This window comes from Physella acuta, unplaced genomic scaffold, assembly GCF_028476545.2.
Source record: "Physella acuta isolate Inbredline_101_S28 unplaced genomic scaffold, ASM2847654v3 ptg000489l, whole genome shotgun sequence".
In the NCBI taxonomy this organism is placed as follows: Eukaryota; Metazoa; Mollusca; class Gastropoda; family Physidae; genus Physella; species Physella acuta.
This window is the reverse complement of record NW_026732008.1, coordinates 740,632-802,577: the sequence shown is the minus strand read 5'-3', so window position 1 is coordinate 802,577 and position 61,946 is coordinate 740,632. Positions and strand designations below refer to the sequence as shown.

The following is a 61,946-nucleotide window of genomic DNA, read 5'->3' as shown; positions in this document are numbered from 1 at the left end:
ACTGAGGCCAAAAACAAACAACTGCTGCATTGTAGTTTGTTCTTTGTTGGACAAAGGCTATGGAAGCAAATCCAAAAAGAAAAGCAGGCTGAAATCGGAGTCAATGACCTCAATGGCGCAAAACCAGTTGACACGTAATCCTTAATTGTGATGGAGGCGTGGTCGAGTCGGCAAAGCTCATGGTTGATAAATTCGAAAAAAGTCTGGAGTTCAAACCCTCTGGCAGATAAGGCTCGATCCCTCGCAACACTAAAAATTAAGAACGAATAAGATGAAGAAGAAGAAACCGACTTCAAAAATAAACTAAAACACATATAAGGATATTAACCTATCCTATTGTCAAATCATATTTACTTTACTGTCAAAGATAAAAGTACACAGTAATTGTAAACAAAATCTAGAAAATGCTCGTATGTAAAAATAAACAATCCATTCTAATCATTACCAGTAAACTGCGTATAAAGTTAGTACTATAACAAAATAATAAATAACCAAACAGATGCTATTCTTGACGATGTGTATTAAAATAGAAAAACAAGTAAGATAATAAAATAGTAGGATTTATAAACAAAAACAAATGAGTGTTTTCTTTATCTTCGTAAATGAGGTGTATACAATGACAATAGAAATATTATTTTGGCATTACTTTAAGTTTCTTAACAGCATGTTAAAAGTACAAAATCTTATTTTCCTGCCCCCCCCCCCCCGTCACCCATTTATATGTATTCATATACTTTTTGAACCTAAAAGCACATTACTCCAAGCTGAAAACCTAACACCTTCTAGATTCGTCTATTTACCTTACCGCCAGTCCTGCGCGTACATTTCTCGTGTTTGTACTAAAACTGCTGAAGTGCAAGTTAGAACGACATCCTCTGTACTTACCCAAGGATGTTTCTTTATTTAAATAATAACACAATTTTGACAAACCTCTATAGCTCAAATATTTACTCTCCTTACAAACCAAGCGTCTCTAATGAGCTATATTTATGCACAGTCATGATGCTCTTTCGGCCAATTATATCACACCTACACAAATTCACGACGGCTTAGTTCAAATACGAGTATCCTATCGTGTATGATACGGTATTATGAATCATAATGTAACTTGAGAATTACGTTTGTATTATATTATTTGTTACAAAACTATTTAACATAATTTGTCATATTTTGTTATAATTAGATAAAAACGTGTTATCTGTCAAATATATAAGTAATATGAGATTTGATATGATATATCACGGTATATATATGAGTGTTTAGTCTAAGTTTGTATTAAAAGCCAGGAAGAGTTGAAATCTTCAGTGGCATCTAACTCTAGAGTTGAAATCTTGAGTGGACATATATCTGTAGAGTTGAAATCTTGAGTGACATATATCTCTAGAGTTGAAATCTTGAGTGACATATATCTCTAGAGTTGAAATCTTCAGTGGCATCTAACTCTGGAGTTGGAATCTTGAGTGGCATAATCTCTTGAGTTGAAATCTTCATTGGAAGCTACCTCTGTTGTTACAACTTTATTGTGACTGGTACCGTGTCTATAGAATGATGCCTATAGCGAGACTCGCGATTCTGTGCCTGACATCCATCTTGTGGGTGTCGGCACCCCCAGGGTGTGATGGCCAGTTGATAGAACTGAACTACGCCACCGGCTTCAACTACAGCTCGCCTATCTACTGCACCACCTCGCTACCTGCCACCGACTGCAAGATGTCGGCATGCTACTGGTCAGGGTCAAGGTCATATTGCTGCATGGCTGTCTTTAAATCAGGTGAGCACATAAACAATGTTTTGGAATGGAAGGGACAGCGTGGTCGGATGGTAGAGCTTAGGACTGCTCACCCGAATGATTAGGGTTCAAATATTATGCGCTCGAGTCTGGAACTAGCATGCTATGTTAGTTCAAGTCATGTCTGCCAAAAGCCTATAGCTTGCCTGTGCAGTGTTAAGCCTAAACCAAAACATTGTCTTCTGGCGCGAACAATGTAAATGTTTACTTCTGAAACAAAAAAGATTATATAACAGTTCACGTCTATACTTGGCGATTTTTATCCGTGAATGTTTGCATATTTTTTTTTGGGGGGGGGGGGACTTATTTTTCCTGAGGGGGCAGGGGGAGGACGAACACTGTTAAAAGTATATATTTTCTATATACATTTCCATTTAGTTGGGGGGGGGGGCGGTAGACTTTCTTCAAGGGGGGGGGGGTGGCGCTGAGCCCCGAAGAGATGCCTGGAAGAAACACGTGTTCACATATTTATTTTGTGTGTGGTTTTGTTAGCATAATATACTAACGGTGATTCAAATAGTATATATTTAAAATATTCAACTCACCCTAACAGTCTAAATATCTAGTTAACATAGAATATATGGTATTTGCTCTAATTTCCTCTTGCAAGATTTCATTCTTTTTCGTGGAATTACTTAATTATAACTTGCTTTGTTTTTGATATATTATATTTACATTTTGTCTTTGCTAGTTGGGTGCTTTATTTGAAAGACATATTGTTTTTATTTTATTTTAATGTAACATGAATATGTATTTGCTGCCCTTGGAGACACACTGTCCAGACTTACGTTTAATTAATAACATTTTTTTTTCGACAGCTACTGGTGTATCGTACAACCAGTGTAGATGTAGCACCAATGTCAACTGTGCAGTTGCAACAGCAGCAATGCCGACATCAACGACAACAGAAACGACATCTACTACAACAACCACAACAACACCCGCACCAACCACAACAACTACCGTACCAATTACAACAACTACCACACCAACGACAAGAACTACTGCACCAACAACAACAACGACCAAACCAATCACATCAACCACAACACCGACTTCAACCACAACACCAATCACAACAACCACCAAACCAACAGTAACTACTACCAAACTTGTCCCAACAACCACAACGCCAATCACAACCACCAAAACAACAGTAACTACTACCAAACTCGTCCCAACAACCACAACGCCAATCACAACCACCAAAACAACAGTAACTACTATCAAACTCGTCCCAACAACCACAACGCCAACTTCGACCACTATAACAAGTTCACCAACCACGACAACTACCACACCTACCACAACACCTTCTACAATATCTACTACATCTAACATACCAACAAAAACAGCTACCACATCAACTGCTACAACTACTTTACCAACTAAATCAGACAGCACAGCAACTACAAAACCTCAATCTACAACCCTTCCGACAACGGTTAAACTTTCTTCATCAACGACAACAACAACGACAACCACCACACCAACAACTACAACAGACACACCACCAGCAACAACAACTACTACTAAGCTCTCTTCACCAACAGCAACCACAAAAACCACATCAACAACAGCTAAACCTTCCACACCCACTTCGCCTATAATCACCGCATCAACCACAACTAAACTTACCACACCAACCATATCCACAACTTCAACTTCAACACCAACTAAAACGCCAACGCTGACCACAATTTTATCAGCTTCATCAACAACCATAAAACAAATCTCTACCACACCATCCAAAGATTCCACCACAACTCCCGCCACCACAGTCTCATCATCAACAACACCAACCACCGCCCTATTTTACTACGACAAGTCATTCTATTGCCCCACCCCGTTCCCAACCAAAATCACCAAAGAGTGCGCTAGCGCTGACCCATGTTACATATCAACATCCAGGGACAAATGCTGCATGAGCGCAACCTCCATGTGTAAGTCGTTGTTTTTTTTTATTAAACTAATAGACATTTAGTCCTTGTATTTTCGTTGTAAGGTATAATAATTAAGTTCCTTTAGTCATCTTTAAAACTGGAAAAACAAAAAATGTCACATCTTAAAATTGAAAACCTTTGTAAAAAAAGTTTTAAATTTTGTATTTCTTGTGTAATTAATATAAATGAAGCCCCCCCCCCCCCACACACACATACACACTTATATATATATATATATATATATATATATATATATATATATATATATATATATATATATATATATCCATATATATATATATATATATATATATATATATATATATATATATATATATATCCATATATATATATATATATATATATATATATATATATATATATATATGGATAGATAGATATAGATATATTGGCCGTATGTAAACATTATTTAACAGATGTCCAATACTGGGGATCTAATGAGACCACCCTTGAAGTAATCAACCACTGCAACTGTGCGAGCGAAGTTGTCTGCGATGAAATGCCGTAAGTTTGAGGTTGTTTTAGCTGTATGTTTTTACCAGTACAATAACTAAACGTATTTGTGTTTTATCACTGAAAATAGTAAACGTTTTTTTTTTTTGGTCTGTTTTCCATTTCAATATTATAACATTTTCAAACCAACCATATTAAAACTAATAAAGTTTATAAAACGTAATAAACATGAACTTGAAAATTAAATTATCAAATTAAGTTGTAGCGATTTAAAGTAATGAATTTAAATAACACATAGCAATGATATGTATATTTTGTAATCTGTCATAATATTTGATATATCCTTTGTGTGTTGTGTACTGTTACCTAAATATACATTTTTCAACTTCAAGATTTTTATTTACATAAATCCACAGAATAATGTAAGCAACGCTGAGTTAAAAATTTGAACAAATTACAGGACAGTGACTAATGCTTGAAAATATAAGCAGAGTATATTTTTAAAATGTTTTACTTAATAGATCTTCACAATAAATGTTTTCAATTTTAAATAAATAAATGCATTGAAATTATGTTGTATTACTAAACTTTTGAGCAAAATGGTTATAATAAAACAATTATTTAAAAAAAATGTTGTATATTATATTGTGTCAAACTTAAACCTTAAAGTTGTATGAATGCCTGTTATAAATGAGTAACCTACTATGCATCAGAGTTTGTTTATCGTCTGCTTGTCTTTACCGTCTGCTCGGCATTTGGAAGATCAATATCGTCAAGACATGTCTAGCACCGTGAGAAACACTGCTGGGATATTATGAAGACAAGGTCATATGTCAAGGTCAGGTCAACACATAATCCTATCAATCGCGTACGTGTACCTATGCGAGTTTACACTCCCTGTAAACAATAACCATTGTAGTTGATGAAGCGTTTGGAAAGAACAATATCCTTATTAGAAATAATTGATGTTTTTTATTAGAAACTTTTTATTATATGGTAAAGTTTTAGGTTTCTGAAGGTCGTTGAAGAATTTTATATTCTGTGAGATTTAAAGCAATAAAAACTGTACTTCACATGGTGTGGTGATTATAAAGATTTAATGGCAGTTGTCCAATACTTGTAGACTGCCTATATAATAAGACAACGGTACACATCTTTGGACACAAATACGTTCTGACAAAATTTGTAGTAATACATAACTTTTGTGAAAATGTTATCGAGGGCATGGTTCGGTCTAGTACTGGTCATCGTGTGGTCATCACATGAAGTATGCAGCGGTCAACAGATTACACTGGACACCAGCACTGGCTTCAACTACTCCACCCCCATCTACTGCACGACGGCCGTGTCTGACTACAGCAACTGTGTACCGTCTCTGTGTTACTGGTCGGTGTCTAGACCTAGCTGCTGTATGGCGCTGTTGCTGGGTAAGTTATAGCCACACCCCATGTGTTGTAGTAGTAAGAGAGATAACATTGTACATAGACGTACTGGGGCAAACAAAATGATGTTACTCAGATAAGGGAGGCAAAAGAAAAAAAAACCCGCCGCCAAAAGACAATATTAGAAAGATGATATACAACTTGCACATTTAGGTTTTAACCCAAACCCGAACCCGAACCCTAGCCCTAGCCCTAGCTCTATCCCCAGCCCCAGCGCCAGCCCCAGCCCCAGCCCCAGCCCAAGCCCCCGTCTCACGGTCCCAGCCCTAGCCCTAGCTATGGCGCTAGGATAAGAAGATGTATCATGTGCGTTTATATATTTGCCCGTGCACTTTATGCGTTAATGGCGGGTGTTACCTGGACAAGATCAGAAGTAAATATAGATTGGTGTGGAATGGTATCATACGTTTGTGAAACTTACTTTCTGTTCATTAAAAAAACTTATACACTTTTGTATTCTCATAGTGCATTCTATGAGTAAAATGAATGAGAAAACTTTCATAATTTAAATATTTGTATTCTCTGTTCAATAATGTAAAGCTATCGGCGTACGTAAATTTGCATATATATATATTACGCTTTTGTTATGATTCAGTAAATGGAGTGACGGTAAGACAATGTAAATGTAGTGCTGCTGTCAACTGTCAGCCAACAACAACAACGACAACAACCACTACCACAACGCCAACGACAACCACAACCACAACACCCACAACCACGACAACCAAATCGTCAACGACAACAAAAACAACCACAACCACCACCATGTCGACAACCACCACGCCCTACCTGAAGGAGACACCCAACTACTGCACCACTTCAACACAACTCAAATGGATCGTCTGCTCGGGATTCGTTCCCTGCTTCAATTCCTCGACCATCCAAACATGTTGCCTGAGAATCAGCAGAGACGGTAAGTCGACTCTCCACATTGTAAATAATGAAATTTTTTTTACAGTGTTAAGTATGTTAACCAGCATGACTGTATAGTACGTAATTAGAAAAGTAATCGGAGTTGTAATTTTAAATTGAAATAAATGATTAATGCAAACCTTATTTAAAATGAACACCCAAAAGACACGCAAGACAAAACCTAGACTCAACTTTACGCTAATTAATATCCCGATCTAAAAAAAAAAATCAGATGTACGTCCATTTCCAACCCTAGCACAGTTTTGGTTGTAAAATACACGACATTAAAAGTGAATTAAGTAAATCTGTAAATCTAGCGATCTATTTAGCAGATAAAGTTGAATTTATGTGCAGGAATAGTGTGTTCAGCTCTATGTCCAGTTGCCAAAATACTACTTATTTATATAGTATCTATTTCTTATTTTTATTTCTTATTTTTATATATGTATATATGTATATATATATATATATATATATATATATATATATATATATATATATATATATATATATATATATATATATATATATACATTTAATTAATTAATTAATTAATTAAATAATTGATTAATTAATTTACTTATTTTTCATTTATTATTTTTTTATTAGATTAATTAATTAATTTATTTATTTTATTTATTTATTTATTTAGTGGTCATCAATAAATGACGTCACACATTGTCACATTTATTTAGTTATTAATTTCTTAATTAATCAATTAATTAATTAATTAATTAACTTATAATGCGCATGCCAGTTAATCGTGTTCAATGTTTCTCACCACCGTCCCCAGCGACGAATGTCCTAGTAGACGAGTGCCATTGTGACACGAACAAAACGTGTATCAAGTCCAACGCCCCTGCCCTGCCCCCTACACCACCACCCACCACCCAGACAACCACACCCACGTTACCAGCATCTAGTAGTACCACTTCAGCCAGCAGCACCACGTCAGTCAGCACCACAACAGCCAGCACCACCACATTACCGACTACCACCACCCCATCACCACTCAGTACAGAGCCACTCTACTGCACCCTCACCAGTTCGACTACTCAACCGATAGTGTGCGTCGATCAAGTCCCCTGCTTTAACACCACGACAAGAAACGAATGTTGTCTTGAGACGACTCGAATAAGTAAGTTACTTCCATCTACTCGTGCTGTTAGTTATTTCCCTTTAAATTAAGTTCATTACTTCTCTCAAAATGTATATCTTTTTGTTTCCATTTTATAAAAATACTCACTAGGATTTTATACTAATTCCTTTGTATAGATTTAAATATTTTTCTTTATAAAAGCGTAAAAGACATTAACTTTTTTCAATAAAAGGTTTTGAAATTGAACGTATTTAAAATTATAGAAACCATACAATTTAACTTCTGTTTTTAGTATACATATATCATTGTATTTTGTTTTAATATTAAAACGCCATTCGCTTCTTATACAATTGATAAAATATGTATAATATCTATATATAAAAAGCAAAGTGGTCAGGTGCCCGATAGGGCACTTCCCGGCGCCGCAGGCGCGTCAAATTTGGCACGATGGTGCCTTGGGGCGATAGAACACGAGGGTCGGTGACGGTTTGCCGAAAAGTCTACGGAGAGGGGGTCAAAACTGACCTCGACTGACCTGCGCCTTATATGGGCTATATTACGAAAAAAATTTTCCTCCGACGACCCCCCTTGAAATTTTGTGTGGTGGTAGGAGAACGCCTTGGGGTGTCCCAAAAAACTCGCCATGTCCGGGAAAATTCGTTAAATGGGTCAAAACTGACCAGTCGTATTTCCCTATATAATCTTTGTATTTTATGGGAAAAACAGAGGGTGATTTCAAAACGGATTTTAGGGCACTTACCGTCTTTACATCTGGCTAATTTTTTGCATGCTCTTAGGTAAATGGCTTGACCTTTAGGGAAAACTGTCGGTTTCACTCAAAGCCCTCGACGAGGGCTAAAAAGTGACCGCGGGTGAAATTCTCTTTATATGAGCTCTATTACGAAAAAAAATTTCCTCCGACGACCCCCCTTGAAATTTTGTGAGGTGGTAGGAGAACGCCTTGGGGTGTCCCAAAAAACTCGCCATGTCCGGGAAAATTCGTTAAATGGGTCAAAACTGACCAGTCGTATTTCCCTATATAATCTTTGTATTTTATGGGAAAAACAGAGGGTGATTTCAAAACGGATTTTAGGGCACTTACCGTCTTTACATCTGGCTAATGTTTTGCATGCTCTTAGGTAAATGGCTTGACCTTTAGGGAAAACTGTTGGTTTCACTCAAAGCCCTCGACGAGGGCTAAAAAGTGACCGCGAGTGAAATTCTCTTTATATGAGCTCTATTACGAAAAAAAATTTCCTCCGACGACCCCCCTTGAAATTTTGTGAGGTGGTAGGAGAACGCCTTGGGGTGTCACAAAAAACTCGCCATGTCCGGGAAAATTCGTTAAATGGGTCAAAACTGACCAGTCGTGTTTCCTAATATAATTTTTGTATTTTATGGGAAAAACAGAGGGTGATTTCAAAACTGATTTTAGGGCACTTACCGTCTTTACATCTGGCTAATTTTTTGCATGCTCTTAGGTAAATGGCTTGACCTTTAGGGAAAACTGTCGGTTTCACTCAAAGCCCGCGACGAGGGCTAAAAAGTGACCGCGAGTGAAATTCTCACTATACGAGATTTGGTCATTTAGTCTATGAACAGGGGAAGTAACTTTTTAATGTAATAATTTTAAAATATTTTGTATTCTCTTTTCAAGAAAAAAACAAAAATCATAGAGTATAGCATTGTTTTAAATAAATATTTTGTTATAAATCAAGTTTTTCATTGTATTGAATATGTAAAAATTAATTTCGAAATTAATTTATTATAATATTTGATTGATACTATTGAGAAAACCCTTGCAGCTCTAATAACCGTGCGAGTGATAAGTTTGCGAATATTCCATCACTATCTTTGCACTAGAAATTTACTCCACTGTATAAATTTAGGCCCTAAGCATTTAAGATAGCAGCCAATCACCTATTAATTAATTATTCAATTCCTTAATTTTTTTGAAAACCTAAGCGAAGCTAGGCAGTATGCCTAGTATCTGATAAATCAAATAAACCTGCCTGAGGCTTCTATTAGATAAATCATTTGAATTTTTAATGCATTTTAACTTCTTGTTTGTTCCTTTTCTGAAAGTTAGCATTATTAACTTTTATCCTAATATGTTCATTACTCTTATTTTGTTCCTGTAAAAATTGTTTGAACTTTGCACTGATCTTAATGTAAAGAACTAAACACAAACTATTTATTGAGACTAAGAACCATACCAGGATTGTTGCAATGAAAATGGATTTTATTAAAGATGCTATTTAACCATTAAAAAAAAAAAAAAAAAAAAAAAATTATGTATTACTTTTATTAACTAACTTAGACCCTAACTATCACTCCTAAGAACATTGAATGACCATTCTGTTATATATAATCATATATATATATATATATATATATATATATATATATATATATATATATATATATATATATATATATATATATATATATTTAGATATATATATATATATATGATTATATATGATTATATATATATATATATATATATATATATATATATATATATATATATATATATATATATATATATATATATATATATATATAAATCATATAATATATATATATATAATCAGCTTCATAATGAAAATGTAAACAAAATAATAATGTAAATCTGTATACGTCTTCGCTAACCGATGATTAAATTTGTAATAATAAAACGAACATGGCAAGGTAAACTGACGCTGTAAAATATATGACCGTGGCAATAAAAAAAAAGAAACCAGTAGGATTTGCAAATGTTTTTCATAGTGATGTCACTGGCCGTAATGAAGTCACCTGGTACGTGTCACGCCACGTCAGTTTCCAAATCGTGACGCTGTAAATCACTAATCTTGGGTTGCCAGCAAGCCAGCTAGACTGACCGAATTTTGTACGCCGTCTTCCTTGCCCAAGGGAAATAACTATATTTATTCTTCCACAGGGATCGTCGACCCTGATGGTTCAGTCCGCTACGGGTTACAGAATACCTGCCGATGCTCTCCCTTGGTCCGCTGTGGCTAAACAAATACAGTACGTGTGTACTTGGTTCAACTTTTCATTTTTTTTAGATCTAAGAGTCGGTGTCATTGAAGTCGGTGTTAGGAGATCTAGAGTTACCGAGTGTAATAACTTGGTTAGTAAAATAAATATTGTAATAGTGCCGCGCGGGTGGGGTTTGGTGGGGGGGGGGGGGGGTGTATCTGGAATGATGAAGGTGTTTTATTTTATGTCAGGGGCGGAACTACAGTGCCGCCAGACCCCGCAATGCGGGGGGGCCCACGCCATTTAGGGGCCCATACAGCCGACCATAATCAATTTTTTATTGTTAAAAAAATTAATTTTCGTGCATTTTTGACTTGATGGTTGTTTTGTAAAAAAGATTACCGTAGCTGCGGTTGGATTATCTTTATTCTATAGACACCACCCCACGCTATTGTATATTCTCTTTCCCTTTGTTTTTAAACCACCCTGAAAGCCGTCCTCTTTCTCCTACAATCAAACTTATCAAAGATAAACAAACGTTCACGCCACTTCCATTACTTATTTCCCTTTTTTAAATAGTCAAATAGGGGTGCTCATAAGCTCTTTGTAATAGATTTGTACTAAACAAATTAAAAAGCAATTATTTCTCTGAATTATTTTTTTTTATAAAGTACTTAAAGAATGACACTGTATAAAAAGGAAATGTAATTAATATTAATAATATAAATAAAAATACAAAAAATAAATAAAAATAAACATAACACGAGACACCATTACTTATACAAAGCTTTCAAGGTTTATATTCTTTTGACCGACTAGATGTTTAGAGGTCTTATGGCAGAGATAAAATAAAAAACCGATTTTCACAGAACACACTAATGCACTTACACACATGACATGTTGTTGTAATTTGTTTTAATTAAAAACACTTTTTAAAAATTAAAACCCGAACAGGCATGCAATGAGTATCCTATGTTCGTATTTTGTGTGTGTTTATATATATATATATATATATATATATATATATATATATATATATATATATATATATATATATATATATATATATATATAGGGGGGGGCCTAAAAATTTTATTGCGGGGTGGCCCTTTTTTTCTAGTTCCGCCACTGGCTAGATTAGACTTTAATGTATTGAATACGCCTACTAAAATTTGTATAAGCGTTCAAACTATTCTTTATAGTTTTCTTTAAGCCCAGTGTGACGTCACACTTTCTGAACTCCCCTCCCCCTCATCATTACATTAATCCGAACACCCCACCCCTACCTATAACTGTGACGTTTTTTACATGTCAATCTTTAATTAGCTTTAAAAAAATTAATGAATCATTTAATTATTTCAAAATTCACGCCACATTGCGCTGTCTTCGAATCTTGACCAACGTATCACGTTAAAAAAAATCGGTTCGGTATAAGTGGGTCACATTTCGCTCGCAAGCTTCCGCCCATAACAGACGACAAAAACACCAAGGATCAAGTTAAATAAAGATAGGAAAATAAAAAAGGTATCTTTTGGTATTCTAGATGCAGCAGTTCGTTCTTGTGTTAAAGAGATTGAACGAGTTTGTTAATAACATTGCTATTCAGTTACATCTTTTACGTTTCACTTTTTTTTAAAAATATTTATGAATTGTAAAAATATAATATCAAGTTGATAATTAGCTTTTTGAAACATTTAGTATCAGATTTAGTGTCCAATGTCACTCGATTAAAATATTTCTTCTAGTTGTACAACCCTTTCCGTATCCTGCGATATACAAACTCTAAACGAGAGTTATCTGCCTCTCAGATTTAGTGTCCAATGTCACTCGATTAAAATATTTCTTCTAGATCTAGTTGTATAACTCTCCGCATCCTGCGATATATAAATTCTAAACGAGAGTTATCTGCCCCTGATTCGCTTGTCTCGGCTTTCAGATTTGTCAACAAATTGGCCTGAAAACCGTGAACACGAGCTCAAAAGATGGATGGAGTGACCGCTACTTTTTAGTGATCTCCCCTTTTGTCATTGAATACATGGAGATCTATATTTTTATGTCGACGTTGTGATATCACTCGCTTATGTACAAAAGCAATGCGGATTGCTGTAATTTTTCTAATTTCGTATTTCACGCACGTTTTGTTAGCAATCTGGCAGAAAAGACACTCCGAACACTTCCATACGGTATTTAATAGGGTGTATTGTGTTAAGCGGGTCACTAGACCATATACCATATATGGCAGCAGAGTGGTTTTCTTAGTCGTGGTGGAGGGGGGAGGGTTAGAAGAAGGGTGCTGTTGGTGGGGGGGGGGGTTAGTTGTGGGTAGGATTGGTGGGGATGTCAGGGGTTATAAAACCGTTGGGGGTGCGCTTAGAGAAATGCAGGTGAGCGGCTAGAAGCAGACAGGCCATCTAACATGCACGCACCCAAAGACGAACACATCCTCATACTAATACCACAACGCACATAAATCAATAGACGAATAACACCCTAACACGAACCCAGCGTGCACGAACCTTCCCCCCCCCCCCAACATAAACCCACCCTAACACGAACCCTCCCCCCTAATACGAACCCACCCTAACACGAACCCCCCCCCCCCCCTAACACGAACCCAACCTAACACAAACCCACCTTAACACGAAACCCCCCCCCCCCCCCCTAACACGACCCCCCCCCCCCCCAACACGAACCCACCCTAACACGAACCCACCCTAAAACGAACCCACCCCCAGACGAACCCACCCCCAGACGAACACCTTATCACAACCCCATTACCCAGTGTGAAACCATTTCCCACATTTGCTGCAGTGTATGTTCTAGTTTACCCAGAGATCAATAGTCAGGCTGTACACTGAGTACACAGATGGGTCGAACACTAGCAGTGTGTACATTGTGGTACACAGCGTGGACACAATTCACTACATTATCGTGTACACACCAACCTGCACAGGGCCACATGTACAACACAGCCAGTAGAAGATCGCGCACATTGAGATGTGTACACAAATATGTACACATAAGTCTACAAACTGCAGGCGTACACACCTGCCTAACCACGTCACGTGAGCCAGCTTCTCCAATCAGAGTTGGCTTCTGTTCGTGTGGTCGACTGTGTGTGGGGTAGGGTGGGGGGCAGGGGCGGAACTACAGTGCCGCCAGACCCCGCAATGCGGGGGGGGCCCAGACCGATTGGGGGCCCAAAAATCCTGGCTAAATTATTTAAAAAAAAAAATAAAAAAAAAAAAAATTAGGTGGAGGTCGAGTTATCTTTCTTCTACAGTTACAAACAAACACGATAGTCGGCAAACGTCTTTGATAAAAAATGCACAGACTATATAGCTCGAGAGACCGCCAGACATATAGACAACTTCAAAGACGCAGCCTACCGTTCTTTTTAGTGGCGTCGATTAGGAGAACAAAAAAGCATTGTTATATTGTTTACATTATTAAAATACATATCTATGATTGTGTGTTTAAACTACTGGCCTGAATTCTACAAAAAATATAATTATTTATTTCGATCTCGTACATTTATAATTGCGTTCATTTTTACTTTAACAACTGTATCAATAAACTTGTAAAAGTTTAAGTTATCTCCCTTCAGCGAAGCATCTGAAATTTGACTGTGCCGGTACACTTTGAAATCGGGCTGGGGAAATGTTGCGGCGACTATCCTGGTCTTCTAGACGACCGGAAAAAGTCGGCACTATTGATGTAGATGTTCATCGGCGCTTTCTTGTCCCCTTCCAATGAACCTTCCCAACTCTCTCCCCTGCCCCCTCTCACCCCTACCCCTCACCTCTACCCCTCACCACACCCTTAATCTTACAATAAGATGTAATGCATAGATTAACGAACCGTTTATGAACTACTGAACTGTAAACTGACCACTCCTGCACATTTTGTTAAAGACACTAGTCAGTAGTTGTTCATTTACCTGATGAACAGGGGCGGAACTACAGTCCCGCCAGTCCCCGCAATGCGCGGGGGGGGGGGGGGGGGGGCAGGCCGTTTAGGGGCCCACCCACGGCTGACCAAAATTAATATTTTTTTAAATTTTGAATTTAATTTTCGTGCATTTTTGCCTTAATATTTGGTTTGTAAAAGAAAAACACTAGCTGCGGTACGATTATCTTTATTTTACAGTCACTATACCACGCTCTTCCGCAACAGATAAAATCCATTACACAAACTACAGTGTAAAATATAGGCAACTCTTCAAATTTGAATGACTTCTTTGACCCGTTGCCCACCACCTCTTCAATAGCTAAATAGAGGACACGTAACTGTTTAACCGATCCTCCAAAGTGTACTGTCGCGGATTAGGCAGGGGATGGGGACAAAAGGGGGTTCAAAAATTGTCGAATTTGTTTTACATATTTTAAACAGTTATTTATAGTTGTATTTTTTAACCATTGTCAAGGCCGAGTTCTATTTCCCTACAATCAAACACACGCTGTCGTCGGCAAAATTCTTTTTAAAAAACAACAAAGTCCATAGCACGAAAAGCCGCTACATATGAAGTGGGCTTTCTTCTTTGCGGCATTGGTAAGGGACCCGAAATCCATTGTACATTTTTCAATGTTAATGTGTTTGTGATAGTGGTTGAATTTGTATCTTGCATCCTACAAATAATAAAAAAAATAATATAATACTATACTAGAAACTTCAGTTTTATATACGGTTACTTGTTTTTGCTTTTACGAGAATTATCATAGTAAACTTTTAAAGTCTATACTTGGAATAATCTCCCCTGAGTAAGTTTTACAATGGGCGATGCTGACGTACATAGATCAAGGCGTTTTGTTGTCGCTTTCAAGTTTTTTTCCCGAGCCGACCCCTATCCCACCCCTCTTTCTCAACCTCACAAGTATCGAGGAGATAAATGTATCGTTTATGAACTACTTCCTAACCGTACGATTCAACACTTCAGCACATTTTGTCAGACACTAGACAGCACTAGATCTAGATCTAGTCAACAGATATTAATTTACTTTCATAGTATTAGGCACATCTAATTCACAAAACAGGGCAGGTAAGATTATTTTTATATAATTATTTAGAAATTAATTACGTTTAGAATTAATTGAACATTATTAATAGTCAATTACTATTTATAAATGACGTCATTGAGGTGGGGGTGTGTGAGGGTCTGGCTTTTTGTTAGTCCCCCCCCCCCCTCCCCCTAAATCAGAAGGTTATCCAACGCGTGACCTGGCCACATACAGTTGTACATGCGAAAAACATTTTTCTGTCTATTTTGCATTACTGCATCATTCACCCAATCGCCATGAAAACTTGGGAAGCTGTTGAGTACAGCCCCGCAAAAGTTTCTGTCATAGGCCTAACATTTGTACATATTGGAGTGGGGACTCCTAACGGAAATATGTGATTTAGCGCCTCGTGATCCTGCATAAACGGATGAGGTTACTACTTGAATACAACCGGCGGCAGTGTCATCCTGAGCGCATCACATATGAGCAAGTTGGCCCCCCACAGACAGTCGTTTAAAAGTTCCCACAACACTAGGAATAAGTCTCGCTACAACACTCGATGACTAAATCTAATTAGGTGTCGCACCAATGTTTCTTCCTGGGTAGACTATTTTCGGAGGAGGGGTGGGGGAGGGGGAGCTCTGCCGGAAGAAACAATGTGTTGCACCCATAACCCGTGCAGTAATGTAACCGGTAGCTCCAAGAGCCCCGTGACTCCCCTGACACCTGGGTCGTCGCCGAGGGACTTACAGCATGCCTTGGCGTGTCTAGTTGGTAGTGTGGACAAACCCGCGCCCTAAGATCCAAGAAATGAACTGCCGACATTGTTAACATTTAATTAAACTTCTGGAAAACAGGGCACACGGTTGGTAACGTTTTGATGAAAGCCTCATAAAAACCGGCGTCAGTTTGGAGTGTTGGACTAGATTTAGAGAGTCCGTGCTTCTCACATGGAAAACTGAATGGGGCCAGCTCGTGTGTTGGAAAACCTCTGATTTATTCGGGTACCGGATACATTTTTTTAAAAAAATTTAGTGCGACCTTTGTTTTCCATATATATATATATATATATATATATATATTATATATATATATATATATATATATATATATATATATATATATATATATATATATATATGTATATATATATATATATATATATATATATATATATATATATATGTATATATATATATGTATATATATATATTTATATATATATATATATATATATATATATATATATATATATATATATATGTATATATATATATATATATATATATATATATATATATATATATATATATATATATATATATATATATATATATATATTTATATATATATATATATATATATATATATATATAGGGGCCCAAAAAAAATTCTGCGGGGGGGCCTTTTTTTTCTAGTTCCGCCACTGTTTTATGTAGGTTTATTATGAGGTAAAATTATTTCACATTTGTATATATAGAGAGAGAATGTGTTGGGATATGTTCAGAAAACAAGCTATATCTTTACCTTATTTTGCTTTTTATATCAGAAAAAATATTAAATGCTTAGTTTTAAAGAATGGGCTAATATTAAATGTGGGAAAGTCCATACTGCTTGAGAATTATAATTTGTTTAAGATCTTGAATAAACAGGTAAAAAAAAAACATACAATCGTGTAATAAATCTCTTGTTATGATGTACAACCAAACACAGTGGATATTATTATTTCACGAATTTAAGTTGTTTTTTTTTTAATGCTTCCCTTCATTCATTAATATACACATTTTAGATTGACGCTAACATTCTTCTATTAATTAAACACTGTCTCAATTCCAGGACACAAATTCCGGTGTTGAAATCATTAAAGAAATTGCCTAAAGTATTACTGTCATTTTCTTTTATTAATGTTCTAATTTTTTTTTAAAGCATGTCTATATGTTTGGATTTGTTTTGTTTTATAAACGTTTTTCTTTTACTAAAAATGAAATGAAACTTCGTAATTAAAAATTGTATGTGTTTATCTACTGTTTATTAGATTGTAAAGCATTGATTTTTTATTTGATTTTTTATCTATGGCATTAATTGCAAATAACTTTTATGTGTTATTTGCAAACATACTGACAATTGTTGTTAACTATGCCAATAACATTAAACAAAATGTTTTATTTCGTTCCCGGATTTCAAAGTTGTTCCACAGGAGTTAATATTAGCAAAACACATGCGCGCTTTTGTGTTGTATATTTTCATGCGTTTTAAATTAAACACGAGTAGCAGATAGTGCATTTATTTTTAGGACACAACAATGAATAAACGACTAGAATTGATTACCATGCAATTTATTTTTAAAAAAAGATGCTTCGGCATACAATGTAATGTTTAAAACACAATCAAAACTTGATTTTCCTTTGTAGTTATGCTGTTGTTTGTTGGGTCGTTTGTTAGTTGCTGCTGATTGAGTGTTTCATGACGTCATGTTAGCCCACGAGTACTGGACATGTGACGCTCAGACTACACTTACATTGTTGGTAGTACACTCTAGAACCTGGGAGAATAAAACTTATAGGATGTAGACAAGATGTTACAGGGGAGGGGGGTCATAAGGTGATAGTAAAATATTATAAGTGTTCCATATATTCTTATGGACATGCGATTGTAGATGAATCATAAGTAGACTAGTATTCTTATATTTTATCTTAAAATCCAAAAGTTGTCACAGTTGTCTACATTCGAGAAAAATGAGATTGTATGTTTGAGATTCTTTGGTTTTCCATTGTGACTTGATTTTAAAATCGTAAATATTGAGGGGATTGAGGTGGATTTAAGCGTTCATATTGTTATAGATTTACGCTTTCATAGTGTTTACTTGCTAAATATACACTAGTACTACACGAAAATTGCACTAACTGAAAATTTCAAAAAGTGGTCATCTGATGTTTATCCCGTATGGTCTTCGCTTAAGATCTTGCGAATGTGTGTATACCCCATTTCTGTTGATGCTATTATGTTACCTAAGTTGTAACTACTATTCATCTAAACAAACTCTTCCTCTAGAGACATACATTGCTCCGACCCGTGCCTTTTACAGGCGGGGAATGCATGAGTGGGGGGGGGGGGGGGGCGGGGGGGTTGGAAGAAGAGCCCCCCCCTACCCACCCCGAAAACATAAACGTCTCCCCCCCCCCCACCCCAAGGACGAAATGAAAAAAAAAATTAACGTATGTAAACACATATATACTTATTACCTGTGGCCGTCGCGCTGAAATTACATAACCCCCTCACTTGATACCCCCTCCCCCACAGATGATTCAAGTGCCCCATTCGAATGCAGTATTCGAGCAGTGCATTAATTTATAATATGTTGCATTGCATTGTATACAAAATGTCAAGTAACACGTAGATACATTACTACTGCAAAAGGTTAAACATATAAAACTATACAGAGTGGTTAAAATCTAATTAAACAGTCTTGCATAAAACTTAGCATTTAAATACATACATGCTGGATACAATCGAACACCTATTCTTACATTTACTTACAGTTCTTTTTTTTTGTGCGTACAAAACATAGGTGCCAGTACTCATTGATGGATTGCCTAACTTTTATTTATATTATATTATTAATTTTAATATAACAAGTTAATAATAAAAGTTAAAATGCAAGAAAAGTAATATTTTCCCCACATCGAACAAGGTACCGGTACGTCGTACCGGTACGTATCGTCACAAAAAAAAGCACTGCTTACATAAATACAGAATTACTGGTTACATCAAATAAAATCCAGTCTAGTAAAATAAAAAAACTGAATTACTAGTAACATTTTAACACTTAAACACAGAAATACTGTTAAAATCTAAGTAAACACAATATTTAAAAATGAAAAAATAAATAAAACACAAACTTACTAGTGAAAAAGCTGGCCATACAACATTGACCTTTAAGTGTTGACAGATAGCAAGCGCCACCCGGACAGTCCTTCGTGAGTAGCGGGTTCACAGCCGTCTGGCACTGGAAAGGGTAGGGGTAGTAGTAGGCGGAGTTGGTCAGTGTGTTGAAGAGGAACTGACCGCTGACACCGTGCTGCTGGGCTGACCAGCACACTAGTGCCAGGAGGAGCATTACGGTCTTTGATATGTTGATCATGTTGCTGTAACGATGAAACAGATGCTGAAGGGGAAAGATCGAGATAGGTTACTTATAAATAATGTATTATGGTTTATTTGTTGTTGCGGCTCATAGAAGGATACGCATCACGATGATACTCAGTAGGTATTGCTCAGAAAAAAATAAAAAATACTAGACAATACTGGTGAAATAGAATTCATATTTTATTGACAAAATAAACAGTATTATAATAAACTGAAATTACTAAAACAGTTTTCAAACTAAATATGTTTTGCTTAGTTTACATAGTATTTACAAAGTAAAAACATATATAGCGCATGATTTTTTTCATTCTAACGTCAAGTAGTATCTTAAGAGATTAAAATGCTTACTTGTTAAAATAAGATTTCATGATTAAGCGATATTTCGCTTGATTTAGTATTAAAAAATGTAAATATAAATTTTAACTACCAACCGGTCGCCATGTTTTTTTTTCGTTCAGCATGCAATGTAAATGTCGGTGTTGTATTTTTAAATATGTCTGGTGAATCTAACACTGGGTTGTGCTAAACTTCCACGACTGGCATCAATTTTATGTAACAATACGATATACCGTGGTGAACTTGAGACCTGTCCATTAGTTATTTGCCTATCTGATCTAACGGTCATGTGAAACCTTAAGGCTAGACACCACACTTTTTTTTCGATCGCAAAACTTTTTTACCGCCAAAATGAGTTTAAAAATCATTGGATATTACCCGGGGCACATCCTAATAGCCATTCCAGGCAGAAAACAAGCCTGTCAACACTGTTCATCTACCCAACACTGGACAAAACAATGCAGCCAAACACACCTCAACCCACTTCAACATGTAATACCAACAGCACAACTAACAACGCAAGCAACAACAGGGAATAGATAAACATCCCAACAGCACAACTAACAACGCAAGCAACAACAGGGAATAGATAAACATCCCAACAGCACAACTAACAACGCAAGCAACAACAGGGAATGGAAGCACGCCACTGCTTGACACAGCAAGCTTCAATCTTAGCAACAGAACAGCAACGACAGCAAACACCAGCACACAACAGCAAGCTCCGAACTTAGCAACAGAACAGCAACGACAGCAAACACCAGTACTCAACAGCAAGCTCCGAACTTAGCAACAGAACAGCAACGACAGCAAACACCAGCACACAACAGCAAACTCCGAACTTAGCAACAGAACAGCAACGACAGCAAACACCAGCACACAACAGCAAACTCCGAACTTAGCAACAGAACAGCAACGACAGCAAACACCAGTACTCAACAGCAAGCTCCGAACTTAGCAACAGAACAGCAACGACAGCCAACGCCAGTACTCAACAGCAAGCTCCGAACTTAGCAACAGAACAGCAACGACAGCAAACACCAGCACACAACAGCAAGCTCCGAACTTAGCAACAGAACAGCAACGACAGCAAACACCAGCACACAACAGCAAGCTCCGAACTTAGCAACAGAACAGCAACGACAGCAAACACCAGCACACAACAGCAAGACGCCTCTTATACCAATGACTAGAAACCACAGACCGCTATGGAAACAGAAACAAAAGCCAAAAGGAAGAACGAAGACAGTCCAGCCACACTGCAAGAACGAAAAACGAAATCGGCCAAAACAACATTAGAAACAACTGCAACAATTCGACCAAAAACTAAAGAAACCCAGCAGCAACAAGAAACTACCATCGCATCAATTCAAGTCTTTAAACCTTCAACTCCTGGAAAAGACAAGAGCTGTGGATACAGCTTTCACAGCTTCAATACTGCCAGCCAGTGCAAAACTCAAATAAAAGCTTTCCATGCTGACATGAGTAAATGCCTGCACTGTAACAATCTGATTAAAAGTAAACAGACAATAAAACACCACGTAGTAAAACACCCAGACACCGCTGTCTTTCAGTGTGTATACCACCTTACAAGCCTATACACCAAAAACGACATAGAACAAAATCTCAAGGGACAGTACCGTGACAACGACCTCTGTCAATGAAATCTTCTACACCTTGAGCCTAGACAAATCAATTTATTACATATATGCAGACGACAAAACATTAACAACATTAACAGACAACTACATCATTCAATTTCAGACTATTACATCCTTCACCTTATTGCATTTATTATCAAATCAAGATTTTGAAATAATGTTTAAAACTGAATACTACTTTAATTTGAATTGAGAAATTTAAATGTTTTACTTTAAGTAAAGATAGTGGGAACAATTCCCTATAATGTTTTATTTACAATCTGTTTTATTTATTACCTCTTTTTTTTTTACTGTAAAAACGTCGGTGGAGGGTTAATATTGATTACACTTACTCACAAAATCGATTAAAACATATTTATGTTTGTTTACCTGAGGTTTATCTTAAGCCTTGAAACTTGCAAACTATATCCATTTGAAAAGATATTATAACTAACGAAGGCTTTTCTAACTTAAATATATTTCTCTACCTTAAGCTTCTAATTATTTGCAGTGTGAGCAAACTAAGACCTATTTTAAACTTTGAACATTTTGTATACCTGCAGGTTAATCAAGTCGTCTCCCTTGTCGTAAACCTAACAAGATAGTCTCCCTTGCCCTACACAGGCTACAGCAATGTCGTCTGTTTAACTGGGTGTTTTATTAGAGCTGCAGTCAACACACGGCCACCCTTGGTGTCAAATAACAAGTCTAGTTTTTCGCTTGTGTATATATATATATATTCTTTTAATTTCGATTTTTTTTAAATAGATCCTAACTCAAACATTTATTTAATAACATTATATTCGGGTAAATTTGAACACCTGGTCCTTTATGTATAAAACTATAGGCTCTCAAACCGTTGCGTTAATTTCTGTGAAGTTATGAAAGCTGTATATAAGTTATATATATATATATATATATATATATATATATATATATATATATATATATATATATATATATATATATATATATATATAATTCTCTCCAAGGGTACCTTGCGAGACACCAACAAGACGTAAGCTCAATAGTCTGGTGAGCTATTTACAATCGTAGTGACGGCTATTAGCGGCAGATAATTTAGTTTTTAAACGATTTGAAATTAAGGGAGGTAATAACAAGTTTTGCTTGCTCTTTTCATTGTCGCCTGTAAACTGTCGTCACAGACGACTGCTTTCACTGAGGCGGGGGGGGGGGGGGGGGGGGCGGAGTTAGGGTGAGTATAATCGTCCTTAACGAGCTACTGATAGTGTTTTAAAGCAAACTATTTTCAGTCACAGCATTGTTAGTGTCGAATTCACAAAGTATGAATTACTGAAAATTAGGAATTAAACTAAATAGCGGCGTATGCTACATCGCGGGTCTACTCGTATTTTATATTTGTAAACACGCCGAGGGAAAAAAGAATCCCTTGAATCATCATTTAATTACACATTTGCATTTTCAGGTTGGTGTGTTTAATTTTTTAAAATCTTTTTATATTTAGACGTTTTGTATTAGATCTATGTATAAGTAAACCATCTTAAATGAATGAAAGTAGGCTACAAGTAAGAAAGAAATATTACTATTGTAAATCTGTATCAGTCCTCACAAGCCGATGATGAAAATTGTGATGCTAAAGCGAACACACAACTGACGCTTTAAATTACATGTTTGAGGCAAAAAAAAAATCAATGTAAATACAAGCTTGTGGAATAGTGAACTAGTTTAAATAAGGGTTGGGCCACACTTTGTATTAAATTACTTCTTCTGAACCAGATTTGATCTCCAACTGTAGGATCACGACTCTCAATCTTTGTTTTACCGGTGTGTTTTTTCGTTCTTTTATATTTTATTGTTGGTATAATTCTTACGTTGGAACTGCAGCAGCAGAAGATGACTTGATGTATCCTATTGTGGCCCCTGAGTAGCAAAGGGCTGCAGTCAATGTTGTTAGGTCCGGGTTCGATTTAACTCAACAACGATTTGTGACACATATAGTATACTTTTATTTGGACTCAATTCTTTACATAAAAGAGGAGCCCTCGCCCGAACCTCTACCAACTAACCCTGACAACCATTCACTTTAACTTTTATACCGCATTCGACCTTGGGATAACAATACATAAACACACCGGGGTTAACAATATTCTAGGGTAAACTCAACTCACAAACGCACTCTCCCCTAATTCTAGATTATTCTAACCTATTTCTATCTAACCTACAACTGACCTGTAACAAAAGTTTCTTCTAGACTTTTTTTCTCCGGGAGGGGGGGGGGGGGGGCACTTGATATTTTCGGGGGGGGGGGGGTGGCGGTCTACATTTTCAGGAGGGGGGTGGTGGCGGACACTAGTAAAAGTAAATGTTTTCTATATTACTATATAAATCCCCCCGCCCCCACCCCCCCCCCCCCCGAAGAGATGCCTGAAAGAAACTCTAGCTGCAGTTACACCTCTCCATCGGACTCGGTTTTTAGCGGCTCTCTTTATTTATGCCCACGTACGCCCGACAGTCCTTGTCTTGTCTTTTACTCCTCCTTCAGAGTTGCCTTGACCTAGTTTCCTCTTCCCAGGGGGATTTCCAGAAATAGAAGATATCTAGGAGTAAAAAAAAGAGACGTTCAAGTTTTCCTATGATCTTTCCTGTGCTGAAGCCAAGACTGATTAACAATCGTCCGAAGAATGAAACACATGTGTATGACTCGACATTATGGACTTGTTTGGATTCCTGTACAAGGATAAAAGCCACTCCCATACATTAACCACCCACAAAAGAGTTATAAACAGTGTTTCTTTCACTTCTTCTCCGGAGGAGGGGGGGGGGGGGGTAGAGGAGGGAAGAGACTCTTGAAATTTAATGGGAGCGGACTAAAATTTACGAGGGGGGGGGGGGGGAAATGCCATTCTGGTAAACGTATATATTTTTATATAAATTCCATTTCGTTCGATAGTCCGCCCCACCCCGAAGAGATTCCTAGAAGAAACTCTGTATTTCTTTGATCTAGAATTCAAAGGCTTGCAGTGTTTCTTTCAGACATTAATCTCCTGGGATGGGGGGGGGGGGTTGTAAAACTAGCCGATATATTTTCTACATAAATTCAATTTTTTCCAGATGCCTGAAAGAAACACTCGCTCCACATTATTGGTTAGTGTTTTAAACAACTGTAGAATCTAGATAGAATTGTCATCGGCGAGCATAATGACTCATTATCACAAGCTTAATGGCTGAACAGCTGCAGTATTTCCTCTTCTTAGAGGGGGGGGGGGGGGGGCACTTGATATTTTCGGAGGGTCGTACTAAATTTTCTTTCCGGGGTGGGGGAGTGGGGGGGGGGGGGGGCGAGACGAACACTGGTAAAAGTGTATGTTTTCTATATAAATTACATTTCGTTCATGGTAGGCGATAGAAACTCTGGAAGAAACTCTGTTTATAAATGGTTATTGGTAATAGTGCAACTCACATCAAATTCACGTGTTTAATTGCCGACCATGAGATAGATACAGTCAATTAGAAAATAATTAAAGTAATAAAGTAAAGAGACCTCTTTAAGCTTATGGATGCATTGGCAGATAAAGTAGAGTTCATAACTTTCTAGGAATTGATATGAAGGAATGTGGTCACTTTGCTCATCCGCCTTTACTTTCTCGTTAGGTACCCATCAAAACTGGGTGGACTCAGTGACATTACACTGACTTGAACTTGGATTTAGCAGTCAAGCGCTCAGCAGCTAGTCGACTATAAACAAAGGTCGTAATTTCGTTATTCAGTTCTGAGACCGTAGATTGTCCTTAGATCAAACTGACTTTCTCTTCACGCGAGGCTTTTATAAGGTCATAATAAAAAAGTTAAGTCTGTTATTTTAAAGGCGATGTGAACATAATTATTTCAGTCCTACATTAAAGTAGCCTCGAAACAAAATTGTTTCTAGCCCTTTGCAACTGCTATGACCTAAATTAATGTTTTGTTATAACGTCCAATTCAGTGCGATCGTAAGGACAAAACAAACGTTTATTTTTAACTTCAAGTCAACAATAACAATCGGTTCACTATGATTTTTTTATATAGACATTGCTGTTGTGAGTTGTGCAAATAAGTGTGGTTGTTATCTTTTCTAGTGGCGTCTACATTTCTTCTTCTGGACAACATCGACTGTTTATTTTTGTACTTACATTAATTATTTTTTTAAAAATGTGTGTATCATATTGTAAATCTGTTTTCTACAAAGAACAGATATGAAATCACATCTTGATATACATTCATCTTGTTTAATACTTCTTTAAACTTTACAGAACCAATTTTCGTTTTAGCAGTGCCGCCTAATTTATTTATTTCTTCTCTTTTTTTTTTTTAGCATTTGTTTTTAAATACTTTTATTTTTAATAAATTACAACATATTTTACAGCGCATTTTGTATAGCATTTTTTTCATCATGTAATTCACAGCGTCATTTTGCCTTGCCATGTTCGCTTTAGTATTACAGTTTTTATCATCGGCTTGTAAGGACTGATACAGATTTGCAATAGTAATACTTCTTTCTTCTTGTAGCCTACTTTCATTCATTTAAGATGGTTTACTTATACATGGATCTAATACAAAACGTCTAATTACAATTTTATTTACACACAAAAAAAAAACAACAACCTGAAAATGCAAATATGTAATTAAATGATGATTCCAGGATTATTTTTTTTCCATCGTCGTGGTGGGGTGAGGGGGGGGGGGTAGAGCAGAAATAAATGTGGGATTACAAAGAATTAAAATGATACCAATTTAAGAAACCTGAAACGTTTTGTTATTATATTGAGACACATCCAATCAAACATTATTCCCTTTCAAACATCTATATCTTTAGCAGTCTTCCCACATTTTTAAAAAATTTATTTGTTTTAAACATTTAAATAGTAATAATAATAATTTATTTGATGGTTTTACACAGCTTCAAAGACATGAACATCAATTGTATATATATTAATTAAATGGAGGAAATAACATTGCATAAGAACTAGACTCATATAAGGTGTGTAACTCTGTTTCTCTTTGACTGCTGAGTTTACTGTGCTTCATCCTCAGCTGCGAGGTCAATAGTTCACGTTGTAGCCACCCATGACAATGGAAACTTTTTTCTAAAAATAATATGAATCAATTGAGTGATTATCAGGAGGGGTATTCAAAGGATAGAAGATTTCTTATAAAACTAGCAGTTTATACTGAGTATTGGGTTATAATTTATATTAACGTCAAATGTTATTAATTTTAGTAATAAAATTTGGAAAATATATGTATCAACGTTTATATTATTGTTGTATTTGTAAATGTCAATTTTCTATTTCTGTAGTGTGTTTCGATTTAATTTTACTGTGAACTTAAAGTATTTTTTTTTCACTTTTTCTGGGTACTCTCCCTTATCATGCTATATGTCCATTGTTTTAGCAGCTGGTTACATAGGTATTTGCTTAAAATGTATCTTTTTCTTCCTCACAGTTTTTCACACGACCGTTTTAGACATGGATCATACGTGTTTAATTATTTTTGTTTGTTTGTTGTTTTCTTCATTATAACGTTACGAAGTCAGCCATTGAGAATAGGCAACTGTAATGACAATCGTTATAATATTTTGTATTAAAATATAAGTTAAAATATTTAGTTTTCCGGGTGCGAGCAAAACGGCGTAGCGAGGGGGAGGGTTACATATGTCCCCGGGCGCCGACCTTAGGGGGCGCCAAAATCGGTTAATAGGTTGGAAAAACAAAATAAAATCTCATTTTAGATGCAGTTTTGCATTATAAATATAAAAAATATATCGGGGTGTGTGCAAGTTGAAAGTTTGAGGGGTGGGGGGGGGAGTGCAAATTGAAAGTTTGAGGGGTGGGGGGTGCAAATCGAAAACTGATAGGTTGTTCCCGATGGTGACGCCAAATCGAAAGTTTGTACCGGGCGCCGGTAAGGGTCGCTACGCCTCTGTTGCGAGCCGTCCTATACCTACAGTGATTTTAAAATATAGTTATAGTTGATATGGTTTGCTAGTTTGTTGTTGATTGTGTTCTGTAAATAAAAAAAAAATTCTTAAATAGCTTCAGTTATTTAAAATAATGGCATTCTATTACACGATAATCTTACCACGTGTTCGATAACCATTGATATGTATGATGGTCTTGATGAACAGCCAAAATAAATTTGTACTTTAAGGCGATACGATCAAACTAATTATTTTAAAGCTACAGTAAAAAGCTGAGCTGCAAACCCATGTGTACTATACGAGTAATATATATTATTGTTAATTGTTCTTCATTTACAAGTTGTATTACCGAGTCTTAGGATATGAATTATTGACCGCGATTTAGTTGTTTTATTTTCTACTTTTTTTTTAATTTTAGGTTTTAATTACTACGAGCCGACCCGCGGCGAATCATACGCCGCTATTTAGTTGTTTTATTTTCTACTTTTCAGTAATTCATAATTTGTGAATTCGACAGTACCAATGCTGCCACTGAAAATATTTGCTTTAAAACACCATCAGTAGGTCGTTAAGGACGATACTACCCCCACCCTCCTTTCCCCCAACCCCTACCCTACACCCCCCTCCCTCCCCTCCGTGAAAGCAGCCTCCTCTTAGTTACCCCCCACTAAGTTTAAAATCGTTTCAAACTAAATTATCTGCCCCTAATAGCAGTCACTAAACCCGGCTCTACTATTGTAAACATTTTGCGTGCACCACAGCTCACCAAGGCTGTGGTTAAAATGTGACATTTGTGGATGAACTTCACGATGAATTTGATTTTTTTGGGAGGTCATGCTTCAAAACTGTGGTAGAGGTACTCTGAGTTGAGGATCTCCTTTCTAGTATACAGGGTGCTTTGAGATTCTTCTTTTTTTTCTTTTTTTAATGCTTTTTTTTTTAAATTTTAAAACAAATAAAATAGCATCCATACTGTTTGGGTTGATATTTACAAGGTACTTACATTGATGGACAGAGTGTAATAAATAAATAGCTAAATAAGTAAATAAATACATAACATACATTGGGTTTAGAGCATGTTGGTTCAAAAATTGGACAGAGGCTGGTTTAGAAACTTGTGCCAATAAACGTGGTGAAAAAGTAAAACATACGGCATAATAGTCGAAAACAAAATTAATTTTAGAAACAGATTTATTTACTAATTTAATTTTATTAATTTAAAAAAAAAAGGACGGCTATTTTTTTTTTTTTTTTGGATCCTTTTTGTTTTTCATTTTGTTTATTAAAGACTTCAATAAATGCTCTGATTTTTTTTCTTATTATGCTCTAATTCAGGGGTCGGCAACCTTTTGAGACAAAAGAGCCAAAAGTTACAATTTACAACATTACCCGGTTTTTAAAGAGCCACTAACATTTTTATGTCAATATTATATTTGTTTAGGATCATATCAGAGGCGTATCCAGGTTTTCGTTGTAGGGGGAGTGAAATGAGCAAAAAAAGGCGCCGAATTTTTAACACGTTCTATATACTTGTATTATATATATATATATATATATATATATATATATATATATATATATATATATATATATATAATTACTAGCTGTAAGTCATTACTTCACTATGATGTAAAATAAATTGTTATTAGCACTTGAAGAAATAAGAAAAAGCACTCAATGTAGGCCGACAGAAAAAAAATGTATCTATGTAAACAATATGTATATATATATATATATATATATATATATATATATATATATATATATATATATATATATATATATATATATATATATATATATATATATATATATACACACTACAACCAAAGACAATAAACGCAACACAATGTTTTGTAATTCTTGTAAAAAAATTGTTTACATAATAATTCCTGGGACATTGAGACAAGCGAAATAGGGGAAATAATCACGCTCTTAATGTAAATATGTATATATCTACATATTTAATTATAAATGTCAAAACAAATCAATAATTACTTTAGAATGTAATATAGTTGTTTAACAGTATTCGTGTTTTCAATTTTTTTTTGTCTACAATCAGAATTAAATATATCGTCATCATTAATGCTAAAGTATTACAGCATAATGAAAGTTTTTAAAATCAGAATTTGTATAAAAACACGCTTTAAATTTTATAGCAAAACATCTGGAATAATAGCTTACATTTAACTAATTTATCGGTCTTTTAGTTCAGATCATACATATTTTAATAATCTACTGCATTTTGTGTTCCTTAAATATCATTTTTAACATAGTGATCAGGTATGGGTTAGATCACTGTATTGATCACACACCTTTTTACTGATAATTGCAAAAACAATATTCAAAGACTTTTACCTGATTCAAAAGCTATGATTCTGGCGGCATGGTACTTTGGTACATCGCTAGACATTTTCCCAAATGTACTTAACAGATCAGTTCGGGTTGGGTTGGGGTGGGGGGTTCAACTTCATTCACCACTTTCCGGTCACTTTAGGTCAATTATCCAACCCAGTGTATACCTAGGTGTGACATTAATGTCGCTCTACTCAATTGTGGTGGTGAGGTGTGTGTGTGTGTGTGTGTGTGGTGAACAGAGTGAACATAGCGTCAGTTTTTAGATGACTGTTATAAACATACATATTCAATTACACATATATCCTGATTCAGAAATAGATTTAAATAAGTAGCAGTGGTATTATGACATTTTTTTTAAAGAGGGGTCCATGGGGGGAGGGGGGTTGTAACTGTTTCATATAATTTGTAATCGTAATCACTATCGCCCAAACTGTTATAATACTACTACTTCATCGTTATGACGTTGTTGACCTTGTCAAAATGTCCCCACCACTACGCTATTTGCCCATAAGTGAATTTAAATAGAGGTGCCACATCAGTTGTGTCTGTATTGTAATTTAAAAAAAAAACAACTAATTACACGATTAAAACTGTATATATAAGGTAATTTTTTGTGAAGATTTATGTATAATATTTTCTAGATCAAATATTCTTAAGCAAATACATTATAAAGTTGCCTTAAACTTAACACTCTCTTTGCCAAGTGGTACTACCAGTAGAGGTTTTTTAAAATTGCACTGCATCGTAATGGTTATTTTTAGAATGACAAACTGATACAGCTGTTGGGTCGGCGTGGTCGAGTCGGTATGGTTGCTAAACCGAAAAGTCTCGAGTTCGAACCCTCGGGCAGATGAGGCTCGTTAGCTGGGGACAGCCACTCTTCTAGGAGAGACAACTCCAAAATTAAACAACTGCTGCCTTGTAATGTTCTTGGTTGGACAAAGGCTATGGAAGCAAATCCAAAAAGAGAAGTAGGCTGAAATCGGAGTCAATGGCCTCAATGGCGCATAACCAGTTGACACGTTATCCTTAATTGTGATGGAGGCGTGGTCGAGTCGGCTAAACCTAATGGTAGATAAATTCGAAAAAATCTCGAGTTCAAACCCTCTGGCAGATATGGCCCGATCCCCTCCAACACTCAAAAGTTAAGAACGAAGAAGAAGACGATACAGCTGTTAATACGTGTTGTAAACGTAGACGCTACTAGAATAGTACAATTCTGCTTAATTGCTGCATGAAAAGAAATCTTGTGATTTATCTAGATGTGCCGACCAAAATTAATTTTTAACAACTTTTAATCATTGTTTAAAACTTTGAGTTTAAAAAGTTTCCAAAAAGGCGCCACTTTTCTGAAAATGGCCAGAGGGGGAGCGGCCGCTCCCCCTGCTCCGTCCTGCGTACGCTACTGGATCATATATATATATATATATATATATATATATATATATATATATATATATATATAAAATCCTAAACAAATATATTATATATGTAATTTTAAATAAATAACATTGAATATATGAAATAATCTCATTTGAATTTGTGCTGAGAGAATCTTCTATGTAAGTCAGAGTACTTGCATTTGTTTTGAATTGCTCAAATCTCTCAGTAAAAACATCCTTCATTTTGTTTATATTAATGCTGAAGTGATTGAATAGTAGCATTGGTTTCATAACGATATTTTTTCAGATTTTTCGTAATTAAGTAATTTACCGCTCACCATGTATTCAACAAAAAAGTAATTTTTTTCGAAACAAACCACTTCTTCAAGCAACACATAGTCCGGGTTTTCCTTTCAGTTTTACACTAATTATTAGCTGGTTTAGTTTCTTTGTGATATCCACTATGAAGTTGAATGTTTCAATTCGGAATGGACAATTTCATAGGAAGTACATTGAGATAGGGAGTAACTAAATATTATAATATAATAGTGAATGTTTATTGTTTATATCTATTGTTATGTCGTTTATTACCGAGTGTTGCAGACTAATATTTTTATAAGTTTTGAAAATAAAATAAAATAATTATTAATATTTGTGCATGGAGCTGAAGAGCCGCAACTTGACATCAAAAGAGCCGCATGAGGCTCGCGAGCCGCAGGTTGCCGACCCCTGCTCTAATTGCACATGTTAAATCGTTTTGATATAATAAAGTTATAGGTTATGATTAATAAGTCTATAAATTATAAATTTCTATCGGCTAACAGTTCATAATTTTAATTAGAGACAATTTATAAAAAAAATTATTTTCTGAGTCCTCTAAAATTTTGCAAACGTGTATATACAACTTGATTTGTAAAGTAATAATTTTTAATAAACTAACTTTGTTTTTATTTAGTCAATATCAAATTTACGTTTATATTTTTTTAAAATATATCTTAGGTAGCTTCCCTTGACTAATGAAAATGAAATAATTTTCAAAGAAAAACTATTCTACCTGTTGTTAAACATTTCGTTGCGAATAGAACATTTTCCACTTATAATATTTAATTACTGCAATCAAAGTGAAATAACAACAAGCTGATATCTTGCATTTTCTAAAAAAATCTGTCTATACTTAAAAACTATCTATCTAAGCATTAATTTTACACTTACTTACAGAAATAACCGACCTATTAATTCATATGACGTTTTCCTACTATGATCTATAAAGCTGAATAAAACTCGAATAGGACATCAAAATTACGCATGATTAAACTATTTCTAAAATTTTGTCAAAAAAAAAAAATAGGCAGACCATTTTGAGAAGTAAAATAGATTTTAAAAATTAAAAAAGACATAGGGCCTACTTGAAATATTATTATTTAAACTTTAATAATAAATAACTAATACAAATGTAATGTATGCATGCTAATTATGTCTAAGATTTGTATCGCAAATGAATACAGACGCATTAGTCGTTTCCAAACTCGGGTTCTACTAGCTTTCATTGATACTTAATGTTAAAGTAAGTTTATGGGAATTTCATTTGTTTACACACACATCCCTGAAACTGGTGAAATCTACTTGACCTGTCATATTAAGCGTAAAGCCTGTAAAAACATACATTGTGCATGATGACAAACTTGGTTATTTGGATCCATGTGATGGGACGTCACTGAGTCTAACTGGCAATGATGGGTCACTAGCTTTAGGATTAGGTTAGTTAATGTCTCCATGTGATGGGACGTCACTGAGTCTAACTGGCAATGATGGGTCACTAGCTTTAGGATTAGGTTGGTTAATGACTCTGATGGGACGTCACTGAGTCTAACTAGCAATGATGGGTCACTAGCTTTAGGATTAGGTTGGTTAATGACTCTGATGGGACGGCACTGAGTCTAACTAGCCAAGATGGGTCACTAGCTTTAGGATTAGGTTGGTTAATGACTCCATGTGACGGGACGTCACTGAGTCTAACTAGCTATGATGGGTCACTAGCTTTAGGATTAGGTTGGTTAATGACTCTGATGGGACGTCACTGAGTCTAACTAGCAATGATGGGTCACTAGCTTTAGGATTAGGTTGGTTAATGACTCTGATGGGACGTCACTGACTCATAATGGGTCACTAGCTCTTGTACTTGGTTAGTTACCTGAATTCATTTGATGTAACGTCCCTGAGTGCCTAAAGATTATATCTTAAGTCAGGGAATATAAAATAGCTTGGTTGAATAGGTGAATTCTACTTTGTCTGCACTTTATACATTTAAAATTTGGGTTTGAGCAGTTCGTGATCAATTAAAAATGAATTACCATTATCTTTAATACAGTAGTCCCCGTTTTGTATGTAACGATCCACGTGACGAAAGAGGTTGAGTTCCTATGATTTTTTTTATAATAATCTACGAAAAATCGCACCATATCTTGTATCTAAAATTCTCTACATACAGTCTAAGCACTGGAGTTATTTCATAGGATCAACATTTCAAGCGGTTATGTAAAATCACTCAATGGCAACAACTATTAAACTTGTAGCTATTTTTTCTGTAGTTTTAACGGTGTGTTAGGGGAGGTAACTTGTATTTAGTTTTGAACAACTTCTGTAAAAAAGTTCAAATATTTTAACTTTTCCTTTTTTGCCTACATAATTTGGGGGTGTATTGAATCAAGCATACTGTAAAATATTGATAAAAGTATTTTTTTAAAAATATATCTAGTTTAACATGTTTAATGTATACTACATGTCGTTATACGAGACTCATTTATATTTACCGTGTTGCTAAATGAGATGAAAAAAAACCACTATTTCTAGCATTATCATTACGAAGCGTTGCTATTGATGTCATAAACATATGTTTAATGGCAATGAGATCAATTGTAACACAATCAAAGATATTCGCCTAAATTTTTTTTTAAAAGAATGTAGCTTTTAAGATGAGTTTGGGCAGTAACTAGATTAACGCATTGATTTCTGTATTTAGTCTAAGGGAAACAACCTTAAGAATTAGCACTTCTAGTCGACATTGACATTTTTTCAATTTTATTTAGATTTTAATATAGGGTTCATCCATAAATGACGTTACGTTTTTTACGATTTTTACTTCCCCCCTCCCCTCCGTCACACATCGTCACAAAAAGCCAGACCCCTCACCCCCCCCCCCCCCCCACATAAAATGACGTCAACCTCACCCTACAGCCCCCTCAATATTCCAGTTGAATTTTAATAAATTCATATTACATTTTATGAGAACTTTTTTCTAAAACGCAAATTAACGGCTAAAACTCGTTTTCTAACATTACGTTTTTTTTTATAATGCAAAAGTGTGATGTCACACCTTCTGATACCCCCCCCCCCCATTAATCACACACCGTCACAAAATTACGACCCCCCCCCTCCCCCTACGAGTGTGACGCCATTTATGGACCACCCCATAATATATGTATCTCAAAACAACCGATTTATCAGTATTATTTGATACACTTTAGAAATATGTGTTTAAAATATATAAGATTGTCAAAAAATATTTTTAAACATTTCAAATTGATCTGGTTTACACATGTCTCTTCTTGCTAATTGCGTCTTTACTTTGCTTCGTTACTTCAGCGCCCAGAATGCAACAGATAATACTTTCAATAGTATCACTTGTGTCTAAAATAATAAACTTGTAAATCCTGTTTTGACTGTAAGAAACTCTGCAAACGATGCATCCAAGGATGTTTACCTTAAAACGAAATGTAAATATACGCATACATGTTCGTTCACTGTCAGCTGATGAATGTGTGTGTTCTATGCTAGGTCGGGTGTCAACTCATAGTGTCAACCCCCCCCCCATTTTTTCTGTAAATTTTGCAGTTGGTATCACCCCCCCCCCCCCCCCCCGCCAAAGTAAGAAGCTTTACACATTTAATATTAAAGATGTTTATATATAGTCGATTGTTAATGCAGCTGAATGTAGCAATGCTTTCACAATAGTTTGCATGTTTACGTCACCCCCCATCCGTATCGGAGTTGTCATTATGTACTTTAATCAATTTTTTAAAACTCTAATTAATCATTAATTGAACTGGAAAAAAAACATATTCATTCTATTTTTCTTGCATTTTTTTGTCTTGGTGTCACCCCCCTAAATGGTGTCACCCGGTGCGGTCTGCACCCGCCCCCGCCCCCCCCCCCTCTGGTTCTATATATGTGTGAAGAATTGGTGTGGTAAATGTCTTTGTGGGGAATCTGTGTGTGTGTGTGTGTGCGACATGAGTACAACCGTTACGTCCTTCTAACTACAGTTGTACAAAACTTATGGAAACTTATTTATAGGACTTCTGAAAATACATTTGATGAGACGGTAGGGTTAGATATCCAGAGTAGAGAAACTCGATCAGCCGGCTAGAGAACGTAAGATTTATTCCCTTATCAGAGGCGTAGCGAGGGAGGGGGCGGGGGGGGGGAAATATGTCCCCGGGCGCAGACCTCAGGGGGGGGGGCGCCAAATTGAAAGTTTGAGGGGGGGGGTGCAAATGAAAAGTTCGAGGGGGGGGGGGGTGCAAATCGAAAGTTTGTCCCCGGGCGCCGGGAGGGGTCGCCACTACTCTGTCCCTTATGTTGGTTTATCTATTCATGGATGTCGTTTCCTATATTTTAAACATACAGCTTAGACTATACAGCGTTCTTACTCTATATATCTCTATATTTTCTAGTTTATTTTATCTTAAATAAAACACATTATTTTCTATATTTATCCCCAATTTAATAAAATATTATTTGTTTATAATACGCACTGAAGTTTAAAAGCTTGTGAATCGAAAAACGTACATAATCTGTAGTTTGAGAGCCTCTGTATCATCAAAAGATGGAGATTATGTTGAAGATTAACATAACAAAATGCTTGTACAATGATTCGAATGTTTGTTTCTGTTCTTATGTTTGACAATATTCCCAACCTGTGTATTTTTACGATAATCTCAAATAGGTCTTATTGATTGATCTACGACGGAATATGTGTAGACATAATAATACTCATTAGAGCTTTTGAAATTTTTTAGCAAAAATTTTTATGTTAAAGAGTAACCAGAAACACACCAGACTTTCGATACGTATCCCCGAGGTTGAAGCAATATACGCTTCAATGTTTATCATAATGATCAAAGCTTATCATCTGCTTCAAACGAACTCGAGTTTAATGAGCCAATAGTATGAAAGCTGTCACATGGGTGCTACAAAGGATGTTGAACACAAACACATTTTCAGGGCTAGTAATAAAATATTACATGTGCCGTGAGATAATTGCTTCTGCTGGGTAGATAAAGTATACAGAATGCTAGATTGTTAGAAAATATATGTTAGACACAGTGGCCTAGCGGTAGAGCTGGACTTGTAACCCGTAAGTCTCGAGTTCGAATCCGGGTTCCCTGAGTCCATCCATCTCATGTTAGAGTAAGTAAAGGTGACTGGGCATAGTGCTGACCACATTATTTCTTCATATGCCGTGGTCACAGAAACAAGTGAACTCTACTTCACTTGTCCCCGTAGACCGTCAGGTTTGAAAGGGAACTTTCTATCTATTTATATAATTCTCTTCTGGGAGACGTTAGAAAACAAGCTGCAAGCGCGCCTTGCAGTCCCCTCTCTTCCTCACTATCGCTACCACCCCCACCCCCACCCCCAACATGGTCTGGTGAGCTTTGGTTCACGCTAAATGTTTTGTTTACATCCGTAGAGCCGGGTTTGGCAGATAATTTAGTTTGAAACGATTTTAAACTTAGAGGAGGTAACTAAGAGGAGGCTGCTTTCACCGGGGGGGGGGGGTTAGTGTTTTACAGCAAATATTTTCAGTGGCAGCATTGGTACTGCCGAATTTAAAAAGTATGAATTACTGAAATTACTAAATAGCGGCGTATGAAACACCGCGGGTCGGCTCGTACTTTTATAATAGACAAGCTGACCCGCGATGTAGCATACGCCGCCATCTAGTTGTTTTATTTTCTGCTTATCAGCAATCCATAATTTGTAAATTTAACACTATCACCTCCATCCCTCCCCCCCCCCCTAACCCCGCCCAGTGAAAGCAGTTGTTTAAAGACAACGAAAATATCAATCAGAAATTGTTACCCCCCCCCCCCTTCCTTTCAAATCGTTTAATACTAAATTATCTGCTCCTAATAGCCGTCGCTAACCCGGCTCTACGATTGTAAACATTCGCCGTGAAACAAAGCTCACCACATTGGTGGGGGTGGGGTGGTAGCGATTTGCCTGGGGAGCAGAGGCGTAGCGACCCTTCCCGGCGCCCGGGGACAAACTTTCGATTAGCACCCTCCCTTGTGAAAGCAGCAACGTCTTAGTTACCTGCCACTAATAGCCGTGACTAATTGGACCCGGCTCTATGATTGTACACATTTGGCGTGAACCACAGCTCACCAGACCGGTGGATTGGGGGTGGTAGTGATAAGCCTAGAGAGGAAGAGGCGCGTTTACGTCTTGGTGGTGGTATCCCGCAAGGTCCCCATGAAGAGAATTATATATATATATATATATATATATATATATATATATATATATATATATATATATATATATATATATATATATATATATATATATATGTCATTTCGTACATTGGCTCTTCACACAGTTACACAAACACAGGATAACATAAACAACTGCAAAACTTGGTTTTAAAACACCCAAGTCTAAGTCTCTCGGTTTCACGTGCTATTACACTTGGTTTGGAAGTGGTTATTAGCCTTATTCTAAATGGCATGTAAAGTAACGTTAGACACAATCATTAACGTGCTCATTTTACACACACACACACACACATATATCTATCTATCTATCTATCTATATATATATATATATATATATATATATATATATATATATATATATATATATATATATATATATATATATATATATATATATATATATATATATATATTTATATTGTCCATTTTTTTACTACAACCCAAAAATGTGTTGTTAACTGTAAATACTATACAAAAAATAACTATCCAAAAACAAACGTTTAAACAAATAACGTGCACTCTCCTCTGTAAGTAAATCAACAAGAGTTAACATATTGTTTATCTTCTTCCTCTTCGTTCTTAACTCTTTTGTAGGAAGAGATTTCCTCCAACACAATAAGGTATTCGTCAACTTGTTACACGCCATGTAGCTACTTCTCCTCTAGATTTCATATTGTTTAGATTTTGTTTAGATATTGTTTAGATTTAACTTTTAAAAATAATTTATATTTCTGAAGCAATCAATAGGCCTACAGGAGAGTTTTGAGAATGTGCTTCAATATATTCTTGCTAAATTTAAATATTAATTAGGGTAAACACCGTTTAGTTTATTACATAAGTTCAACTATATTATCTTCATTGTTAATATAATATATTTTAAAATTACTTATGTAAATAGTTGAACATCCCCCAGTAGGTCTATTCATAGTATATTAAATACGTGTATATTTTAATAGAATTTTTTCATAATTAACCAAATTCAATTTTAGGACAAAAAGGAAACAAAAATCAAACTCAAGTTCCTTTGAAGAAAGTTTATTTAGTTGTATCATTTTTTTGTTCGTCAAAGTTTCGCAAAAAACCATTTCTCTCCAACCATTTCTTTTGGTTTTCCTTCCAGTTCTTATCTGCAATGCAATATAAAAATGCATACACAATAATAATAAATAAAAATGACCATAAATATAGACATTGACAGAAAGCCAATTACAAATGATAATTATTACTCTCTTAAGAATCGTATATAGGCGTAGACTTACATAACAAGAACAAAAATATTCTCAAAAGGTGTAGCCTACAATTTATTTGGCAGTATCACCGAGACAATGGAACATTCACGAAAAATTTGCCTAAAAAATTATTATACATACACACATATTTTTTACCATAATAGTTATTATCTAGTAGCTATAAAACAGCACATAAAAGAAATTTAGTGTATGATGCAAACATTTTTATAATTTTCCTCAAATATTTTTAATAAGAAATATTGGGCTGCGTTTTTCCAATAATTAGGCCCTTCCTGTTGAAAATACTCAAGAAGATGCATAGCATGGTAGCCTACCGTTGGAACTAGAAAATATTAATTGTGACAAATTTTGTATTTTTTAGAATTGTTCAAAGTCAGACCATATGGAGGGACTTTTGTTGAAATTTTTATAAAAAAAAGTATTGTTATTATATTTTATTAATAATAAGCTGCTTTATTAAGAACAAATGAATCAAAAACATACACAAAATAATTATAAAACATTGCAGCTAAACACAGAATTAAATTATCATGTCACTTAACACATTTCAAACTATCGTATTCATGGACATATATTTGTAGCCTTCTACTCAGTGTTTCATAATGTCTCATTCAACTACTCTAGAATGATAAATACGTTGTTTACATTGAAATAAGAAATAGCAGAGTTATTTACAACGTCATAATAAACATAAAGATATCTAGATAAAAACACCTATCTGTATAAATTTATAGAAGTGTAATCTCTAACTAGGTCAATATTTGAAAAAAAAAACCGCTTTTAATTTAAAGTACTCTGTAAAATAAATTAACATACCGTAGACACAGATGCCGGTTCTTTTTTCTCTAAAAGAGAAAATATTTCGAATTCACATGATTAACATAGACAATAAAGTAAATATATTCGGTAATATCATTGCAGTTTTGGTGTTCAACTAATTAACATTTATTCCTTTTATGTGTTGCAGTAACTAGTTTATGAACCATTTATTTTAGGTGTTTGTAATTTTGATCATAATTATATACTGGCCGTCCCGGCCAGGCCCTGCTCTGGCTTCTGTGAAAAACCTTTCTGTTAAAGACCATTACCTGTGTGTTTAGTAATCATCATAAACCCGGCACTGCCCACCCAAACCACAACCAACCAAAACCAAAACAACAAAACGCAAACATAACGCTAACACAATTACAAATACAAACGAAAACAAAAACCTAACAAGAAAACCCAACCACAAACACCAATACAAACACAAAGAAAAAACAAACAAAAAAGCAAACAAAAACCTAACAACAAACCCAACCACAACCACAAACACCAATACGAACACAAAGAAAAAAAACGAAAAAGCAAACGAAAACAAACCAAATCCAAACGCAAAACCAACCACAAACACAAACCCAAAGAAAAAAACACAAACGAAAAAGCAAACGAAAACAAACCAAATCCAAACGCAAAACCAGCCACAAATACAAACACAAACCCAAAGAAAAAAACACAAACACAAACGAAAACGAAAAAAGAACAAACAAAAACAAACCAAATCAAAACGAAACCACTAACGCAAACCCAACCTAAACACAAAGAAAACAAACGCAAAGTGCTCACAGTCTAGCCCGGGGCAGAATCGCCTGTTTCAGCTTAATAAACGACTATAGTACCCCAACTTATTCATAGTCTTTTGCACTCACTTAAACGAACGTAGGTGCCAAACCAAACCAAATGAACAATTATAATACTCCAATTCACAATTAATTGTTTATATCTGTCTATATCCTATTATTGAGTTCTGAACAAAATATAACCATAAAGCTAACTTTAAACCTAACCCTAATCCTATCCCCAACTCTTACCAAAACCACAGTCACAAAAACAACCACAAAGTAAAACCAAAAATAAAAACATGCCAAAACCAAGAAAAAAAAACCAATTACATTAGTTCAATCAACTATACCTGTCTTCAAAAACGCACTCATACTCTTTACAACAAGTTATAGGTATCCATCGACCCGAATAGTCGCATGGTCCCAATGAAGTTTTACAGCAGCTATTTGAAAGAGAAAGCTGGATTATGGGGAGCATATGTTTTATAAACAATTAAACTTTAAAGTTTATAACATGATAAACTTATGTTTGTGTTCAGTTATTATAAATGGACAATACCAAAGGTATATGTCATAAATATTTCAAAGGTAGATTGAATAAATGCACTTTAGTTAAAGGATATGTTTTTTTTTAATCTGATTTGAGTGGTGCATTTATTCAAAGTTGTATATTTTTTTAAGATATAGGAAATTATTACTCTTAAACTTTCTCAAGTATTTTCTTATATAACAGTAAAAGGGAGAGCACCTTCAATGTAATTGTGCAATATAAATATTATTTTTTTAAAATTAATGTTGTGGTACTTGCATTTAAAAAAAATATAACAGAATCAAATAGAAAATAAGAACTATGTATCAAAATTAGCGTAAACAATGTGTGCGTCACTAAGCGCAAAATTAGTATTTTATACAGAAAACACAGATTACTTTGTAAAAATGTATTAAACATCTAACTAATTCACATTTTATGTCACAGTGAATTGTCGCCGAGTCTTTACGTACTTGAAATGTATTAAACAAATCAATTCACTACAAGTGGTATTTTTGGAAATAATATATATATATATATATTTATATTTAAGTTGTTTCCTTATAATTATTGAAAGATAAGTGCTTATTCATATATTTAAATAAATCATTTTTATATCGTTTTAGTGAATTCTTCTGTTGATGATAAGTTTTTATATATATTCTTTGTTATCTGTAGACTCTTTTAATATTTATTATATATAAATGTTTAAAATAAAACCCGATCGCATAAGGCAGAGTTAACTCTAAACAATAATTATCTGATCTCAGGTACAAAAACGGTGCGCGGACCTTTGACCACGGGTGCTTTGACCATAGGGAGTTTGACCATAGGGTTATTGACCACAGTGGGGCTTTGACCATAGGGGCTTTGACCATAGGGGCTTTGACCATAGGGGCTTTGACCATAGGGGCTTTGACCATAGGGATTTCGACCACAGAGGTGTTTTGACCACAGAGGGGCTTTAACCATAACGGTGCTTTGATCATATGGGTTTGATCATAGGGGGTTTGACTATAGGGGGTTTGACCACAGGTGTTTTGTCAAAAGAGGGTCTTTGATCACAGGCGGTTTGTCAACGGGTGTTTGATCACAAGCGCTGTGTCCGGCTTTGATCTCAGGTGTTTTGTCCACATAGACAACTTTCTTGCAAGGTGTCGCAGGGGCAAGCTACCCAGCTGAGAAGCGATACAAGATACAAGAAAAAGTACAACGTACTGTCCAGACAAATCGTCAAACAGATGTACCGACATATTTGCGTGCTATAGCACATTTGTCATTTCGTTAACGATTTTAAGTATTACTTCTTTGAATATATTGTTGGCATGTTTTTTATACATTTTTCATTTGTGAAACTTGTTTTAGTCGCAGTATTTGTGTTCCATTTATATTTAAAATAAATCTATGAGGCCTAGCACCATCCTTTATGTGGAGACTAAAATATCGTTCTTGACTTTTTTTAAATACATGTTAATTTCTTTTAACGTACTCTCAGGAAACGTGTATAAAATCGCATTAATTGTATCATAAATTCAAATCAAATAACAGTTTATAATTTATATTTTAAAACATATATATTATGGTTAACCCCCCCTCTGTGGTTAAAGCCCCGTTGTGGTCAATGCCCCTATGGTCAAAGCACCTATGGTCAAAGCCCCTATGGTCAAAGCATCTAGGACAAAAACATACGTCAACACGATTCACTTAAAAAGTCACCTAGCTGATTTATAGTATATCATGTTTGTATCTCTGCTTGATTATATACATACTAAAAATCCTTAATGTGTAGTTCTTAATGCACAGTTTGATTGAAGAAGAATTCACTGCATTGGCAGTATTTTTAAATAGTTGAAGTAAAAGTAAAGTTCCCTTTCAAACCTGACGGTCTACGGGGTAAGTAAAGTAGAGTTCACTTGTTTCTGTGACCTTAGCATAAGAAGGGATAGTGTGGTCAGCACTATGCCCAGCCGCCTTTACTAACCCTAACCTAAGTTAGGTACCCATAAGAGCTGGGTGGACTCAAATAATTACGTGTTAGCAGTCCAGCTCTCTACCGCTAGGCCACTCCGCCCCATAGTAAATAGTTGAAGTACAATTTTATAATGATAAAAAGATGAATATATTTATATATTTGTTTTTTTAGTGAACGCATCAAAACAAAGGCCTACCTGTCTGATAAAATAATAAAATGTGTGAAGTACACCAGCAGACACAGAATTGAGATCTTCATTTTATTCATCTTCAGACTAACAATGCATTTAAAAATGTAAAAAATAAATATTTTTTTGCATAGTATATGACTACTTATGTATTTATCATTATTATTAAAAAAATAAAATTGATATACTCTGTATACCCATTTAAAATTGACTCTGTACATAATAATACGCTTTAAATATAAAGTACTACCCTACTTACAAAGTTGCACTGAATCACGAAGAAAAATTAAATCTTTGCATTCAGGTATCAATATTTATAATACAGACAATTTTAACTATGCTCTGTATGGCGGCGTTTGATTGGTTTATATTAATAGACTACATCAATACACCGGCTTACATTTGATCGTCCATAGAGAAATCGATATTAAATGTACAGTACAGTATAATACGGTGAATAAAAGACAATGATCACAGTAAATAGGTAGGTGATACCTTTATAGTAAGTAAAGGTGATACATTTAAACAGGGCGTGTTGGTGATACATTTAAACACGGAGTGTTGGTGATACATTTTAACAATAAGTGTATGTGATACATTTTAACAATAAGTGTATGTGATACATTTTAACAATAAGTGTATGTGCTACATTTTAACAATAAGTGTATGTGATACATTTTAAGATGGAGTGTAGGTAATACAATCAATCATGTAGAGTAGGTTATACATTTAAATAGGGAGTGTGAGTGATACATTTAAACACCTGTGATCAAAGCCGGACACAGCGCTTGTGATCAAACACCCGTTGATAAACCGCCTGTGATCAAAAGACCCTCTGTTGAGAAAACACCAAATGAAAACAAAAGGTTTTGCAAATGTACATAATGAATATTTACATGATGTCATGTATTTGATTATAAAAAAAAAAGGATGACAGTAAAAGAGGTGAAGGTCAAATGAAAGTGTCAGAAGTCTGGGTGGGGAGAGGAAAGGAAATTTTTCAGAGAGGGTCAATGGGACAGTGAAGCATTTTCCATGTAGGGAAACAACTTAAGTTGACTAGTTGAAAGGGTGTTGTAGTGGTCGCATTGAGTTTTCAAAAGGTTGCATTGTTAAAGATGAGGGGAAAGAGACAAGATTTAGAACTTTAAATAAGTTCTGGATATTGATGTTGCGGTGGGTGGTGGGGTCGTTGGAACAGTTAAAGGGATTGTGGGGTTATCATGTCTGGGGGTAAAGTGGATAGAGGGGGAGAGAGGAGGGGGTATATTTTTTTTATTTATTTTTATTTTTATTAATTGAAAAAAAGAGAAGAGTTTATTTTAATTTTGTTCGTAAATTCTGTTACACATAACAGAAAACTTATATCATGAAGCTTTCGTATTTGTCAGAAAATGTATTGTTATATCGTTAAGGGTTCAATTTCAAAAAATATATTATACTATTTAAATGATTTTATCTAAATATTAAATTTTGACACACTATTTTATTTAAAAATACTTGTACAAACAAATAATACAAAAATATCAACAAATAATTTCTCAACTGTTACTATAAAAAATAAATTAATAATTTTGACGTAGAATGTAGAGTTATATTTCTTACTATCTCGATTAAAAGTGAATGGGAAATAACTATCATATTTTTTTTAAACTAAAACTCATATTCCTTAGTATATACCGGAGATGTTATATATATATACATATATATATATATATGTATATATATATATATATATATATATATATATATATATATATATATATATATATATATATATATACATATATATATATATATATATATATATATAATATATATATATATATATATATATATATATATATATATACATGTATATATATATGTATATATATATATATATACATGTATGTATATATATATATATATATATATATATATATATATATATATATATATATATATATATATATATATATATATATATATATATATATATATATATATATATATATATATATATATATATATATATATATATATATATATAATATATATGTATATATGTATATATATATATATATGTATATATATGTATATATACATATATATGTATATATATGTATATATATATATATATATATATATATATATATATATATATATATATATATATATATTATATATATATATATATATATATATATATATATGTATATATATATATATATATTATATATATATATATATATATATATATATATATATATATATAGTGTGTAATGCATTACAATTCGAAAATTCTGAATAAGAGAAGGAGGCAGGGAGGAAGGGGGGTGAGGGTAATTTAGACGGTTAAACCTTTGGTGACCTCAGTATTAGAAAAGAGAACTCTGGAGCCTAAACATTTTTATTGTAATACGATTTCTCTTAGAAAGTGTTTTTGACATGTTTTCTAATGAATTAAATTGTTCGTGTTGTCTGATACCTTCTAGGATTGTTTATATCAAGTTGTTATTTTGGTGTGCATTGTAAAGATATTAAGGTGGCAGTCCTCTAGCTTAGCCAATTATAATGATGTTAGCTCTAATATTATGTTAAAAAATAGCCGATGAACGATATAATCGAAACCAAATATTAATATGGATATGGGTTACTTTTTTTTTAATTCACATTATTTGTAAACTTTATTGGCACGTCTAAATAGCATTATCCTCTATTTTTTTTATTTTTGTTTGCATGAAGTAAAGAAGGCTGTATAATTTAATTAATTTTTTACTGTATTTTTTTTTAAAACTTTTATTTGCAATTTAAAACAAGTGCAACAATATTAGCATATTTTTACATTTTTCTAAATTGTTCTTATTTAAAAAAAAAAAACAGATCAAGATGAATTTACAAATGTATACATTTTTTTACTAAATTTTATCATCTAATGAAACCATTTTTTTTTCCGGATGAGCGTATTAATAAGTATGTACATGGTTATCATATATGTTTTATATATGTTGTTATACAAAATTTTAAGGGATAATCAGTAAAAGGGGTTAAAGTAAAATGAAAGTGTTGGAATCCGGATGAGGAGGGATTGACAAAACTCGTTTAAGTGTGAGTACAGCGTGTCATATTTTGAAGAGTTGTCCTTCTCGCTGTTTTATGTTCTGTCGTCTGCATATATGTAAGAAATGGATCTGTCTGGGTTGAGGATGTAGAATATTTGATTGTGGCAGAGGTCGTTGTCGGGGTGCTGGTCGTTGAGGTGTTTTTTCTATGTCGTATTTGGTGTATTGACTTGTTAGGCAGTATCCACACTGGAAGACGGCGGTGTCTGGGTGCTTTAGTACGTGGTGCTTTATTGCTCCTCTGCTTTTGATCAGATTGTTACAATGCGGGCATTTAATCATATCAGAATGGGAAGCTTTTATATGAGTTTTACACTCGCTGATAGTACTGGAACCTGTAAAAGCAAAAACCACAGCTCTTGTCTTTTCCAGGAGTTAAAGGTTTGAAGATTTGAATTGGTTCGGTGGTAGTTTCTTGTTGCGGCTGGGTTTCGATCGAAGATTTGATTCGCGAGTTTTTTTTTGTTAATTTTCCTTGTTCTGTGGGGCTGATTTCATTTTTTTCTTTTCATTGACGTGGTGTTATCTATTTCTGAATCTGGGCTTAGTGTTTCTCCAGTGTTTTGGATTTTTCTTGATGTAGTTGGTGACTTCGGGGAAGACGTACTTGGAATCGTTTTTTGGTTCGACAGGTTCGGGGTTACCAATGTTTGCTGCGGTGTGGGTGGTGCTCTAGGTGGTTCTGTTAAAATTGTCTGTGAGGATGGTTGTTGAGTTGGTTCCTGTATTGTTGACAGGTGAACATTGGGTGTTGACTCTGGTGTTGATGATTGGCAGTGGTTGGTCCAGTGTCTGTCCGAGCCGCACACCTGACAGGCTTGGCGTCTTCTTGGCAGTGCGATGAGGATATTACGTGTTGTGTCTTTGTATGTAATTTTGATGTAGTGTGGGATGTGTTCTGGATTGTCGTTCTGGATGGTGAATCTGCGATTGTTTGTGTGCGGGATTTTGGTTATTGTAGGTGTAGATTTGCTAACTGTTTGTAGTGCCTTAATCAGTGTCACGTTGCTCAGGGCGGGCGGGACCCATCTAAGTGTTCCGATGATTTTGTCCTTGTAGTATCTGTCGAAATTCAGTGTAGGGTCCGTGTGTTTTGGTGGTGCCGTCCAGATCTGCTGCGTCAAACTCGTTGGACGAGAAGTACCAGGTATCCCCTCGTCCATAGTTGAGCAGCAGGATCTGGTGTGGGCTAATGATATTGCGCAAGAGGTGACCAGGGATGTTTTGGTGGTTGCTTGATTTGATGGTGACTTGAATTACTGTAGGCGTGTTGAAATGCTCAGGAGCTATTTCATCAGACTGGTCGATGGTGATTGTTGTCTTGATATTTGAAAGGGATTGGGACCAAGTTTTCATTAAGCCACCCGAACCGTAGTCCGGGTGGCTCATGTTTTTTTTTTTTTTTTTTTTTTTTTTTTTGTTTAAGTGAAATGGTTTGACTCGAACCAACCGGCATTTTTTTTTTTTTTTTTTTAATACTTTTATTTGCAATTAAACAAGTACATCAGCATCAAATTTTTAACATAATTTTGAACATCAAATGAAAACGAAAGGTTTTGCAAATGTACATAATAAATATTTACATGATGTCATGTATTTGATTATAAAAAAAATTGCAAAGGCTGACAGTAAAAGGGGTGAAGGTCAAATGAAAGTGTCAGAAGTCTGGGTGGGGAGAGGAAAGGAAATTTTTCAGAGAGGGTCAATGGGACAGTGAAGCATTTTCTATGTAGGGAAACAACTTAAGTTGACTAGTTGAAAGGGTGTTGTAGTGGTCGCATTGAGTTTTCAAAAGGTTGCTGTGTGAAAGATGAGAGGAAAGAGACAAGATTTAGAACTTTAAATAAGTTCTGGATATTGATGTTGCGGTGGGTGGTGGGGTCGTTGGAACAGTTAAAGGGATTGTGGGGTTATCATGTCTGAGGGTAAAGTGGATAGAGGGGGAGAGAGGAGGGGGTAGATTTTTTTTTAATTAATTCAATTGTTTTAAACATTTAAATCAGTAATAATAATATATTTGATAGATTTTACACAGCATCAAAGACATGAACAATGAACATCAATTGCATATATAATAATCAAAGGGAAAAAATAAAATGGCATAAGAACTAGATTAAAATAAGGTGTGCAAACTAGGTTTCTCTTCACTGCTTAGTTTAGTGTGCTGCAGAGTCAAAAGTTCACATGGACAGAAATAGAAACGACCGTGGGAGAATTGTCTCTGTAATCACATACTGATCTATCATTCCAAAACTTTCCATGACATAAAATTGACCCTTGGCAATGAGGGCAAGCTACCTTGAAATATCCGCCAGTCCGGTTGAGTGGGGGGGGGGGGGGGGGAGTGTGTGTGTGTGTTGGGGGGGGGGGGGGTTGAGGTGGGTATCTCTTTCTACCCCTTTTTCTTAGTTAAGTGAGAGTTCCCAGTCTATGTCTTAGCTTTGCTTGAAATATTTCTTTTAACTCGTTGTCCGTGTATTTTGTGAAAAAATATCTGACTTTATTCCTAATTTGCCATATAGTCGATCTATAAATAGCCGTTGCTACTAGTCTGTTTTCGTCTTCTGTTCTTTGTCTAGTCGTGTTAATTAAATTAAGTGTGATTGCTTTATTTGTTATGGCTGTTTGATGGGTGGTGTTTAATATTTTCGCAAGTGTTTGCTTTGCTTTCTGTACTGATAGACAATCTAAATAAATGTGTTTCTCAGTTTCTTGTATATTTTGTTTACACGTTTGACATGTTATTTTAACATTTTGATTTGACTTTGTATTTCGTGAAACTGGAGTTGTATTAAAAATCAGTCTGTAGGCTACTTCCCTTTCTTTTAGTGTAATACGTTTATTATGTAGGTTTCTAAATGTATCTTTAATGTCTATTATATTGTGTTCCCTGGCCCAACTAATTCTCATGTATAAGGGTGTCGCTTGTTGTTTGATTAGGATGTCGTATATTTTTTTTGTGTCTTCCCCAATAATACTTTTGTTTCCTTGGAATGTTGCTAGCGTTTCTTTATAAAAGCTGCCTATGTCATTTCCCCCATAGTGTGGTGTTATGATGTTTAAATTTAAAATGTTCTTTATGTTTAACCCAATGTAGTATTGTGCTAATGGATGATAATGTGGTTCTATCCTTATTCTATCCAGGTGTTTTAATCGGAATGTGTTTATTTTAGTTTGAATGTCGTGTAGCCCTATACCTCCATTTAATTTATTTTGTATTAAGGTTTTGTGGCTAATGTTTCTAATCTTATTTTTGAAAATGAACTCTCTAATGTGCTTGTTTGTATTTTTAATAAATGTATTTTGTAAAGATTTACGCTTAAGCGGACGACGCTGAGGCTAACGATCACTGATTTAACAAAACGATCCAAAGTCTATAAACTACAAATTAAAAGTTTTGATGGGTTTTAAATTACATAATGTAGCCTAACATAAAATGTCAATCATTTTGTAAAAGTAATTATACATTGTTGTTTAGTAACAAATATTAAATTTACCAATTGCTATTAAAACGATTTACTGTTTTGTATAGTCGAATTTGGAATAACAGTTGATATTATTTTACAACACAGTTTTGTGTTACCTCCCTTGAATAGGGTCTGAAATTACGGTAAATTACGGTATTATTATTACATTTTACTTCCTCTGAGAACAGCGACTGTTTAGTGTTTATTTACTCATATTTTATAATATTACATTACATAGCTTTAAGTAGATACTTGATTTTTGTCTCTTTTCATCCTAGACAATCATGCAATACACAGAATCAATTTACGCTGCCTTGTGCTTTATTTAATTTAATGGTTTTCACCTTCGGCAAGTAAAGACACAGCAATAAGTCTCATTGACTTGTATTATCTGGCTATTGTAACTATAAGTAGTCTCAACGACAAAATCACATGAGAAAAAAAAATATAGCCTTATTCTATACCGACACCATCAATGAGGTGCTCAACGGTAGTGCCGTTGAGAATAGATTAGGATCGGCTGTATTGTCATTCATTGACTATGGAAATTGATCTTAATAATAATTGCCCTTCTTCATAACACTAGTCTGCTGTTTCGTGATTTACTGAAGACAGTTTGTAATATACTTGAGTTGATTGTGGTATCTGTGAGGGACAGTGGCGGAACTAGAAAAAATGGGCCACCCCGCAAAAAAATTTTTGGGCCCCCCATATATGGATATATATATATATATATATATATATATATATATATATATATATATATATATATATATAATATATATATATAAAACACACAATACGAACATAGGATACTCATTTCTGGCCTGATCGGGTTTTGAAAAAAAATTCAATTAAATCTAATCACAAACATGTCATGTGTATCAGTGGCGGAACTAGAAAAAAGCCCCCCCCCCCCGAAGAATTTTTTTGGGCCCCTATATATATTATATATATATATATATATATATATATATATATATATATATATATATATATATATATATATATATATATATATTATATATATATATACTATATGTATAAAACAAGTTCGCTCTCAAATTTTAAAATTTTAAAAAAAATTCCATCTGGTACACGAATAAATCAGAGGCTTTCCAACACACGAGCTGGCCCCTTTCTAAATCTAGTCCAACACACCAAACTGAGGCTTTCATCAAAACGTTACTAACCGTGTGCCCTGTTTTCCAGAAGTTGAATTCAATGTTAACAATGTCGGCAGTTCATTTCTTGGATCTTAGGGCGCGGGTTTGTCCACACTACCAACTAGACACGCCAAGGCATGCTGTAAATCCCTCGGCGACGGCCCAGGTGTCAGGGGAGTCACGGGGCTCTTGGAGCTACCTTTACATTACTGCACGGGTGATGGGTGTGACACATTGTTTCTTCCGGCAGAGCTCCCCCCCCCCTCCCCCGAAAACAGTCTACCCTGAAAGAAACATTGGTGCGACACCTAATTAGATTTAGTCATCGAGTGTTGTAGCGAGACTTATTCTTACTGTTGTGGGAACTTTTAAATGACTGTCTGTGGGGGCCAACTTGCTCATATGCGATGCGCTCAGGATGACACTGGCGCCAGTTGTATTCAAGTAGTAACCTCATCCGCTTATGCAGGATCACGGGGCGCTAAATCGCATATTTCCGTTAGGAGTCCCCACTCAAATATGTACAAATGTTAGGCCTATGACAGAAACCTTTGCGGGGCTGTACTCAACAGCTTCCCAAGTTTTCATGGCGATTGGGTGAATGATGCAGTAATGCATAATAATAATAATAGAGAGAAAAATGTTTTTCACATGTACAACTGTATGTGGCCAGGTCACGCGTTGGATAACCTTCTGATTTAGGGGAGGGGGGGGATTAACAAAAAGCCAGACCCTCACACACCCCCACCTCAATGACTATTAATAATGTCCAATTAATTCTAAACGTTCTAATTAATTTCTAAATAATTATATAAAAAATAATCTTACCTGCCCTGTTTTGTGAATTAGATGTGCCTAATACTATGAAAGTAAATTAATATGTGTTGACTAGATCTAGTGCTGTCTATTGTCTGACAAAATGTGCTGAAGTGGTGAATCGTACGGTTAGGAAGTAGTTCATAAACGATACATTTATCTCCTCGATACTTGTAAGGTTGAAAAAGAGGGATGGGATAGGGGTCGGCTCGGGAAAAAAACTTGAAAGGGACAACAAAACGCCTTGATCTATGTACGTCAGCATCGCCCATTGTAAAACTTACTCAGGGGAGATAATTTGAAGTATATGCCTTAAAAGTTTACTATATTTCTTGTAAAATCAAAAACAAGTAAACGTATATAAAACTGAAGTTTCTAGTATTATATATTTTTTTTTAAATTATTTGTACGATAAAAGATAATACAGGATACAAATTCACCCACTATCACAAACACATATTAACATTGAAAAATGTACAATGATTTCGGGTCCCCTACCAATGCCGCAAATAAGAAAAGCGCATCATGAAAGTATTGAAAGCCCACTTCATATGTAGCGGCTTTTCGTGCTATGGACTTTGTTGTTTTTTTAAAAGAATTTTGCCGGCGACAGCGTGTGTTTGATTGTAGGGAAATAGAACTCGGCCTTGACGATGGTTAAAAAATACAACTATAAATAACTGTTTTAAATATGTAAAGAATTTGTCGACAATTTTTTAACCCCCTTTTTGGTCCCCATCCCCTGCCCCATCCGCCACAGTATACTTTGGAGGATCGGTCAAACAGTTACGTGTCCTCTATTTAGCTATCAAAGGGAGGGGGGGGGCAACGAGTCAAAGAGGTCATTCAATATTTGAAGAGTTGCCTATATTTTTACACTGTAGTTTGTGTAATGGATTTTATCTTTTGCGGAAGAGCGTGGTATAGTGACTGTAAAATAAAGATAATCGGTACCGCAACTACAGTGTTTTTCTTTTACAAACCAAATATTAAGGCAAAAATTAAATTCAAAATTTAAAAAAAAAAAATTTGGTCAGCCGTGGGCCCCTAAAGGGCCTCCCCCCCCCCCCCCACCCGCGCATTGCGGGGTCTGGCGGGACTGTAGTTCCGCCCCTGTTCATCAGGTAAATGAACAAACTACTGACTAGTGTCTTTAACAAAATGTGCAGAAGTGGTCAGTTTACAGTTCATAGACGTTCGTTTAATCTATGCATTACATCTTATTGTAAGAGTAAGGGTGTGGTGAGGGGTAGAAGTGAGGGGTAGGGAGGAGGGGGGGGGGGAGAGAGTTGGGAAGGGAAGGGGACAAGAAAGCGCCGATAAACATCTACATCAATAGTGCCGACTTTTTCCGATCGTCTAGAAGACCAGGATAGTCGCCTCGCCGCAACATTCCCCAGTCCGATTTCAAAGCGTACCGGCACAGTCAAATTTCAGATGCTTCGTCTTTGAAGTTGTCTAATGTCTGGCGGTCTCTCGAGTTATTGTCAGTGCATTTTTCTCAAAGACGTTTGCCGACTATCGTGTTTGTTTGTAACTGTAGAAGAAAGATAACTCGACCTCCACCTAATTTTTTTATTTTTTTAAATAATTTAGCCAGGATTTTTGGGCCCCCAATTGGTCTGGGCCCCCCCGCATTGCGGGGTCTGGCGGCACTGTAGTTCCGCCCCTGGTGAGGGATGGGGGGGGGGGGGTAATAGAGTTGTCGGTATAATTGTTTTAACGTGAAAATAATCGCAGTTCAGATACAAACTAGTGTGTCAAATCACACATAGTACATACATTATTCATTTTAAACAAGCTTTAAGTAGATATGCTGTGTATTGAATTGCATTACTAAAATATGCATAGATTAATAATAAAGTATTATCTAATACAGTTTGATTCATATTGGGGAATTTTAACAACGAGCCGACCCGCTGCGTATCATACGCCGCTATTTAGTTGTTTTTTTTTCTACTTTTCAGTAACTTATAATTTGTGAATTCGACAGTACCAATGCTGCCATTGAAAATATTTGCTTAAAAACACTACACCCCCCCCCCCCCCCCCCCCACGTGAAAGCAGTCTCTTCTTAGTTACCTCCTCTACGTTTAAAATCGTTTCAAACTCAATTATCTGCCCCTAATAGCCGTCACCGAACCCGTCTCTATGATTGTAAAATGTAAACAGAGTGAACACCTCTCACCAGATCATGTGGGGGTGGGGTGGGGGTGGTAGTGATAGAGAGGAAGAGAGGGGACTGCAAAGGCGCGCTTGCAGCTTGTTTTCTAACTGATCCCAGAAGAGAATTATATATATAGATGCTAAAGCGAACTGTTACTCCTGTGTGTGTGTGGGGGGGGGGGGGGGGGTTACAGGTTGTGTTTTAACGTCAAAATAATTGAAGTTCAGATAAAAACTATTACGTCAAATCACACATAGTACATACATTATTCATTTTTAACAAACTTTAAGTAGATATGCTGTGTATTGAATTTAATAAAATGTGCATAGATCAATAATAAAGTAATATCTTATACAGTATGATTCATATTGGGGAATTTTAACAATGCTAAAGCGAACTGTGACTCCTCAAAGACAAATAAAGAACAAGCAGTATGTTTTGGATAAGAGAGTGTGAAAATATTTTAGACTTCTGTTTTAAAGTAAATTAAGTAACCCGTTGAATGTTTAAATGAAAGGCTATTTTATTATCATAAAACAAAACACGCAAACTTGAATTTTTCCTCATGAAAAACATCAAAACGCCCCTTCCCGCCGAATGTTAACATCGGGTGATATCGATTTCGGCTCAAAAACAACATAAAGCGACACTCCCGACAAATATTATTTTCTAGCACGCAAATCGGGTATCAGCAACACTGCATTTGATAAAAATCCGTCTCATAGCTAACAAAACAAGGACGAGCTAGTAATTTGCTAAGCCTATAATGCTTAAACAAAACATGGTTTTAAACTTGTATAGACCTTTTGTTCCTGTGATATGCAGCTTTTGAAACCACTACGTCGGGTAGGAATTAACGTGGATTTGAATGTTAGGCCTAGTCAGTTGTGTAGCAGGTCGGGATTCACCCGGTGCGGCACCTAATAGTGTCACCCCCCCGGGAAAGAAAAATATTGCATATATATATATATATATATATATATATATATATATGTGTGTGTGTGTGTGTATATATATATATATATATATATTATATATATATATATATATATATATATATATATATATATATATATATATATATATATATATATATATATATATATATATATATATATATATATATGTGTGTGTGTGTGTGTGTGTGTATATATATATATATTTATATATATATATATATATATATATATATATATATATATATATATATATATATATATATATATATATATATATATATATATATATATATATATATATATTATATACATATTCCATATACCCCTGTAAGTATGTATACATGTGTATATGTATTCAAATAAATGCCTTGTTCTGATTATATTTAATTTTTTTAAGCTAATAACTGAACTTCGTCTTTCAAATAAACTGTTTCAAAACGTTTGACAACTCTTTTCATTGCAACAAAAAACGTCAACATTGTCAATGTGGCAAGCCAGCCAGTTCTATTCATCTGATGCTCGCTTTTTATAGCTCATGGTGTCTATTATTCATTTTCGTCTCTTAAGTATTTTTTACTTAATTTATTTACAATCAATTATTACATTTCGAAAGTAGTTGGATTTTGTTACACGCCCTTTTATAATAATATAGCAATTAAAAAGCAAAATGTTTTTCTTTAACTTATTACATTTTAAAAAATATTTATGACAATGATTCAAATCCGTGAAAAATATATAAATTGATTTTAGACATATATTAAACACGTTTTAATAGAATAGAAAACTAAGGAAAAGTAAGAAAACTAAGGAAAAGTAATAACATCGACATATGGTTATTGGTCTATTGGTGTCATACACTGATACATGTACAAATGCACATGCTTACGCACTTGTAGGCTATTGTATAATCATTTGCTTGATCAATGATATGCAGATTTCCTGTGTGGTTTCACCCCAATCCACTTAGTTGGACGCTGTACTTGGTGTCATCCCCCTAACTTTTTGTCGAATGGCGTCAGTTCCTGCAAACATTATAGCAATTCACATAGAAAAAGCATTTAATGACCTAACTATAACAGTTATTAATTCAACTGCAAAAATTATCTTTAACAGGTTAACATCATGGTGTCACCCCCACCCTTTCGGGATTTCTCATCTTTCCTCTTAATACACTATATACTCTAATTAACAATAAAGTAATTCAAATTATCATTTTCTTATGTATATATATTGCTGTTTTTGGCCTTGGTGTTACCCCCCCCCCCCTCCAAAAATGGTGTCACCCGGTGCGGTCTGCACCTGCCACCCCTCCACCCCCCCCCCCCCCCCATGCTACACATTTGGACCTAGTTATGTGCAGAGACAGGTATGTTATTGACATTGTTTTAATCTATTGAATAAATAAGAAGAATTAAAACCTAACCTACACATAAAATAGGAGCTTCAAGGATACAAAGTGGTTAATCTCAAAAGTATAGATAAGACGTGTTAGATCCATAGCTCATTGTCAGTGATGGATTAAAGGGCAGAACAGGAGGCCATCACATTTCTGTTATCAATGGTATTTAAAAAATCCAATCAATATATTTTGTTTTTTGCTTACAATTACAATGAATGTTGTACGTTCAAAAGAGGTCGGCGTGGTCGACTCGGTAAAACCTCATGGTTGCTAAACCGAAAAATTACGTGTTTGAAACTCGAGACAGCCATTCTTCTAGGAGAGACAACTCTAAAATCAAACAACTGCTGCCTTGTAGTTTGTTATTTGGTTGGATAAAGGCTATGGATGAAAATCCAAAAAGAAAAGTTGGCTGAAATCCGAGTAGATGGCCTCAATGGCGCATAACCAGTTGACACGTAACGCTTAATTTTGTTGGAGGCGATCCCTTCCAACACTAAAATTAAGAGCAAAGAAAAAGAAGAAACGGAAAAGTATGTTCAAAGCAGAAGCCTTTTTGCTTCTGTATTTTAACTCGCGCTCTCCCTAAAATTAAAATGGGCTGACAGAGGACAGACGGAGTGGCGGAAGGACGGACGGGCGGAAGGGCGGACAGACATTAGAAAAGACAGACATATATAAGACAGAATAACACGTATGAAGACATTAGACAAACTGACAGATGAAGACACAAACTGACATTCGGATAAATGAACACAAGAAATATGGACAGTAAGATAGACAGTGAAAAAGTAGTGTTCCTTTTCAAAAATGACATTATACAGGGCAAGTGAATTAAAGGTCACTTGTTTCTGTGATCTCGGCATATGAAGATATGGTGTGGTCAGCACTATGCCCAGCCGCCTTGACTAACCCTCCCGTGAGTTAGGTATCCATCCGAGCTGGGAGGACTCATGTACGGTCTACTGTCTTGAACCTAGATTCGAACTCGAGTTACTTACGGGTTAGTAGACCAGCTTTCTACCGCTAGGCCACTCCGCCCCCAAAGATACTAATGAAATGACTGACAGATGCATAGGCGTAGCAAAAACGGGGGGGGGGAGGCGGGGGTTTGGACCGCACTGTGTGACACCATCCTTTTTTTCATTTCTTAAACTTATTAAAATAGATTAGAACTTCGTAGATAAATGAATTGCGCACCAAGTGAACGCCAAACAATCTGTGTGCGGAATATTATTAGTACTTTATAAATTCACGTGCGTTTTTTTTTTAGAAATCGGAACTAGCGTAAATTACTACTCAAGTTATCGTGTTTACAGACACACATATATACACACACACACATACATACTGACAAGATTGCAAAATTATGTTTTGTCTGACTCAGGGAGGTGTAAAACGTCAAGATTTGCAAAAATTTCGATTGTTTTGCACGATAACAACACTTTCTCTATACTCTATATATACGAGAAAGTAAACAGTTATTGGTCAAAACGCTATGTGCTTTACTACACGATAAACGATATTAGTGACAAAGCAAAGAAATAACTAAATGGTTTAAAAACATCAGACACATTTAAAATAACTTAGACTACCAATACCTATTATAAAAATTAAAACCAAATTATATACATTATTAGTCAACACAACACCATATTAAATGCACACTGATTAAGAGACTTAAATGATTTCGTTAAAAACCCGGCTTTTCAATGGTAGTTAGACTGATAGAGCTAGAGCCTAGCTCTAAAATCTAGGATACGTTAGGTTTGCCTGTCGTCTCTCCTAGAACATAGGCCGCTGACAAGAGCTATCCAGACGACTCTGTCCAGGGCTAGTCTCTCCAACTGTCCCCAATTGTATCCAATCTTCTTGTTGTCTTCTTCCAGGTCTTGTCTCCAGGTCTTTCTTGGGTCTGCCTCTCCTCCTCCTGCCCTGTGGATTTCAGGCGAAACATATCCTGTTATACTAAATACAGACTTCCTGAATGTGTGGCCGATCCATTTACATTTTCTCCGGAGGATCTCTACTTCAGCTGGCAGTTGGTCTGTCCGTTGCCATAGAACATCATTTCTGATGGTTTTAGGCGAATTCGCAGGATCTTTCTGAGGCATGCGTTTATAAATGATTGTATTTTTTTTCTTAATAAAGGCAGTTATTCTCCATGTCTCAGCTCCATAGAATAAATCAGGCTTTACTAGTGTGTTGAAGATCTGAATTTTTATTCCAAGGGTTAAATATAGTATCTATGGCTCGCTTAAGTCTAGTTTTTCCGTAGCTCTAGACTCTAGATCTAGATCTCGATCCAAAATCAAAAATTCAAATTGTAAAATTTTATGCCGAGAAAATTGTATTCATTTCATAGCGTACGTCTTGGTAAGCAGCTATAAATCAAATTTAAATGAAATACTTTATTTATTTATATTCTAAAATTGGAAGATGACGCAGGGGTCGGCGTGGTCGAGTCGGTTAAGCTCATGGTTCAAACCCTCGGGTAGATGAGGCTCGTTAGATGGGACAGTAACTCTTCTAGTAGAGACAACTCAAAAATCAAACACCAGCTGCCTTGTAGTTTGTTCTTGGTTGGACAAAGGCTATGGAAGCAAATCCAAAAAAAAGAAAAGCAGGCTCAAATCGGAGTCAATAGCTTCAAAGGCGCATAACCAGTTGACACGTAATTCTTAATTGTGATGGAGGCGTGGTAGATTCGGCAAAAGCTCATGGTTGATAAATTCAAAAAAAAAGTCTCGAGTTTAAACCCTCTGGCAGATAAGGCTCGATCACTTCCAACACTAAAAATTAAGAACGAAGAAGAAGAAGGAAGATGACGTAATTAGTTTTGTGTTGTTTCCTTTGTGACGTCATTGTTTATTGCGTTCTTGTCACGCCAATAAACACTTTAGCTAGAAACGTGTTTCTACATTCGAATATGAAATTTTTTTTTTTCCTTCTTTAAATAAAATTTAGTTTATCTATATATATAATTCTCTTCTGGGAGCCGCTAGAAAACAAGCTGCAAACGCGCTCCCTACCACCCCCACCCCTACATGGTCTAGTGAGCTGTGGTTTACTCTTTATGTTTACAAACATTACAAACACAGCCGGGTTTAGTGACGACTATTAGGGGCAGATAATTTAGTTTGAAACGATTTTAAACGTAGGGGGGTAACTAAGTGGAGTTTACTTTAACAGAGGGGGGGGGAAGGAGGGGGGGGGGGGGTATCGTCCTTAACGAGCTACTTATAGTGTTTTAAAGAAATATTTTCAGTGGCAGCGTTGGTACTGTCGAATTCACAAATTATGAATTACTGAAAAGTAGAAAAAACAACTAAATAGCGGCGTATGTTATACCGCGGGCCGGCTCGTACATTTATAAAATCCACCATATTATTTTCAACAAAAGTCCGTATCTTTAAGTTCTCCATTTATCGCTGAACATACTGATCACGTTGCCAAAAATATTGCGGACAGAGATAGAAAGTGAGTGAAAGAGAAAGAAACAGAGAGAGAGAGAGAGAGAGAGCAGCCGATCAAACACTATTTTCAAGAAAGACTCAATGAAATTATCAATGACAGAGTCAATGATAACTACCGCTCTCCTGTAATTTTCTCTTAAGAAACTCAATGATAAAGCGTTAGTAGTTATAAAGAGAGAGAGAGAGAGAGAGAGAGAGAGTTTATCAAAACGGAAATAATTCAACTCGTTTAATTAATAAAGCGTTAAACGTAATTATTAATTCTTAATTTCTCAGCGATTGATACAATTGTTTAGGGACAGGTAAACTATTTTTTTAAAAATATAGATCCTCGATCTTCATTTATAATTTATTAATTAAAATAAGATTTTTTAAAAATAATTAAAACAGGTCTTTGTACTATATTATTAAAAAAAAACAACTAATGAATATAATAAATAATTTTGACTATTTCTCATTCTAAATCTATCGAATATCTTTTTTTTTAAATGCAAGGTAATCTTTTATAGAACCTACATGATTAACTTTTCTTCTAATAATAAAAAAAAACTCTAAATAAAAACTATTATTCCTACAAATATTAGAGTAGTCTCCCTTGACAGTTTCTATTCGAATGTATTTTGTGTTAATTTTCGTTATGAAATACAGTTGACTTTTTAAATAAATTATATAAGAAAACAATCTATCTCTGTGTATATTTATTTAAAAAAAAAATATTATTACAATAATTAGAATAGGTGTTACTTGTTAAATAGCAATTATTCTCATTCTAAATCTTTGGCTATCGAGTTTCATGGGTTTTCAAATTTAAGATTATGAACACATTGGCTTGACGAAAATGATTATATACACTTAAATACATACTAAAATTTACTTTTGTTAATAAACCTACACTATTTTATGCACACATACAAAAAAGAATAATTTAGCGGCAGTTACAACGTCAAAAAAAAGGAAACCTCTTTTATACTGAATAGTTCTACGTAACAACAAAAATGTAAAAATACATAGTCCTAGAGCACACTAACACATACATATATACATACGAAGATATGTGTGTGTGTAAGTAGGATGTGAGGTGTGTAGACAGGCGGGGTGGAAGGAAAGCAGTTTGGCAGGAATAACGGTAGGTGGGAAATTAGGTAGGCAGGCAGCAGCGCAGGCAGGTTAGTAGATAGGTAGGTACGTAGGCAGGGAGTTAGGTATGTAGGTAGGTGGGCCTAGGTAGGAAGGCGCCTCACTCGGTATAGTGAACGATTATAGTAGCCCATCATATTCATAGCGTTTCGCAATTATTAAAACGAACAAAGGTACCATAGTACTCACGGGAAAACCCGGGGAGCTAAATGGAACCCTGCCAGGGCGCCACCAAATCGAATTTTTTTTCGTAGAAACCACCACAGGGGTATTAGCATTAACTTCTCAAATTTGAATGACAAACGAATGAAATCTTTGTTAATGCTTAAACAAACAAACCCACATATTCGTTTTTGGGGCGCGGGTTTGTCCACACTGCCGCCTAGACGCACCAAGGCTCACTGTATGAAAGCCTTGAGTGTACGTTAATCAACCTCTGTAATAGTGAGGTAGAACACACATTGGCGACCGCCCATGTGTTAGAGACGCGTCCCTTGGCGCTCCTGGGAGCCACTGGTTATATTTCCGTAGGGGCGCCTTTAATTCGGTTTAATTATAAAATGTCGTGTGCCACCGTGTCCCTATTGTAGGGTGCTCTTTAAGGAGGCACTCACTGTAGAGCCCGGGGCGCTCGCTGTCGCCAACTGCCAGGGCGCCGGCGGCCGCTCATTATTCTACTTAGTGAACATTTATAGTAACCCATCTAAACCGTAGT

At 35.3% G+C, this 61,946-nt stretch overlaps 1 protein-coding gene and 1 long non-coding RNA gene across 2 annotated transcripts; one reads left to right on the top strand and one right to left on the bottom strand.

The window, feature by feature from the left end:
* Nucleotides 1-1,293: 1,293 nt before the first annotated feature.
* Nucleotides 1,294-17,573, top strand: LOC131944343 (mucin-2-like). The gene is made up of 8 exons (XM_059304898.1): nt 1,294-1,771; nt 2,608-3,732; nt 4,170-4,257; nt 5,404-5,633; nt 6,244-6,561; nt 7,354-7,698; nt 10,604-10,692; nt 17,478-17,573. Exons 1-7 carry the CDS (start codon nt 1,546-1,548, stop codon nt 10,681-10,683), a joined length of 2,412 nt encoding a protein of 803 aa, XP_059160881.1. The 5' UTR covers nt 1,294-1,545; the 3' UTR covers nt 10,684-10,692; nt 17,478-17,573.
* Nucleotides 17,574-17,961: 388 nt separating this feature from the next.
* On the bottom strand, nt 17,962-22,449 carry LOC131944384 (uncharacterized). The gene is made up of 3 exons (XR_009387017.1): nt 22,321-22,449; nt 19,545-19,806; nt 17,962-18,183 (listed from the first exon to the last, which is right to left on the bottom strand). It is a non-coding gene; the product is annotated as an uncharacterized LOC131944384 (long non-coding RNA).
* Between the last annotated feature and the right edge of the window lie 39,497 nt (nt 22,450-61,946).

What these genes read in the sequence shown, in the direction of transcription:
- LOC131944343 (XM_059304898.1), top strand. Translation starts at nt 1,546, where the DNA reads ATGATGCCTATAGCGAGACTCGCGATTCTGTGCCTGACATCCATCTTG. An exon ending in CATGGCTGTCTTTAAATCAG is followed by an intron (nt 1,772 to 2,607) that starts GTGAGCACATAA and finishes TTTTTTCGACAG; the next exon opens with CTACTGGTGTATCGTACAAC. An exon ending in CATGAGCGCAACCTCCATGT is followed by an intron (nt 3,733 to 4,169) that starts GTAAGTCGTTGT and finishes ATTATTTAACAG; the next exon opens with ATGTCCAATACTGGGGATCT.